The sequence below is a fragment of the Triturus cristatus genome, chromosome 7 (assembly GCF_964204655.1).
Source record: "Triturus cristatus chromosome 7, aTriCri1.1, whole genome shotgun sequence".
In the NCBI taxonomy this organism is placed as follows: domain Eukaryota; kingdom Metazoa; phylum Chordata; class Amphibia; order Caudata; family Salamandridae; genus Triturus; species Triturus cristatus.
Window position 1 is genome coordinate 1,259,102,447 of NC_140590.1, and position 72,089 is coordinate 1,259,174,535.

A 72,089-nucleotide genomic window follows, 5' to 3' on the forward strand; every position below is an offset into this window, starting at 1 on the left:
CATCTGGGATTCTTACTTAAGTAGGTAACAGGTCTTGAAATTATATGTTTGATACCAGCACATAAACCACTAAAGGCCTCAATGATCTCTGCACCCAAGGTGCTTCTTGATAAGCACATCTCTACCAGTAGGGGATACGATTTTATCATGCGTGCAAATAGGGCTTTATTATCTATGCCCTTCCAAATCACTCTAAGTTTGTCAGTTGATGCCTCCAAATGTTTAGCCCCTATTTCCCTTTGGGTAATAGTTTTAAGAAAAAATCTAATAGTTGTTAAAATGGGGTTACGGTCACCTTCGCTAGTACATAAAACCTCAGCCTTTACTAAAATATTTACCAATGAAGATGATATAAAAACATAATCTATAATAGATGAACAGCCACGTCCTCTATAGGTAGGCAGTGGACCCTTATTTGAGTCAACGCCTGCCTTTTCCATTACATTAACTTAATTACGGGAAGAAATATAATTGCAAAGTTCCTCCCCTCTTTTACATAGGTTGACCCTAATGGGGCAAGGGTTGTATTATCAATACCACTATGCAATCGTACGTTAAAATCACCGCCTAGGCAGATTCCGTCCAATTTACCATACCTCTGCTCGTCTTCTAATTTATCAATAAATTCAAACAAATCAATAAAGTTCCTATTTGGAAGTGATGTAAAATCATTATTATAAAAATTATTTAAACATATCGAGGCCCCCTGTGAATAAACCGTGGCTTGAAAGTTCTCGTTATTTGTCACCAGTGGTTTTATGCTACCCCCAGCTGAGATCTTTATCCATGTTGATAACCCCCCACATGGGCGACCTGTTTTGGGGCAGGGTACAATGCTATTATAACATGCAAATCCTTCAAGGAACAATTCATTTGTGCACCATGTCTCCTGGAACATCAGAATGTCATAATTACTAACCAGATCGACCCACTCCATGGAATTCAGTTTGGATCTTAGTCCTGCGATGTTCCAACTTAACACATTTAAGTTAGGATCTAGGGATCTGGGTTCAGTGACAACCATACAGACTATTAAGGGTTCCACTAACTCTGGTGCAGTAGTCGATAGTTGTCTCGATAGTCAGTCCTGGCTCTCCAGACTAGACAGAACGGTAAACCGATTCTGTGTGATATATGTCGGGATAGTAAGATTACGTGTGCCCGGAGGAGGTTTGTAGACAAAGCCCAGAGGTAGTGAGTGTATGAGAGTTGGGGCAATATTGTGGTGCGTTTGTGCTCTTAGTAGCCATTTCACCAGGGAGGGACCTCTAAAATTCACGACTATACAGTCACCTGTAATGTTCTTATCTGAGGGTCCTACCCATCCTACACGTCGCACCATTAAAATTTAATTGGCATTCACCATCCCTAGGCCCTTATACTTCGATAACCAATCAATACTCTTATTCTTGAGTTGTTCCCAGGACTCTGATTGGTCTTTCTTCAAGGGAGGAGTGCCAGCTAAAATTACAACATAAGGGCAGGCTTGCAAGGAAGACTGGTCAGGCCTCTGTAGAACCAACAAACCACCATCTGTGCTGCAGAGCAAAGCGATGTCCATGAGAAAACAGGATCAGCAAACCGGTCGTCGTCGTCGTAGAGGTGCCTGCAGATGCAGGAAAGTGACTCCAATGGAGATTCCTTCTAGCTGGCTGAGTCCTTGGTGACTCAGAGGATGATGGCCACAGAGCTGCAGAACTTGAAGAAGCACAGGGACAAAGATGCAGCAGGAATATTCCCACCAGAGCAGTCTTGTCTTTGGTCCAGGCTCGAAGAACAGCAGAGTTCCAGTGTACACCAACAGAAGAGTCTTTGGACAATCTTTAGATGACAGGCAGTCAGATCTAGAAGTTGTTTTTGGGACAAATCTAAGGACCCACCCTCAGGAGAGCCCTTAAGTAACCCTAAAAAGGAGAAGGATATCTTCTCAGGTGACCTAACTATCAGAGCGGAGCAGGGATGCTCCTCAGCTGTCCTAGCCAGTCAGATGCTCCCAGGGTCCAAAATTCAACATGGAAGAATCAAGTGGCCACCTGGAGGAGCTCTGGGGCACATCCTTAGGGAAGAGCAGAGCAGGGGAGTGGTCACTCACCAGTCCTTTGTGTAGTTTCACACCAGAGCGGGAGCCGAGGGCTCCTGAACTGGGCTAAACTGATTTATGCAAGGAGGGCACCAAATGTGCCCTTCAATGCAGTCTAGTGGTACTTGGAAGCGCCCCCACCCAACCTAATTCTAAAGGAGAGGTGGTCACACCTCTTCTTCCTTGGGAGTCTATTGTTCAGCTTCCCCTGCCTGAGTAAAGCTCATCAGCAGGGGGGCAGAACACTGTCTAGGGTCGGCAGCAGCGCGGGCTGGCAATTGGTTTTAGGGTGTCCTCTAGGGAGCCCCTCAGTACATGGTAAACATGCAACTAACAGTGGAATCAGCATAGTTGCATAATTCCGACATGTTTGATACCAACCATGACCAGGTTTGAGGCAGCCATTATGTAGTTAGACATCTCGACATCTCGACTTGCCAGTGACCACTACATACCTTATAATGGATGTACCGCATCCACAAAGCCCAGAAAAAGGAATGTGGAGTATGTAGGGATATATTTGCTTGTGCAGGGATACCCACACACTTAGAATCAAGTATCCTGCCCTTGGACTGAAGGGCCTACCTTAGGGGTGACGTATAGGTTAAAAGAGCAGTGACCAGGATATAAGTGAAACCTTATATGCAAAGTGAAAGGTGCAAGCACCATTTCACGCAGGCTGCAATGGCAGCTCTGCAGAGACTGTTTGCATGGACTTTCATGGGTGGCACAATAAATGCTGTAGCCCATGGGAGACCCCTGGTGTACCGGTGCCCTAGGTACCCCAGTAGCATATACTAGGGACTTCCAATGGTACACCAGTATGCCAATTGTGGGTTGTGCAAAGTACTTACCAGAGAATTTAGAGAGAGCACTGCCACTGGGGTCCTGGTTAGCAGCATCCCAGTGAACTACAGTCATAACTCACTGACACGAAGCAAAAAGGTGGGAGTATCTATGTCAGAAAGATCCTACTTTCCTACAGGCAGTACCTGCCCTTTTAAAGCACAGGTCAGCACTCATCCATTTGTCTGCTGTAGTGCCATTCACTTTTTTCTTCTGCCCACCACTGCATACAGCACGGGGGCAGGGGTAGCCTACTTCATCATTTACCTGACCTGATATGAGTGACTGCATTCTGCTCTTTGCAAAATATATAGTCCTTTTTTATTAGTTCTAGGGTCTAATGGTGCCGTATTTGCTTTTACATTAATACAATATATACATTTAGGCTTTAGAAGGTGCTTGTTTTATACAAGCAGAACACTAGCAGCTCCCCCAACACTGTTTGTTGTGTGTCTTCAGGATGGGCCTGAGGAAAGAAGCCGGAGAGGATGTGGCATAACAACCAGAGCTGACAACTTTGGCTCTGGGGAACAGGGTTTGAGTCTCATCCTGTGATTCTGAGCAAATCACGTGCTCTCCCCTGCCTACAAAAAAAATGAAGGTGTCCTTGTGTAATGTAACTGTGGTCATGTAAAGCGCTCCAATACCTTCGCGTCGAGTTAGCGCTATATAAAACTGCAAAAAAAAAATCATGTTATATAATGGTAACATGGATTTATATTTCCCGAGACAGAAAGAAAGGCAGCGGTGATTGGAAAAGCAACAAAGACTCCTGGAGGACTGTCAGGGCTTCAATTTTCCTCGTATGATTACTTTGTTGCCATGGTTGAAGGTCAGGCCAGCAGCCCCAGCCCAGCCAGCCTAGCTCAGGGAACCTGACGGGGGTGTGGATGGGGTAGGAGCGCTAAAGCCCTGTCAGCCCAACAGTCTACTCTGAGGTGAGATACATGACTAACGTTTAGGAGATGCGCTACCTAGAACTTTTAGTGCGCAATCATCCATTCCCTTTTCCGAGCACACACAGTCGCCTGACAAACGAAAGTGAAACTACGCCCTTAATTCATTTTATTCTCTAAAATGACTTAATCTCCAGCCCTGAGCTAAACTAGCTATGCTGGTGAGGCTCATTCTCGGTCTTCAGCAGCGACGTCCACCCAGAGACCGATGACGCTGCTCGTAGACGTGGCTCTGATTGGTCGACTTTCGTCTCGTATAAACTGTTCGGGAAATTGGAGGCTAGTTTGTGGCTGGCTTCGTTCGAAGAAGAGACTTGTCTAACTTCTGCTGCGGGAAAATGGCTTCAATTATGCTCCTTGCTCTGCTTTTGGGTCTCGGGTGTTGGTGCCAGGCAACGATACGTAAGCAGAGCATTCCGATGAATATAGTTTTTTTTTCTTTTGTATTGTCTCAACATTTTTAAGCGTGTTAATGTAGCTGGAAAGTGTTATTACATTAATCTGTTTAGGTAACATATTGCTTTACTGTGTAATGGAGGTATTTGTCGGGGTCGACGTGGGGCTCTTTGTCGAGTAAACTTGACGAGCTAAAACAACATTTTCTATTCTGGGTGTTCAAGATCGTCACGATTTAAAGTAAAACCCAAACTACAAGCCAACAAATGAAAAGTACGTTCGACTTAAATACTCGGTTGCTATAATTGAATTTTTCTTGTATTGGCTCACGTTTGAGTATCATCTTTGCTGCACTGATGATAGGGGTGGGGCGGGGAAGATTCGGCTGCGGGTCATCTGATGGCGCATAGACAACGGCTTTTGCCTAATATACGGCCCCAAGGACCGTCAGGTGTGGTGCGAGTTCCTGGTGGAGTTTAAATAATCTCCCCTCTTTCAAATTAGAGAAGTGCAGGTACTGAGTTCCGGTCAGTACCTGCCCTTTTAAAGCAAAGGTCAGCACTCTTAACCATTTGTCTGCTGGGGTGTCATTCACTTTTGTCTCCTGCCCACCACAGCATAGGGGACAGGGCCAGCCCACTTCAGCATTCAACTGACCTTATGTTAGTGAATACGTTCTGCTCTTTGCACAATAAGAAGTCATTTTTATTACTTCTAGGACTACTGGTGCAGTGTTTGCTTTTACATTAATAGAATTTATACATTTTGACTTTAAACAGTACTTGTTGTACACAGAGAATAGGCTAGCAGCTCCCCCCAAACTGTGTTGTGTGTCTTCATTTAAAAGAAATCATACATTTTGACAAATAAAATTTGTTTCCAAAAAAAAAAAAGAAATCATAAAGAAAGGATTGGAAAAAGGATGGCAGTACCTGTGCTTTTCAGGGTGGGCCTACTAGACAGGGCATGTGCTGTCTGTTGTCAGACATATTGTGGCTTACCATGAACATGGAGGGGCTTGTGGCCCACCGTTTACTTGTGATTGGTTGGCCTTCCTTGTCATTCCCATTTGCCTGCTTCTTATTTGTGCCCCGGCTTCTTAATCTTGTGTTTGTCCCTCCCATGGAGCATTACCTCTTTGCCATGCATGTTTTTTTCCTGGTGGCTGTGCTCGATGTTGGAGAACAACTTTGTATGTGTGTGTAACTACTCTCAGGATGTGCATGTGTTTTTGAACCATCTCCCTTGTGTACCTCTTTCACCTCATTCTGTTGCCTGTCCAGTGTGCTTCACTGTGGCCACCTCCCTGTTACACGCAGCTTGAGCTTTTCATGTTGCATCTGCCCCCTGCCCTCCCCGTGTTGCTTCCGTGTCTCCCGCCCTTACACTGTTCCTTCCGTGTCCATGTCTTGCTACTAACCCCTCCCCCATGGCTATCCCGCCTGCTTAAAAAAAACACTTGGTACTGATCCAACTAAAAACACACCTGCCTTCAAAATGGCGTAGTCGGCATTTGCCTATTCAGGAGGATGTCCACAACGGCCAAGTAGTCCCATGTCTTGTAAAACCTTTGGCAAGTCTTCACTTTTTCTTTTTCCTAAGAGCGCTTCTAGATTCACTTTGAACATTTGTAGTACGGGCTCTAAAATCAGCGCATGCATTGAATTTTTGGTTTAAAAGACCAGGATGGCTCAAGGTGGCACATTTGGCTCATTTTAAAACCATGGATTTGCATGGTGTAATGTCTGGTATTTTTAGTCTGTTCAGTAAAGCTTGCCACCTTCTGAATTGTCGTTTGGTTGTCAGATTTCCCTTGGCACGGGTGATTTTTGGATACCTAGGCTTGTACTTATTTAGATTAGGGGTGGGTGAAAAATTCCATTCCACCCGGGGAATTGTGGCCAATCTTTAATGTGGAGTTCTGGCCAAATCCTGCCAATTGCTGTGTCTCCTGCTAGGCCCCAGAATATGTGACCTTGCGAGCAAGATTTGGCGTTCCCTAGCGCGATTTTCTAACAAGGATGGTTGCCAGCATACGCGAGCATTCGTGGTCAAAGTGCTGCCATCCTAGTAGAATTTCTACTTGGGTGGCAGCCAAATCAACTCGAATGGCTGCGTGCTCTTGTGCAACGCGTGGTGCCCTTTGTGCTGGTTTTCTGCGCTGCCTGTGCTAAATTGCAGCACATACTGCATATTTTCCACCTGTTGGTGGAATTCTGCTGAATCTCGCCGTTCTTCTGAAATTCTGTCGAAATCCGCATCATGAGTTCCACCCACACCTAATTTAGACCATGTTCTGAGGTTGAGTTTTGACTACTTCTTGAGCTCTGTGGGCATGTCACCAGGTAATCTTTTCACAAGGTGAGGGAAGCTATGGGAAAATGGGGAATGTCTCCAGGTATCTGGATCAGAGCTTTTAGGTGTTGTGCCACTTTTTTTTAGGCTTTGTTGTTGGGCTTCAAGAGGGTTTTGATCAGCATCTTTACACAGTTGTCTGTGGCTAAGTGCTGTTCATGTGAATGAAGAAGGGGCTGTCACTGTTATTCGGGCAGTGGTATTTGGAGAGGTTCTCATTTCTCTGCCAGACACAACACACTGCTTATGACAGCAAAGATCTGAGGAATTCCCAGATGGCACTGCATTACCTGAACGTATAAGAGCTATTGACAAGGAATAGTTAATAAACAAGTAACAACAAGATATAATACAAGTATAACAACAACAAAACATCTTCTATAATATGAGAGAGAAAACCGAAAAGCCATGAAGAGGGGAATGAGAATGGGTAAGAGTTACGGCAGCAAGAATGGTACGGGCAGAGCATAAGGGAGAAGTAGGAGAGGAAGTTAAAGAAAAAGCGTCAAGGGAGGTGGAGGGCATTGAATAGTTGGAAACAGAGAGAGGGAAGGGGAAAGGTGGAGGAAGAGGAGAGAAGAAACACTCAGTGAGAGGTGAGAAGAGGAGGGAGGGAAGATGAGCTGCAAAAACTATGGAAGTAAAGAAAGAAGGGAAGGTTAGATGGGTTCTGAGGAAAGAGGTGATAAGAGAGGGTAGGAGTAAGTCCAGCGCACTAAATTAATAGCGAACAAAAAATTGCAGAAATAATCGCAGGAGGTACCGGCTAAGGAAAGAAGAGTGACTGTGACCCACAAAATTGTAGGTGCAGGTGGGTTGGAGGTGAGACAGGTCCAGTTTCTTCCAGATACATTTTCTACAGATGAGTCTTTAGAGATGTATGGAAAACCAGAAAGTTTGTGGTTATATGGGGGAGAGAATTCCATAAAGCAAGGGCAGAGTCAGAAAAGGATGGTTTTGGAGCAAGAGGAGTCAGTAGTTTGGTGTCTTCATAAGGAGTGAGTTCTTGCTCCCGGACGGTATGGATCCATCAAGAGGTTAAGAAAGTCACCCAGGCGAAAAACTTTAAACAGGAGAGAGCAGCCTATAAATTTGCACCATACTATAAGAGAAAGCCACAGTGGCGTAACGTGTTACGCCCCTGGAAAGCCAGTATAGGTTTCTCAAGATGGAGGACTGGCAGTGATCCAATTCTCTGATGCTAGATGAACTGTGGTGTATAGGATGGCTTTTAGGTGGAGTAATGAACTGGCAGGCTGGCGAGAATAGGGTTACCAGTGTCACTCCTTGTTTACCTTTCATGAATAGATTGTTGATAAAACAACTGAATTAACCCCTTCGCCGCGGCAGGAATTCCGCCGCGGCGCTGGGGGGGGGTTTGGGGGCAGCGCGGTGGCGCGGTGCTCGTGACGGAACCGCTCCGTCACGAGCCACGTTTGAGCTGTGCTCATGATGGAGTGGTTCCGTCACGTCTCCGCCCACTGCGCTAATCGCCCACACAGGCGGGGAATTAGCGCCGCGAGGGCGGAGCGGCCGCCAACGGCCGTAGCATGACGGAACCACTCCGTCATGAGCACAGCGCAACCGTGGCTCATGACGGAGTGGTTCCGTCATGAGCGGGGAAGGGGTTAATGTCAATAAGGTATGCAGTTCCTAAGGATACAAAGAGAGAATTCAAAGATAGTTCGGTGTGTATGTATATATATATTCACTGAAAAAACCATAGGTTTCACACATGTTATAGTTAGCGGAAATTTTACTGATAAAAAACCAATGAAATTCCCCCGTTATAGTTAGTGCAGGCAACTATAACTCACGCGACCGCAATCCTCTGCTGATGCTAATACTGTATTTAGACACTTATTTGCCCATGTCTTCTTCCATAAATTTTTAGCTATACATATATTACAAATATTTTTTTTTCATAAAGACACATATGTCATCAGCAGAAGATTGCGGTCGCGTGAGTTATAGTTGCCTGCACTAACTATAACGGGGGAATTTCATTGGTTTTTTATCAGTAAAATTTCCGCTAACTATAACGTGTGAAACCTATGGTTTTTTCAGTGAATTTGCAAGGTTTTTTAAATGCTAATTCCTAACTATAACGTGTGTGAAACCTATGGTTTTTTCAGTGAATTTGTACGGTTTTTTAAATGCTAAGTTACTTTACGCCATTCGTGGCTTGCGCGCCCACTTAAAGCAGTTCGTTCCGTGCGCGCACGGTGCGCTTTGCGCACCGCGCGCCCACTTTACGCAGTTAGTGCCGTGCACGCACGGTGGGCACGCGGTGCGCTACGCGCACCGCGTGCCCGCGTTACGCTAGATGGGCCATGTACGCACGATGCGCTTCGCGCACCGTGCGCACATGGAGGACATATGATGCACTTCGTTTTGAAAGGTAATATTTCAATTTTCCGGACGTGTTATAAGCCATGTACAAATGGTGCCCTTCGGGCACCATTTGCACACGGGGTGGGGAGAGTTTGGATAATTTTTTTTTAAAAATATTTTTTTACCGTACGCGTACGGTAAGCGTAATCGGCGAAATTAGCGAAAAAATAAAAATTCCGTTTTTGGCCTTGGGGGATCATTGGGGACTCCCTCAACATGGCTAGGTGCTTTGGAGCTGTCCAAACAGCCCCTTTACATGTTTTTGTGCTTTGTATTTTAATCCACACTCTCAGTGCGAGAGAGAAAATGGCGGCCGCCGCTTCCTGGTTTCGGCCGATTCGAATGTTTACTAAGATCTAAGAGCCAATCAGAATCGCGCTCGCGCACGTCACCGTACGCGTACGGTAAGCGCACCGTAAGCGCACCGTAAGCTGGCTCAGATATATATATTGATTTAAAGGCTATTTTCTCAGAATCTACTGAACAGATTTACACCAAACCTACAAAAGGCACTTCCTTGACCTGAAGACTACCTCTCTGCCAAATTTCAAGTAATTCTGTTCAGCCGTTCGGGCTGTAGCTGTGTCTAAAGGTCCTATGGAAAAATGCATGGGAAAAACGCGTTTTGGGACCCCCCTTTTATCTCAGCCCCCGCTTGACGAATCCCCCCGAGACTTTCAGGGTAGGAGCGGAGCGTAGCGCCCCACCTATTTTGAAAAATTCGCGAGGATTCGTCGACCGGCGCAAAAGTTATTCAAAATAGAATGTTGCGGATTTCCTATGGAAACGTGGTCCTAACTATAACTACCTACTGGCGACCGCCAGTAGGTAATATATATATATATATATATATATCAGGAGCACTCCGCTTGCATCCCTGTTACCACTAGTTTAGGTAACGGAGCACAGACCACGTTGTTGTGCAAAAAGTTGAAGTTTATTCAGCTCCTCCAACACCAGCCATCATCACGCGTTTCGACCCCTAGAGGCCTTGATCACATGAGATATATACATACAAAAGAAAGGATAGGGGTCTGCTCCTTTTGGAACTGGGGCCCTCACACACCGAGTGGGTGTCATGTTTCATCATAGTGCCTGCTCCTCGTCGGGCTAGTGCTGAGTTGCCCGACAGGCTCCCTTCAATGGGCTCTTTACCAGAGATCTTTTATTTCAAGCCGTAATGTGGAGTGCAGGTGTAGGGCAGTATGGTGTAGATGGGGTGTAGAGTGATTTAAGTGCGTAAGGATAAGTAAAATAGACTGGGTAGTATTATAAAGCAGTTCGAATCGGTGAGTCTACTTGTCTAATTAAAAATAAAATTAGCGGACCAACAACATAATGTTCACTGGTTGCTAGTATTACATTGTCAACGTGTTTCTTGCTTCACATGTCACAAAAGTGATCAAATTGTAATTCATCAGGTCCAAAGCTAGAATAGTCCTAATTAGTGTGAGGGGTAAACAAGGCACTAGAAAACCTAAAAGTGGAGTACCTTGTGGCGTTACCGACCCATCTGGGGTGGGTAACCTGTATCATCAAGTTCTGGCAGAGGGAACGCTAAATGTTAGCGTCGGTTTTGGTGCGGCTACATAGCCGGTCGACCTACCCTCTACCAACACGGAAAAGTGGGTAGGCGTGAGCGCCGAGAGATAAAACAACTGACAATAGTGAGGCCCAGTGGATTTATTCAATTATGTGATAGCGTTGTTTGCCACATAAATTTGCCTTATTTGTGGGCTAATTTGCAGATTTCACAAAAATGCTTCTAGCTCAAATTGATTAAACGAAGATGCCAGAGTATGTGCTGCATAATTTGTGTTCTTTGCTGCATCAATTAGATAACATTACAACATAATTTGGTCATCCTTGCCAGATAAATCTTATAGCCCTGGAAGTGGTAAAGCTTGCATAGTGGTTTATGGCACTGTTAAGCTTTTTTCAAACCGAGTACTGCTGATTGAAAACAGCAAGTAAAATGCTGAACTGCACAGTTTTTTTTGTTAAAAATATTATATAGCAGGGAAATATTGATGAAATTCTCTGCAAGGTGCATCAAGAAATGGACACTAATTAAACTTAAAAAGTTCAGGTTTTGTTTACTTTTCATGGATAGGATGTTGATTAAACAATGGACAGATTGCTTGTGGCTGTCTGAAATTGTGATACAATTTCAATGAAACTTATTAACATTTCACAGGTCCCTGTGAAGTGATGGGTTTTCACATCACTGTATTTTGTACAATAAAAGTACCTAAACATGTATTTTTCTATAAATGTGTGTGTGTGTGTATATATATATATATATATATATATATATATCATACCTATTAAATATACCCTCTAAATGCATGACACACTAAAAATAAAGAATGGAAAGGGAGAACTTTAGGACATCTTTCACTATTGTTCCTGAAAATAGATACGTTTGTGAAAACACTTTAAAGCCTGGAGGATCTTCAGATACCGCTGCAAAATCAAATTTCGGGTATGATCAAAAACTTACGCCTGCCAGCTTCAACAGTTAAATTAAACTCGACTGCAAACAGTTTATGAATTTGGAGAAACTGGAATTGCTAAATATGTATCAAAATGTAATAAATTTTAGCAGCTTCAAAATCAGGAAACGAGATTCTTAAAATTCGAAAATTGAAACCTGGATCTGCATATTTTCACTCACGGATAGAACGCACAAACGCAGCTAATGTTCCAGAATGTGGTGCAGGAACTAGGGATGGGGGTGCATTTCAACTTAAAATGACGACGCAATAGAATCGCGCTGTTTCGCAACACCGGAGGACGTCGCCCTGGAGTACCCTAGTGTTTCCTTGCCGCCGCCGCTTACACCACCTACGCGGCCGCTGTGAGCAAGGTAAAACTACAATACCCAGCAACCCTTGCGGGACGAGCCCGCACACGTCACGAAGAAGCGCGCTTGTAGGCGCATAAAGGCAGCGGGAGCCCTGGCAGAGTGGGGGGTTTATCTCTGACCTGTTGCCTGAAGCTGACACGCACTCTTCCTGCTCTCAGAATCGCGCTGTTTCGCAACACCGGAGGACGTCGCCCTGGAGTACCCTAGTGTTTCCTTGCCGCCGCCGCTTACACCACCTACGCGGCCGCTGTGAGCAAGGTAAAACTACAATACCCAGCAACCCTTGCGGGACGAGCCCGCACACGTCACGAAGAAGCGCGCTTGTAGGCGCATAAAGGCAGCGGGAGCCCTGGCAGAGTGGGGGGTTTATCTCTGACCTGTTGCCTGAAGCTGACACGCACTCTTCCTGCTCTCAGAATCGCGCTGTTTCGCAACACCGGAGGACGTCGCCCTGGAGTACCCTAGTGTTTCCTTGCCGCCGCCGCTTACACCACCTACGCGGCCGCTGTGAGCAAGGTAAAACTACAATACCCAGCAACCCTTGCGGGACGAGCCCGCACACGTCACGAAGAAGCGCGCTTGTAGGCGCATAAAGGCAGCGGGAGCCCTGGCAGAGTGGGGGGTTTATCTCTGACCTGTTGCCTGAAGCTGACACGCACTCTTCCTGCTCTCAGAATCGCGCTGTTTCGCAACACCGGAGGACGTCGCCCTGGAGTACCCTAGTGTTTCCTTGCCGCCGCCGCTTACACCACCTACGCGGCCGCTGTGAGCAAGGTAAAACTACAATACCCAGCAACCCTTGCGGGACGAGCCCGCACACGTCACGAAGAAGCGCGCTTGTAGGCGCATAAAGGCAGCGGGAGCCCCCGCGACGCGGGATCGCGCGCGGGTCGGCGCCGGGCTAAGCCCGGGCAAAGGGCGGGCCGTCTGAGGCCGTCCGAGGACGACAGAGGACGGGACGGACCCACACTACTATGACCGTGTCTGAGTGAGTGTTTTATCGAACTTTGTTACACTGGGTACTACTGTCAATTGCTCTAACACAGCTGATACCAAGCAGCAGTGAACTTGAAGTAGATCTATTAAAGCTGTGCGGTGAATATGCCGAAATCGAAAAAAACTACAAGTGCGAACACTATGGACAATTATATGGTGCAGATCGTTAGTAAAATTAATAACGACAGAAGGGCGTCACTGGGGTTAAATTGTTCCCAAAATGCTTCTGAAAAATCTCCTGTGCCTGCACCTTTGTCTGATTCACTTTTGGCTTCCCCCTTAATGGTTAATACTAGTACCCCAACTGAAATTGATGAGCTAGAGAGTGACATTATTGAACTAAGCACTTATCCAATAGTCGCCTCACAACCCATTTCTGATGTAGATTTACACATGGCCGTTGAATTAGTTGAAACCGATCCTTCCATCCCACCCCCCAGAGTCAGGCAAGTTAGAACCTGTAGGAAAAATCAGGTTAAAAGTAATGGCTCCCGCCCAGGGAAAAAAAAGGCTACCTCTGCACCCAAAATTGTGAAGATGGTTGAGGCATCAGAGTCCCATTTTGCTAAATATTCTGAGAATGAATTGTCCAAGAAAATAGCAAACATGATTGATATTAAAATTGAGAGTGTTATTACTCCTCTGGTAGCCAGAATTGATGAATTAATGACAGAGGTAGTCAGATTAAACTCCCTGATAAGTAGACCTGTGGAAGAGGTACCTAGAACTGAGTATCCGGCACTGAGCCACAGTAGTCTGACAGCACCACCTGATAGAGGGGAGCGAAGGGCTACGCAAAATGAGATTGTGAACTCTCCATTCTTGCAATCTACAACTGAGGGGAATACCCAGAAAACACCTAAACCAGGCCTTCCTATTGACCGACTTGCCCAACGTCCAGCGAATGACCAGTTCCAATGTATTGTTGAGGCATTTCCTACTACATTGGTTCTTGCCAATGTACCTAATTTACCTTCTGACAAAATAGAAACCACATCTTCCCTCATTAGTAAATCATTACATTGGTTAACAAAAAATATGAGAATGACTCCTTGGGGAGAGAGACAATTAGCCGGCGAAATCATCATGGCAAGAAGGGTCTCATGGTTAGGCCATAATCCTAAAAAATATGCCGGGGATTGTGTGGTCATTAATTTTTCCAACCTGGCAGTCCTCCCTAATATCCTGCATAATATACTTCCCCCACAACGGAGACATGGCACTATCATCCCCTTAACGCTGCACTATTTCTATTGCAGAAGGAAAGGGGTGGTAAATCAAGCGATGGCGTGGAAAGGGCGAACCCTATTATCTAGTATAGGGGATAGGAGTGACCTTAATAGGATATGGAATATCAACATAGAAAACAGATTTGAGGTCCTGTCAAATCTGAATGACTGCGATTGACTTGATGGGAATGCTAGATTTGAGGCTGTTGCATCTACTTTGCACGATACCTTATCTATCCCCATAGGATCAGTCAGTTGCGATGACAGTATTGTAAAAGGCAACCCCAGCTCTACCCAGTTGGCTGTACAGGAACTTTGTAGATCTGCATTACCCACCCAATTAGGAACTGGAGATATTGAAGTACAGGCACTAATAAATGAATCATTAAGTAATCCAAGTAGCAGGACTGATTATACGAACAGGATTGAAGATGGTATCCAAATCTCACTAATGCTAAATGAGCTTACTAGTTCTATTAAACCTAAGCTTCATTTGTCCGTTTTATCCTGGAACCTTGCAGGAATTGGCAACAAAATGCACTGTCCTGAGTGGTGCATTTTTGTTGACCAGTTCGATATAATATTATTTCAAGAATCGTGGTCAATGGACCCGGTCTATCGCTTGGGTTTCCTTAATTTCTACGTACCTGCTACCAAAAAAGCTAAAGGTCGTCCCTCAGGAGGCTTGATAATTTGGATCCGCCAATCCCTTCGCTGTAAAATCGACCAACTTAGTTCTCAATCTAGCGACATTCTGTCACTAAATATCACCTGGCCTAATGATCAGGGATTGGTTATAGCAAATGTTTATGCTAGAGGGACGGTTGGAGGCTCCTCATCAGACGTAATATCTGTCTTAGACCAACATCTCTCTGTATTACCATCGGAGAAGCCTATCTTAGTAGGTGGGGATTTTAATACGACGTTCGAACCTCTTGGTTCGGAGGATCAGTTCCTAGCAGAAGAAGAAGATAGTAAGTGGGGGGTTCCCCAGCTGGAACTACCCCCGGTCAAGAGGTGGACCGCCATGGCCATTCAATTGAAAGCACTTTGCCTAGGGAGAGGGCTTAGGGCTGCTAATGGACGTACTCGGTCAGATCACCAGGGGGCAAATACGTTCGACAATGGCAGATCCACTAGTCGTATTGATTATTTTCTAGTGGATATAAGGATTTGGCCTAAACTGAACGATATGATCATAATTAAACGAGATGACAGCGATCATAATGCCCTTCACCTGGAATTACAAACCTTTAATGAGCCCACAGAACTAGGAAATAAAGATGGGAAAACTAGCCTGGATGTTGTTGTATCAAACAACATGAGGCATGTTAAATGGGACAGATTTATAGAGAAGCCCGAAGAAATAGAAGATCTTAAAAAAGTGGTAACAGATGAAGTGGATAAATTGTTTACACTAACATCTGGAAACATATTTTTATCATCAATGGATGAGGTCCATACCACTTTTTTTCTAAATCTCCAAAAAATTTTTAAAAAGCCCCTAGTGGGTGGAAAATCCAATAAGGACAAACATCCTATGGCGGGATGGTTCAATAAATCTTGTAGAGCAGCTCGCCAGAGTTTAAGTTTGGCCCTTAGATCAAAAAACATGGATAGTGTGAGATCTGCTAGAAAACTATATAAGTATACACAGCTAAAGGCTAAGAAGGAATGGGACGAGGATCATTGGCAGGATCTGAAAGCAGCTTGCATGTCGAAGGACCAAAAGAAGTTTTGGGCGATGGTGCAACCCCGCCTCTGTCCCATTTTACTATCTCCCCAAAATAATGTGGCAATAAACCAATGGGTTGATTTTTTCAAACCACAATATGCTTCAGCCTCGCAAGAAGGAGAGCACTTACCCCCCCCGGTCATTTATTTTCAAACGCAGGTGTTCACGATTAAAGATATAAATTTAGCATTAGATTGTATAACCAGGGGCCGTGCCCCCGGGATGGACGGAATACCTGCGGATGTATTTTTAACTGATAGATTGTCCTGGTGCCAGTATTTCCAATATCTAGCAAATTCTATTGCTATGGGGGCGCCTGTACCCCCCTCATGGAAAGGGGCTGAAATAATCCCAGTTTTTAAGAAAGGGGACAAATCATTACCCAGTAACTATAGACCTATCAGTCTCATAGATTCCGCCCAGAAACTGATAGGTCGATTAGTGCAAAATAGATTACATACCTGGATTGAAGAAAATAACATTCTTTCTCCCTTTCAGGCTGGGTTTAGACCATGCACTAGTTCGGTTGACCAGGTATTTTATTTTTTAGCACTCTACTGGAGGAATGTAAAGCTAACCAATGGGACTCTTTATGCGGTTTTTATAGATTTAAAATCCGCATTTGATCTGGTGCCTCGCTCTAAATTATGGAGGGTTCTCGACGAAGCAGGGATTGCTCCAGAATTACTAACACTACTCGTCTGCTTGCATGAAAACAATTATGCACGAATTAGGTGGGGAACGCAGGGGGAGGTTACTGACACATTCCCTGTAGAGCGTGGTGTCCGGCAGGGATGTGTCCTGGCGCCCACGCTGTTCTCCCTATTTATTAATGGTATTGTAGAACATCTGAGTCGTTCGCCCACAGACGCTCCCGTATTGGCTGGAACCCGCGTACCTGTCCTCATGTTCGCGGATGACACACTGATAGTTTCACGGACACCTAGTGGCCTGCAGAAGGCGCTAAATGCATTCGGTGAGTTTTGTCGAGAACGTGGTCTTGAAATAAACACCTCCAAAACAAAGTTCATGTGCTTAAATAAGAGGAATAATTTTAGAGGTGTTATTAAATTCAATGACACTCCGTTAGAACAAGTAGATGCATTTACATATTTAGGGATATCCCTCCAGAGTAATATGAAGTGGACAAGCCATATTGATATGGCTGCCCTAAAATTCCATCAGTTAGCGGGGGCAATTGTCTCAAAATATAAAACATCTCTGACCAAACCTATCACTCCAGCCTTAGAGATTTATAACATGAAGGCTATTAGTGCCGTATTATATGGTTCAGAATTATGGGGTTTTGGCAACCTGAAACAACTAAGTCTAGCTGAAAACAAGTTCTTACGTTGCCTAACGGGAGTTCCCCGAAGTACCCCAATGATTCCATTAGCCTATGATCTGGGCAGGAAAAGAATTGAGGATTTGGCACGATTGCGCCCACTCCTATATTGGAGACGTATCATGGTCACACCGGAATTGGCCCACTATGCTACTGCCCTAAAAGACATTATTAGGGCCGACCAATTTCATTCTATATCATGGCTTAAAGAAATCAGAGACTTATTAATAAAATTAGATCTGGGGCATCTATGGGATGATTCAAATGGGTTAAAATTTCCTCCTAAGTCTGCACTCAAAAAAATGTACTGGGATATGATTACAACATCTGTTATTATTACTGGCCAGAATACCAATCTAACAGGACGATATCTCGACATCAAAAGTATCCCATCTTGTGAGGCTTTTTGGGATTATATAGAGAGGCCTTTTGATAGAAAACTGTATTTTCAGTTTCGAATTGGGACCCTCCCTGTTAAAACATTTACACAGAACTGGCTACCCAACCATGATAATTGTTGTCCTCACTGTCGAGATTTGATTGAAGATGCTGGTCATTTATTATTTGTTTGTCCATTGTATGTCATTCCACGTCGCAGATGGATAAAACCAGTATGTTTAAATTTGGGAATACGTAGATACAAGGATGCCTTGAGGATACTCGAATCTGATTGCACTCAATATTTGGTTATTGCTGTAGCAAAATTCTTGGGGTGGGCCTGGGTTATACGTTCACGCACCCTAAAAATGTTAGAAGAAGGATAAAGAACATCTGACACCAAGGACATTGTTCTATTTTTAGCATAAGCTTGTTTTTAATTGATGTTATCAATTCATCGGAACTATTCGCCAGCATCATGGTTTAATGTATTTTTAAGATTGTATATTGTTTTAAAAATAGTATTTATATTTATTGTTAGGATGTAAATATGCTTTTATGACAATGCTGTCGAATAAAGTTTTGAATTTGATTTGGTGCAAAACAGCCCAAATATCCCCTGAGGGTGGAAATTCACAGCATAGAAATATATTTTCTATCTGGAGGGAAAAAAATGAGGTTTGTGATTGGGCAAATGCATGGAAATATTTGTGAATTTCCTAAAAAAAAGAACTTTGTAAAATTATTTTGCATTTGCCCAAGTTCATGCTAACAAGTGCTCTTTAGAAAGCACAGTATTGGTATATTTAACGTATATTTAATGTATGAGCCACTCTTCTGTATGTTACTTATGTGCAGCACAATTATGCCGAAACGCGTAATGACCGCTTTGCACTGCTAATATTTGAAAAATAAAAAACGAAATCTTGACAAGCAGAATCAGCATATTGGAGTGTCCTTTTCTCGTTATGGTGCCTGCATGCATCTATGAGTGTTAACTGATATATATATATATAGATATATATAGATATGCAAAATAAATGTGAAATTTCACTCAGATTCGTATCTCCTCCACTTTGTATATGCATAGTAATTTCTGGAATTGTCACTTCACGTCCAGGTCTCATTTTTTTTTCTTGATTGGACTAGTTTTTGACCATCACCCCTATCCTTCAGACCCACACTGATACATATTCTCTTCACACAGGTTTACATTCCTCAGTTGGAATTTTGTGCCCAGCCACGTTTTCTATCTCTAACCAAGAGACAGCTGTAGCAGTCTGGCCTAACTCATGTATTAAAAACACCTGTTGAATAAAAAGAATCCATACATAGAGCGTCTTTAGGTTAGCTCTCTTAATCCAGGTATCTTTTCAAATATTATTTGCATTTTGCTTCTGTCCACTGCAACATACCCGGATCCAATCACTGAAGTCTTTGACTCTCTTGTATTGTGAATGGGGTAATTTTGCCCGATACATTTTGCACAACGGTGTAAAAAGAAGTGCCGGGGTCAGTGAGCCCACACTAAGTTGCCAAAGCCATTTTAATTCTATCATTTATCCTTTTTATTTTTTTTGCCTATTTAATTTTTTTTGCCATCCGTTACGTGTTTAAACAACGCCATCAGTTACAGTAATTGAAATTCAACAGTACATAGTCATTGTGCTACTGAGAATCATATTTTCCTTTTATATACATTGAGGCCCTGATTACGATCTTGGCGAAAATGGTTACTCCGCCACAAACATGAGGTATATCCCATATACCAAAGTACAATTCCATTATATCCTATGGAACTTGTAAGAGGCAGACAAGATGTCTGTCAAGTTTGTGACGAGTATCCCAACCGCCAATATTGCAATCAGACCCTACATTTAAAACTAGTTTCGCTACCTGTTCTAAGTACACCTGTCTTTTATGACGCACCTGTACCTTTCTATTAAAAGAAATAATTTCTTTTTTTTTAATTCAATTTTTATGCCAAGATAATGGCCGCCATGTTTAGGCAATGCCATGTTTTCTTTTTTCTATTTATTTTTTAAGTGTATGCATGCAATAAAAAATAAATGTTATCTCAACAGTTTCTACGTCATTACCTATTCCTTTTGATCCTCCGTTGGACAGACTGTGGCATTTGATGCGGCATTTGCTTTGTTCAAAATAGAATCCCTCTGGCATAGTCGGGTAGCTCACTTGTTCTAGCTTAAAACATGCTTAGACAAAACATGACCCCGTTGGGTATTGGTATAGCAGGGGCTTTTGGTGACATTCTGGGTCAGTCTGTGACATTCCGAATGACCCGATTGTTGTCGCATCATGGTAAAATAAATGTTTAAAGTTATGTTGTACAAGAGGGGATTACCAAGAAGCTGCGTGCCAGAATAAACCAGTGTTTGTTTACATCTGGTACTTTCCACAGTGGAATAGCACACCCTACCCTGCTAGTCTGGTTGAACCTATTAGACAGACCTGTAATAGATTAGAGCAGCGGTTCTTAACATATTGTCTTCTGATGGCCCCAGTGAATCACTACTGAACGCCGGAAACCCCGGCCTGAGCAATTTCTACAATTATAACCTCTAAACAATTCAGAAAATTAGTACATATCAAGCAAATACACAAACAAAACCTTTTTTTAAAAAAAAAATTACACAAATCTTAGCTTTTATTTTAATCGATGGGTTGGAGCTTTTCAAAATGTGTTTTATTTCTAAAAGACCAGACAATATTCTGCTTGAATCTAGCAAATGACTGTCACTTTTTATTTTTTGCTCCTAATGTACTCTTTTTGTTGCCTCATGCAAGTAAGTGATTAAATTGAGGCTACCGATCTCCCATACTAGATTCTGTGGGCTGTGCTTCCCTGCTCCTTAATCAAGCTATGGGTGCCACTTAAGAATTAGCCTCCAATTTCAAACCCCTTCTCATTTGCACATCTTTTTAAAATTGTCAATTTTACTTTTTATGCATACATACTTTATTAATCTGCTAATATTAATGCATTTCTAAACAGTCACGGAGCCCCTGAGTAGGCCACACATGCCAACGTTGGGATAGCAGGAAGAGGGAGATTAAAAAAAAGAATTGGGGGGAATGTAGTTTCCCATTGATTTGCATTGAAGTGGGGGGAATTTCAGGCTGGAGAAAGCTTACTTATAGTCAATTTTAGATTTGAAAATCAGGAGTCTCCCACCCGAATCAGGCCTGGTGGCATGCAAAGTAAGCGTTGCGGACAACTAGGTGTCTGTAGTCGTAAATTAATAATCACTGGATTGGAATAACAGACCATGACATCGACGTCCTGGCAAATGGGTTGATGACCGCATTGGGTATGATTGGGGCCATTGGCGGTTCCGTGGTCACAATGTTTTCTGTATAGTTATGAATTAACTACACGTGCCCCAGAATCCACCTTCTGCTGCACAAAATGCAGATTTCCACAAATTGTGTTTTTTCCTCAAATGGATCAAACATTGCTACAAAAAAAATGTGGTCCTGCGCATTGGCTGACTGGTAGCATTTTTTGTGGTAAATTGTTAAACTGATGCTAATGAAGTAAAACGTGTGGCTGGGTAATATGTGGTAAGATGCGTATAAATGACAAATTATAAAAACAAGCATTTGCAATGCAATAGGTCTCGCATTATAAAAGTGTGAGCAGTTGGCATTGCTAATAATAATGCAACACTAGCTATTGACATTGTAAATGATGCCATTTATTTATGTGTTTGTTTTTATAAAATAGATTAAAAAGGCATTGTCATGAACAATGACAATAGCTGAAACTTTTGCAAATGCGAGACCTATTGCATCGCAAATGCTTGTTTCAGTACTGCAGGCTTTTTTAAAGTTTTAGTCACTACTCAAAATGAAATCCATTTTATCAGCGTTGCCAGTGCTCCTTTATGTTTAATGCCCTAAATGAAACACAATGTTCTAAGCAGATTGCTAAACAGCATCTCCAACCCCGATCACAATGTCTCACTTCATGCTGGACAGTGGGCACCCTGTTTTTATGCAGCGCCAAGACGGGGTGAACTAATGCACAGACTGAGGTCTGTCAGCCTCCGAGGCTCAAAGCATTCCTTGCAACAGTCGGCTGTGTCAAGGTATTGCCTTGTGTACAGCACACACTCTGCAACAGCAAGTGGTTTCAAAGTTGGGGGGGACTTTCAAAACTTTCCCGAGGTGTTCATTGTGTTTGGTGACAGCGTATTTATGCTGACAGTCAAAAAAACTGTTTGTGGTTGTGTTTGTGTGGGTGGTTGTTTGTGTTACCGTGTGTGTGTGTGGTTGTGTGTGGTTGTGTGTGACTGGTTGTGTGTGGTTATGTGTGTGAGTGGTTGTTTGTGGTTTTGTGTGTGTGAGTGGTTGTGGTTGTGTTTGTTTGTGGTTTTGTGTGTTTGTGGTTGTGTGTGTGGTTCTGTGTGTGGTTGTGTGTTGTGGATGTGTGTGTAGTTGTGGTTGTGTGTGGTGGTGGGTGTGGTTGTGTGTGTGGTTGTGGGGATTGGGGAGGGCAGAGGTAGGGAAGGAGAATGGAAGGAGGAAAGAAGAGGAAAGGGGATGTAAAATTAGTGAGAAGTGTGCCAGGAAGGCAAAGAGAGAGATAAAGAGAACAGGAGGTTCAGTGGGGATAGAATGTGAGAGAAGAGAAAGTGAAGGGGAAGTGAAGTGAGGACATCAGTAGGAAGGTGTTGGCTTTAGGAGGGGACTAGATAGGGGGAAGGAGAGTGGGGGCATACTAGAGGAGATGAAATGGGATCTAAAGATGATAGAAGGGCGGGGGAAACGAGTGAACATCGATGGAAAAAGAGGAAGATGGAGGGTGGAGACTTAAAAGGTGATAAGATGAGGCAGGATCGGGAGGGGCGAGTACAGAAAGAGCAGAAGCTGTGGAAGGAGAGAAAAGAAAATAGAAATGGAGGAGCATGGGGAGGGGGCAGGAAAGAGATGCAGAGGTGAGAGAATAAAGAGTGGTAGAGAAGGACCAGGAGAAAAGGATGGAAGGTGGAGAGTAGAGGGGGGAGTGGCTGAGATAAGGGTGAGGATGTAGGTGGAAGAAAGAAACTAAAAAGAGATGGGAGTGGAATGAGACTAGAGGAGAGGGAGGCTGGAGAAGAGAGGGGCAAGAAATAGATAAGGATGGCGGGGGAAGCGAGGCCAGAGGAGAGGGAGACTGGAGAGGGGGCAATAAAGGGATGAGGAGGGTGGGGGGGGTAGCGAGGCCAGAGGAGAGGGAGACAAGAAAGAGATGTGGAGGGAAGCGAGGCCAGAGGAGAGGGAGGCTGTAGAGGGGGCAAGAAAGAGATGGGGAGGGGGGGAGGCCAGAGGGGAGGGAGGCTGGAGAGGGGCAAGAAAGAGAGATGGGGGGAAGCGAGGCCAGAGGAGAGGGAGGCTGGAGAGGGGGCAAGAAAGAGATGAGGATGGTGGGGGGGCAGCGAGGCCAGAGGGGAGGGAGACTGGAGAGGAGAGGGGCAAGAAAGTGATGGTGAGGGGGGGCGAGGCCAGAGGGGAGGGAGGCTGGAGAGGAGGGAGGCAAGAAAGAGATGTGGAGGGCAGGGAGGGAAGTGAGGCCAGAGGAGAGGGAGGCTGGAGAGGGGGCAAGAAGGAGATGAGGAGGTTGGGGGGGGTTGTTAGCGAGGCCAGATGAGCTGTGAAGCATCCAGACTGTCCTGAAGGAAATAAGGTGCGAGGTCGGGGTGAGGCCAGAAAGAGTTGAGAAGGGAGGATGGAGAGGGGGAGAGTAGATGAATATGTGGCGGTGGGGACAGAAAACGTGCTAGAAGCGAGCAGGGAGGGAATAAAAGAGGTGTGGAGAAGAGGAGGGTTTTACGCAGGTAGAGGGGTAGAAGGACGCTGCAAGGTGAGAAAAGAACATCGGAAGATGAGAAAGAGGGGCGAGGGAGAATAGAAGGAGATGAGGACGGATAAGCAGAGGGAGAGAAAATAAGGACAATGAGGCGAGAGTGGAGAAGATAACGAGATACAGATGAGACAATGGCGGTGGAGACGAAAACAATGAGATACGGATGAGAGGATGAGACGGAGGCTGGAGAAGTGAAGGACGTAGAGGGGCGGGAGAAGGGTGCGGGAGCGAGCATAGGAAAAGGGAGAGAAAAGGCTTTTGAGGGAATAGTGGAGAGTAGAAGAGGAAGGCCGTGAGGCACAGAGGGAAGAGGTGAAAGAATGAAATGTGGAAGCGTAATAAGGGAAGAAAAGAAAGTGAGGGAGGGGGCTCAAGGGTGGGATATTGTAAGAAATGAGTGGCAAAGAGAAGTGATGGGAAGGAAGAAAGTGGAGGAGAGAACATTAAAAGAGAGTGCTGCTCTAGAGGGGACACGAGGAAAGGGAGTACAGGCATGAAAAGAGTGTGTGCACCTGAAGATGTGTAAAGGTGGTGAGAGGGTGCAAAGGGAGGGCTGGGGAAGTAATGATGTGGAAGAAGTGAGACATAGGCTGAGATGGGGGGTAGAGGAGTAGGTGCAATGGCATGGTATAATGAGGGGGAGTGATGTAGGAGAGAAGGAGCGTGAGAGAGACGTTAATAGAGGGACATGTGGTGGTGTGCATCAGGAGGTACTGGGACAAAGGCAATCAGAGAACGAGTGAAATGAGACGGACCACGTGTAGAAAGAGACAGCAAAGTGGGGAGGATGGTTATAGGATTAGAGGCGGCGCAGGTAGAAATGTGGGGAAAGAGGTGAGATGCGGAAGGACTGCATGGTGCACGCGGGAAGGAGGGGAGGAACAAGGGAGGGGAAGGAAGCACACTAGGTGGAAAGGGGGCAGGACATATAACGAAAAAGGAAGAACAAAAACAGAGGTTGCATGGGCAAGGGAAGAAAGAAGCGATATGCAAACTGGAATAAATAAAACTAAAAAGGAGGAAACAAGCATTGGCCACGAAAGTCATCGCGATCACGATCGCTGTGAAAGCGAAAGTGATCGCGATGACGCGCTAAAACATGCAAGGGAAGCGCGCGCAAGCGCGCGTGCTTGTTGCGCGTTCTAGCAAGCTGGCTAAAAAGCTGGGGGAGGAAATGCTACCGCCGGCCACAGCTTGCGCGCGCCCGCGCACATGCACTGCAAGCTGTAGCCGGCGGTAGCATTTTTTGAAGCCCTCACTTAAGGTCTCGCCAGACCAGCGCCCAAGCGCTGGGTCAGGCGAGACCTAAAAACATGTGGCCAGAGAACGTGCTTCATTAAGCTGCACTTTTATCCTTTTGCCGCTGCATAATTTAGTATGATTCACCTGTAGTAGAAAAAATTCTGAGCCTAAACTGGGCTTTGTGGTGTTGGAATATGGCCACGCCCACTTAGAACAAATTCATCGACCAAAGCATGGCGCACACCTGGATTTGTTGTTTGGCACTTAAATGTTGGCTGGCTCAATAGTACTTATTTCAACATCCTTGAAAGGATGAAAGGCAGATGTGACCTGTCCCATATTTAAAGCAGTGACACGCAGGTGACACTCGGCAGTCGGCACTGAACCCCTCAGCAGTCTCTTGATGGGTGGTTGATTATTGTCACTCTGGTTCTGACCGTCTATTGTTTTCCTTAACATTTTTCATTTCGATTGCAACCTTTTTTTCCTTTTCCAGCACATGTATATTTGTTTTTTTCCCCAGCACATCTATATTTGAGATTCATTGGTGTGCCTCTTCAATTATCAACCTCGCCTGTTAATTAATATTCTCCTTTGTGTTTGGTTCTTTTGCATTTTGTTCTTTGCTCGTGGTTTAACGTGATAATGTCATTATGCTAAGCGAGAAGTATTTTCTGATCAACTGTATTGGCCACTTGGTACGCAATTGGGCTGTTTGACGCAGTACACCCAGACGGACTAGTTCACTGAAGAGTCACGGAGAAGGGTAAGCAGGGTCAGCCTGGGGCAGAAAATAGGCCCCAAAAGAGGATGTGGTCCGTCGGCTGCGCTGCCGCCTCTGGTGCAGGAAACCAGGGTTCGAGCCTCGGGGTCGCGTCCACATCCTGTGATTCTGGGAAAATCACTTAATCTCCCCGTGCCTGAATGTGTGATGTAAATACGGTGCTATGTAAAGCGCTCCAATACCTTCGGGTCAAGTTCGCGCTATAGAAATATGCACGAAAAAAAATAGCAAGTGGCCCCATTTAAAATAAAAAATCAGATAGCTAAAAACGTTTCGCAACGCAGAGAAGTTTTAAACTTGTAAAGACAGGCGGTATCAGTGTTTTTGCAAAGAATGAGAGTTGCATGTGTGCTCGTTGCAGGCAATGTTTGTGGTAACATCAGTGAAGTTACCAGAAAAAAAACATATCCACATACTATAAAACAAGCCCACAAACAGCCAAAATCGTCCCACAGACAGGCTTGCCAGGCCAGCTCGTTGGTGCTGCCCGATTGCCGCATGGGCCAGTTCGACCTTGTGGGTGATCAAAAAAGTGGGTAGTTTATTGCTCGGTTTCCGGTGCTCTTACTGTTGAACACCAATTTCCAGAAAGCCCCTTTGATAAAAAATGTTTACTGTTCTAGTTGTTGGCTTCGGGTGGTGCCCTTGGCATAGTGCCCGGGACTTTCCTGAAAATCACGTGATGCAGTACCCGATGGTTTTACTTTCTGTTTCTAGCGTTCACGGAAACGTTTCAGTACCCTTTGTTAGATTGATCCCGCAACCGTTTGTTAAAAGGGTGTGGTCACATAAATATAGCTCTTCCTGTCCGTCGCCAAGGAGAGGCGCCCTCCGAGACATGGCAGTGAAACCGTTTGTAACCAGGTGCTGGAAGCTTCTTGAGTCACGTGAGACCACAAGACGCACAGAGAGCGTCCTTCACTTGTATGCAAAGATGTGGAACTCGGTTCCTCCTTACAGTTTCCTGTTGAAGGTGCAAGCCCAGCGTTGCAGACAGGCTAATCTTGAAATCCTCATAAAACTGCTCAGTGGGTGGAGCACCTGCCGCGGTTGTTTCTGCAAGGAGCTCTGTATTGTGTGTGTGTGTGTGGGGGGGGGGGGGGGTAGTTATGGCTCTGAATACGTACTCCTAATTGGGAACGTTCATTCTTTTTGGAATTTTAGACCGATAACACGCATTCAAATTAATTGTTAGCAATTTACAATGTGTTGGTTAAATACAGATTTCAATACCCAATGATGAGGTTATCAAAATCTCACCTTGACTGTTTATTTTTTAAGGTGTATTCTGATGTACACCTTAAGTGCCTGTTTCGCCTGCCCTGATCCTAGCCAGTGGTTGTAGATGCGGTCCTCCGGCACTCGTTTTTGGGGACCATCGCTTATTTTTTCATCATCGGACTTCCATCCAGAGCAAGAGAAGGAAAAACACAAAAGAGGGAGAGAAAGGAAAATAAAACGGAACAAGCATTGGCAGAGCCAATAGGTCTCGCTTTTGGGACCTTATAAGTGTTTAGCCATGCAACAGTTGCATAACTAAATACTTATAAGGTCCCAAAAGCGAGACCTATTGGCTATGCTAATGCTTGTTTAAATTGTGACTGAAGACTACCTTTGTTGGGAAGGTATACACTGGCGGAGCCTGCACGTGCCAAGGGAGATCTTTTTCTTGTTGTCTCATTGCCAGGTGTCCTCTGTTGTTATGCTAAGGATGTAGGGTGACCAGGCTGTCTGAGTGGGCCTATTACTGAGGAAATGCGTCACTGGTGGTCAGAGTGGGACTGCAGCTTGGCTCAGGAAGCCTGTCGGAGAATAAATTGCAACTTTTAATTGGATGTTCTTGGGTGTGTCAGCCGCAACCCATTACAGAGAAAAAATGTTAAAGGATAAGTACCCCTTACAAGGTGTTTCCTCCAACGCAACCTGCCCCCCTTGTAAAAAATAATAAAGAACCGCCAGCAATGAACCCAAACCCAAAAGGGGCATACAGGCTGCCCCAGACACCCCAAATGTGGTACCTACCCCAGTCAATGATTCACTTCCCCTGACAAACCCGCTTAAATGGGCATATCTAAGCCGGTACCCCCTCACCAGCCAACATGTTCAACGCAGCCCCACCAATCCCATCCTGCTATCAAAGAAAGGGTCCAGTGGTGGCCCATATCACTTTTATGCAGCCTAAGACGGGCCTCTACTGATTCCGTCCTCTGAGGCAGTGGCCTCACCAGGAGCTTTCTATCCCTGATAGTGCCCAAATCCACACTGGAGGCAACAGTGGCGACTCAGAGCCTATACTACTCCATCAGTGCATAATTATCAGGTCCCCGTTCCCACAGCAATGGCAGTAAAAAACAAGAAACCAACATTGTCTACAGGTCAATTACCTAGTTCAATAATAGCCCCAGTAGAGACACCACAGAGGGGCCAGTCAAGAGGAAGGAACAGGAAGTGGAGTCTGAGGTCTTTCCTCCATGTCAACGGCCTCCCATGCCCTTCCATGACAACGATCAAATATGGCCAGCCTAAAATGGCCATCCCATGAGGCACAGGGTCAAGACTGATTTGAATATGGCCAGGTCTAAACTGGGGTGGCATGGTTACCAAAAGAATGATGGATTTAACCCAGATCTCTTGACTGGGGGTGAATGTTTTGATTTGTTCTGCATTCCGTCCATCAATTGTGTATCTTTTGCACCCTAAAATGGCTGACATCGACACATGCCTAAATCCATAAATTCAATAAGGCTTCCTTGCTTGTCTTGGACTAGCTCTGGCTTGCAAGTACGATTAAAAAAAATTATCTCTCTCATATGCTGACCACAATCAATACTGAAAAAGGCCACATATGAATTCAATTAATGTACAAGACAAGCGCACCAAGAAAACCTAGAAGGTTTTTTACTACAACCCTGAAAAAGTGCTAATCTTCTTGCAGACCACCTTTGTATCAAATACTTGCATGTTATGTAGCAAATTATATACATATGAATGCTATATTTGGGTGCTTTCATCAGCCAAGCATTCGGCGTGATTGCAATTAAGTACATCTTTAAAAAAAATGCATTTCATCTTCATTGCTCTATAACGAGGTTTTGGACACTGCCATACCGTATCTATTAATATTGGCATATATGTTAAATGAAAAGCTATAAAACATATGCAGCAGTTTATGAAGTTTTCAATTCTTTACTTGAAGACTCGACTTTCAAGTGGCAAAGAATGTATAATTCAGCGGTCCACAGCACAGAGAAATCTAAATATATCTAAATCTTTCATCCGAGAAATATGGTGATTATCGTCAGAACATCTTTATCTATATCATGTGCTGAGCTGAGCCTGCCAAATCACGTAACCTTTCAGAGTCCCATTAATTGAACATAATGTGTTTTGCTTCGCGCTGCTTCGGTGTTTGAAGTTTGCTATCCCTGTTCTTTAAATATATTTGTGCAATAGGCACTCGTGCTTCGAAGGCACGAGGAAAGGCCTGACACAACTCAACTTGCAGGGGGGGGAGGGGTTTATACGGCAGTGTAAGATGGAGGTGAATAACACATTTCTGAGTTAAGGGAGCTGTTGGCGCTGGTGCTCTAGACATCTGCTGTATAACGTGACTAAAAGGCACAAATTAAAATGTCACCGGCAAAAAAAAAAGAAAAACACAAGTTTGCTATTTGTCAACAGCTCTGATTTTCCTTTTATCGTAATATCGCAGAAATGATTTTGTTCACAGTCTAGTTACGTGAATGGCCTTGTCTTCTCCTGTTGTGAGGCGGTCTTGCTCCGTCCTCATCCTTTTAGTGACCTGGATTTGCAGAGGGCAGGGGCCACGGTCGGCCACCTCTTTTGTTATGCCGTCCTTCAGACAGCTTTGTAGTACTAGGAGCTCAGCATGGCACCAAATTTTACACTGCTGCAGGTCTAAAGGCAGAGGCATAATCGGAACACTGTGTTAGAGGAAATGACATCACGCTCCCTTCGATAACAATGACAACAGAGGAAATGACTTCACACCTTTAATTCTGATGACGGACATTGTTTTTTTTAATAGACGTTATTACAAACTCAGGGCGTTAGTGCTTTAATAAATAGTGACTTTATTATAACAGGCACAGTTTTGTATTTCTGTGAAAAAAAAGCAAGGTGAAGGGGATAGATACAACCAGAGATGGAAGGAATAATCAGAACGGTACTGGGTGGGTCTGAAACAAACAACACAAAAGATGAAACAGAAAATAGTTACGTAAGAAATGACGCAGCTAAGAACCAGAAGCGGGCAGAATGGGACCCTTGAACCTCCAGAGAATCACACAGCGCCCACAAACACCCAGTTAGTGACAAGCGGCCGTGAAAGTGATCGCGATCGCGATCAAACATCAAAGCGGCCGCGAAAGTGAAAGCAAATGGTGTGCAGGCTGCTGAATGGTGCGCGCGCCCGGCGCACATGCACTGTATTTGGAGGCCTGAAAGCACTCGTTTGCACTTCCAGATCCCCCATTTACAAAAGCTCTCGCGAGAGTAGCGCTAAAGCGCTGTCTGAGGCGAGACCTGAAAACGGCGACAATAAGAGAAAGCAGGGATGAAAAAAGCTGCGAGAGGGAGGTAGAGAGCCAGGGAGTGTCTGATGGTGGATGAAAAAGGCATGAGGTGGAATCAAGACTGCGCTCCCTCGATGGTCCTAACGCCAGCGGTAGGCATCTGAGCAAAAGTTGTTTCCCGGCTCTTATTCTTTTATAAATTAAGAGTTGCCTCTACCCAGTGGCATAGCAAAGGTGGTATAGCTCCTAATGCAAGGAGGGAAAATCAGGCACTGTAAGTACTGGTTTAGCAGTAAAAAAGTAGATGTAATTGATCTGCAGGCAGCCCCATACTTCTCTGCACTTCCTGCGCTCTTGATTGGAACGCCCCTGCCTGAACTTATATGGCCAGTGCATGCTGGGCATTGTCTTGTGGCTACTGCACGCTGTGCCATGTCTCAGCTGGGCAATTTTTAGTCTTGTTTCTATACATTATGGGTCAAATGTCCAATGATTTTTTGGAGGTCGCAAATGGACTGATTCACAGAATTGGGCCATCATTTGCGACCCCATGGGGCAACCTGAAATCGAATTTGGTGGTCCCATCCCCATTTCCTATGGGCATCCCCTCCCTTACCAACAAAGTTACTGCTGATCATAATTCTCCATCTTTAAAAATCTCTAGTTGGAACATATCTGGCATTTCAACCAAAGTAAGTGATGAGGATTGGCTCTCTTATGTAAAATATTTTGACATTAATATGTTACAAGAGCCCTGCCCTCCTGCAGTTGGAAATGTTTGAGTTGCATGAGGTAGTCACTGAAGTCTTCGAGCCCCTCTGGAAAGCCAGTACCCTAGTGTGGTCCCGACAGAGCTACAAAAATGATAAATCGACTTTTTTTTGGTTTTGCTCCTTTTTCACCCACCAATGGTGTGAACTCAACCTGCACAACTACATTACCATAGTTTTATGAGATGAGGGGTGAAAAGGTCCCGATCCCTTACTGGCCGTATATTGAGCAAAAGTTCTCTTTTTTGATACTTGCCCTTGACAGGGGGGAAACCCCTAACCCCCTAATATAAACAATCGATTGACTGAGACTACCTGAAGCGGCATTACGCCCGGTATTTAGAGAACTTTAAGGAACCCATTTGACCAAGACGACCTTATTTGAATTAAAACCTTAAAAAACGAGTGACAACACCATTATAAACACCTCACAAAATGAACCAGTGTTTGATTGGAATCTTTCCGTAAAGAATACAGAAAACAAATCTTACCTTAACAATCCTGTTCACAACTAAATTACCATATTTGTGGAATACAGCAACCATAGTACGTGTTTCTAAAAAAAGTTAATAGACAAGATCTCCTATGTTACAGACCGATCTCATTACTCGATTCATTAGTAATGGCCGTAGGTATGGCCTTCGATAGAATGTGGCATGGTCTGCTGATTTAAACAGCTTCTCACAGGTGCAATATAGTTTCCGGGAGAGGCTCGGGACAACAGAGCAATGCCCTAAACCTTCTCCATCTAATAAGTACACCATAGTAAAGCCCCCCCTACTTATTATTTATGATTTGAGTAGTGCCTTTGAATGAGTACATTGGAGAAAGCTTTGGGGACTTTTAACAAATATAGGCACAGATAAGGCCTTTGTGAACTTTTCTCGAGCTCTCCCACAAAGGTTTGTGCCTCAGTGAGGTATGGTGAAGGGGGAGAATGTACTGACACATTTACATTAGATCGTGGAGCCACACAAGTGTGTGTCCTCCCTCCCATCTTGTTGCTATTATATATTACCAATCTTAAAGCCTTCCTTATTAGACATGGAAAATATATGCCCAAGTTAAAATCTAACCCCATACCTGCACTTCTGAATGCAGACAACAAGGTTTTAATGTTTCAGAGTCTAAATGATCTCAAAGGGCTCACTGATAACTTTGTCTCGTTTATGGAGAGTCTTGATACCAATATCTCTAAAGGTTTTTTATGTTGCATATGGCCCTCTCCATGAAGGGAAAGAATATCGAAGTACAGGCGCTGGAAGTAGAGATGCTGAGGGTGCTGCAGCACCCACACAGATTGTTGGAGTTCAGATGGTGGAGGCACAATAAGGATGCCTTTAAATTTTGCATTTATCTTGTCACATTTCTTGTGCTTTCAAAGACAAAGGTCAAATGTTTTACTGTAGGCCTGGTTTAGATATCGGCTGACTGGTTACTCCGTCGTACCGGTGACGGATATCCCGTCTGCCGAATTATAAATCTCATAGCATATCATGGGATTTGTATTTCGGCAGACGGGATATCTGTCACTATTGTGATGGAGTAACCCGTCTGCTGAAATCTAAATCAAGCCATTTGTCTTCTGACAAATTGCTGCCTCTTCTTTTAACAACAAAACTGGTGTTTACCTTTCTCTCTCTGACTGCAACTGATTGTCTCTGTGCAAAGTGTTTGTGATGTAAAGTGCTCTGACACCTTCCACTGGTATGAGTCGCACTATAAAACTAAATGAATCTGAGAGACTGTGTAGGAGAGTAGGATCTGCACTTATGTTGCTCCCACTTTTTTTCTGATGTTTACACTGGTTTCTGGCTATAGTCTGGCTGGGTCCCTGCTAATCAGGGCCCCAGCCTCTCTGTTCTCTCTAAACAACTTGGAGTGCATATTAGATGCACTAGTGATTGGATACTGTGGTACCTTATGAGCCCCTAGTATATGGTACCTTAGGAACCAAGGGCATAGGTACTCCACAGACCTACGAGGGGCTGAAGCATGTATTATGCCACCCCTGGGAAGCAGACTAAATCTGACACCACAGGCCTGCTACTGCAGCCTGGGTGAAGTAGTGTTAGCACTCCTCACTGAGGTATAGGTTCCCTATATCTCACCTTACACACACATATAAACCTATCAGTCACCCCTAAGGCAGGCCCTAACAATCCTGATGGCAGGGTGCTTGGTTTCCATGTGAGGGGGTGCCTCTGCCTGAGCAGGGCCCCTCTGCAGCTCTCAGAGTCCATTCTCTGTTACTGTTTGTGGATGCGGTTAAACCATATACTCTTAAGTGCATTATAACCTAGCGGTAAATGCTAACTTTGGGATGGCTGCATCAAAACCTGTCGTGTTTGGTGTCAAACGCTTTGGAATCATACCCCCACACCAGTAACTGGTGTGGGAGTATGAACCCACCCTTCTAGAGGGATAGACATGTACCCACTGTGGAAACACGGTAGAATCCTGAAGAGCCCTGGCATCACAAAATGGATGCCACCAGCACAGACACTAGGCTGCCCTCCTGCTGCTGACCGAAACTCGCAGTGGAGGAGGCCTAACAATAGGCATCCTGTCACAGGGAGGTGTAACCACCTTCCAGACAGGATTTAGTGTATTGGGGCTGGGTGGGTGCACTCCTAGAGTGCTTTGAAGTCCTGCACTGGGGGAGCAGTAGGCTCCTCTGTGCATATGCCAGCTCAAACCGGTTCAGGGGCTACCAGCCCCTGCTCCGGCGCGAAACTGGACATAGGGAAGTGGGAGTAGCCACCCACTCCCCTGACCCTCCCATAGGAGTGGTCATAGAGCTAGTCCCTCCCTTCCTTGTAGTATAAGTTAGGGAACCCTTGCCATTGCAAACTAGATATCCCTGGACAACACTCTACAAGAAGAATCCTGGACCTTCGACGTTCCACTACCTTTGGAAGACTGAAGAATCTCCCTTGGAGTCAAGGAGTGACTCTCCTGCTTGGAAGGCACCAAAAACTTGAATCAACGGTCGCAAACGTTCCCGCTCCCGCTGGAGTTCGAAGTCCCTGCAGCCCCAGAAGTGGATTTCCTGACTTCTCGACGGCCATTGTGAGTCCCCAGCAGAGCTGAGGTGAGTGGACCCCACGAGTGACGAGGAACAGCAATACCCGGGTACCGTGCACTATTGTCGAGTGCAACCCTTTCACGACGTTCTACGAACTTGTGCATTGGACCACGTGTGTTCCAAGCCTCCAGCAGGATTTCCCTAGAAAATCAGAGGCCTACCTTGTCCCGAGTGACCGTGGGCTCCTGTGAAGCGAATCCTCACGAGGCGTCTTCGCGATCCCTTGCTGGCTGGCTCGTGGGTTCCCTGAAGACTTTCTCATTGAACCAAAGGGCTCCCCTGGTTGCTCCAGGCCTGCCCTGACTTACCCTCGCTGGGAGAGTCCCTCAGACCTTGCTGGTCTGCAGCGCTGACTTTCTTCATATTCCACGAGACTTGCTGTTGCCAAGGCTTGTTGGCTCCAATCCGGGTGCCGACACCTCAGTAAGCTGCAGACTTCGTGGGTCACTCGGAATCCAGCTCCTGGTCATTGTCGACATCTCCTGGACCTCGTGGCTGAAGAGTCAAAACACCCTTGATCACCTGAAATCACCCGAATTCCGTGGGCATCCATCTTCCTGGCCCCTGAACACTGTCCCTTCTGCTTTCAGGTCTTCTTCATTTTGAATCCGGCCTTGGATTCCACCGGACACTTCTCTAGTCTTCACAAGCAGCAAAACTTCTTTGGCTTCCATTGAAAACAACGATGCGACCCGACACCAAAAGACACCTATGCATCCGGCTTCCCTGGGTGAGGTAACTCGTGCACTCCAGTGCTCCTGTGGGTGTTGGCCCTCGAACTACTTACCTTGTAAGTGGCTTGCTTGTAGACTCTCTAGAAGTACCCTTAAACTTTAAAAATCCAACCGCAACTTGCTCCATTGAAATCAATAGGGAACCCACGGCTGTGTTCTCACACTGCACTCGTCTCTCGTGGGTCCTTTACTTACCTGCCTTGGGTGGATTAGTGAAGCCCCAGCGATTCTACAGGCCCTAGGCCTTGTCCCTTGCAAGTCGACTTTCCTAAACCTCTTTTTTAGTATATGGTCTGGTACGCCCCTAGGGCCCCAGCCATATTTGTGCTTAACTTATTGTGAAACATTGATATTTGCATATGTTCCTGACTTCTAATCGCATAAAGAGATTAGTAGAGTGTGTCTAGAAATAAATACATATATATTTTATATATATACCTGTGTGGTGTTCTTTCATTTGGTAATTCAAGAGATTATACGGTAAAACAAGCTGCTTTACATTCCTCTGAGACTTAGCCTAAAGGCTGCTCTCCACAGCTACCACTAGGATAGCTTTCTTTAAAAGGTTGTCTTAAACCTATCTACCATAAGAGTCGAATTGGACTGGTGCAAGGTGGCCACTATAACTAGTGACCAGCATATGCCAGGCCAACTTCTCACACAGTGGTTATGGAGACTTGAGCGGCACTGTTAAATGGTGTTAGTGAGGGAATCATTGGCACAGGTGGTCATTGGGGGTGAGGGGGGGCAACAATCCTTGCCGCACAGAGCACCATCAGTGCTTAAGCTGGCCCTGCTAGCAAGTTAATAAATAAAATGCCTAATTCTGCACCTCGCTTGCCTGTTTTAGAATAATAGAGTCTTTTGTGGCATGTGAGATAGCAAGCCTGCTGTTCCTGTTATAATGGACAAATGTCTTGTCTGTTCAAGAGCAAACACACCCCCTGAAGCATTCAGTGAAGGCAGAAAGCCTTACAAGAGCCTTGGATTAAGGAGGATGCTGATGTCATTCCAGCCTGTCTTGATCACCCGGGAGGAGTCCTCTCTAACTTCTGATCTGATACTTAGAGTTCTTACAAGATTTTAGCCAGAGGTCGGTTAAAGGCCCTCAGAATAAAAAATTAAAAAATTAATATGTAATGGTAAAATGTCCTTTCAGATCTCTGAACTTTAAGACTGTGTTTATTTTTGAAAGACAACTAGGAATGAAACACACGTTTAACGATCATGAATGTATGTGCATAAGCTTTTCATGATGCATTTGCCAAACAGAATATCATTGTAGAAATGTGCATTTGATGGGATCTTCTCATTTATTTGAATGACACCCATTTCCTTCTAAAATCGAATGCCTAAAATTTTGGCATGTGTATAAGAAAGTGGTGGAGCGCGGGTTAGCTCCGAAATTGATAAAGCTACACGCAGTCACTTTAGAAATGCAGGGATACGCCGTAATTTACAATAATAGGGTGCGGCCTTGCTTTTCTCCCTGCGCTGGTGCTAAATTTAGCTGCCTATCGCTAATGCACGCATCCAGGCACCATAGTGCAACAGTGCCTGTGTTGTGGGGACTGATTGTTTATGTGTAGGAAGGTGTCCCTTCCTGCACATAAACAATCCAGAATGGTGATTTTTTAACCTCTATGTTTGCTGCATTGTGCAGCACACATAGAAGTTGCAAATTGTAAATGGTTGTTTAAGTGCAGGAAGGCTAGTGTATATAAAAGGGCCCCATGTAAATGTTAGGTGCTCCTAGAACAGGGAAAATAACTCATGAAAAGACAACATTCCTACGCAGCAATGGATATAAATTAATAAGTCTAAATGAACATGAAACCTAAAAATTGAATCAGTGTACTCATACAGAGATAAAAATATAAATAATTTTAGTTATTTTGAATAAAAATATAGCTATGAGTATATAAATATACTGCAAACAGATTACATATACCATAAATAAGACAACATAAATCAATTATAATGACAAATAGTAATACAAAAAATCAACACGTTACAACATGTACAATACAACAATTAGTGGCTTGAAAAACAAATTAGGATGTTATTTTCAGTAGAGCGATGTAATTTTCTACGCGCGTTTCGGCATATAAAACGCTTTCTTCAGGAAAAGCCAAAGTAATTCTGAATCCCAGACGGACGTCAATGCAGCGGCAACCGGTGGCAATGACAAGAACTTGTGCTGGATATAAAGGAACCTTTGCATTGATACATATGTCTCCAGATAAAATGGAAGACTCGGGCGTCAATTCAGAGGTCTGTAAGGATAATGGAGGGTTCGAAACGTGATGTCGCACGCCTGTCTAACATCCAGGAAGTCGATCGACTAACATAAAAAATAACATCCTAATTTGTTTTTCAAGCCACTAATTAATGTATTGTATATGTTGTAACGCATTGATTTTTTGTATTACTATTTGTCATTATGATTGATTTATGTTGTCCTATTTATGGTATATGTAATCTGTTTGCAGTATATTTATGTACACATAGCTATATTTTTATTCAACATAAATAAAATGATTTATATTTTTATCTCTGTATGAGTACACTGATTCAATTTTTAGGTTTTATGTTCATTTAGACCTATTAATTTATATCCATTGCTGCCTAGGAATGTTGTCTTTTCATGAGTTAAGTGCAGGAAGGGACATCTTCCTGCACATAAACAACCATTCATGGCAATTTGCTGTCTGTGTAACAGCAAAAACGAGGAGAAATAACACATTTTTCCTTGTTTCAGCCTTGTGAAGACCAGGTTTTCCCTGGTCTTAATTTTGGCGCTGCCTCCTATTTACTCCACCCTTGTAAATAGGGAACAGCATCAAAAAGAAATGGGTGTTGCGGCGGAACACCCACCTCAACACCCATTGCCCGCCCGTTCCCTCTAAGTGCTGTGTAAAAGGGGGCCTTATTCACAAGGTCGTGTTACACCGTTTGTAAATAAGGCGAAGGGTTTATCGCCACAGGAACGTCACTAAAAGTGATGTTCCTCTGGCGATAGGGGCTTGTAAATATGCCCCATAATATTTTTGATAGTGGAGCCGTAATTAAAGAATATTTTCTGTGCTGAGGGTGGAGAGTAAGAGGTTTTTAGAAGGGCTGATAATGTGGACTAGAGTGGGGGGTTTATCAGGCTGGTACTTCTTTGCATAAGGCAGTGGAGAGGAGAGTAGTGGAGGTGGCGTTTCCTGGTAACACCGACCTGTTTTTCTTTCCTGCCAATGCAGATCCTCCCAAAGTGAATATGTACACGACTGGCCCATTGGAGGAAGGAAAGGAGAACACAGGGGTTTGTTTGGTACGTGGCTTCCATCCACCGGAGATCGAAGTGACCCTGCTGAAGAATGGAGAAGAAATAAAAAACACGCAGGCCACGGATATGTCATTCGATAATGACTGGAATTACCAATGGATGAAGTACTTCAAGTTCACCTACACCTCGGGTGATGAGTATGCATGCAGGGTGGCTCATGTCCAGTCTGACCCCAAGGTCTACAAGTGGGGTGAGTAGCCTGCAGGTGAAAAACGCGGGGGCGGGGGGTTCCTTTAGCTTGAGACATGTTGATTTTTGTGATGGACAAGAAGATTTAATGTCTGTTTTGCCCGACGGATAACTAGACATCAAGTCACATAAACAGTGTACGAGGTGTGGGACTCTGGGGCTCACGGACAATCAGAAATGCTGTAAGAAATGTTGTGGCGTACTTTTGTAGGCCTCTCATTGGCTAGACGCCCAGCACTGACTGGCCAGATGGATGGTAATGTACATGGCGGTGAGGGTGCCAAAGTCCAAGCCAAAGACCGGCCTGCACTTTGATCTGCCCTGCTGTCGGAGAAAGAGGAAGGTCGATTTGGTGTGGCTTCTCAGCTGTGTGTCAGTCAAGGGCAGACCCAACCCCACAGCCTCCTTCTTCCCGCTCTCTCATTTGCAGGCTCATGCAGTGCTTGAAATGGGAAAAATAGAAGTGCAGGTACTCTTTACTAGAGAACCTGCTTGTTTCTGAGAATTGCCGGTACTCTACAATTAAAAGTATAGCATTTCTTTTGACAAGTGCCGGTACTCTCCCTCTCAAAATAAAAAAAGTGCCGGTTCCAGTACCGGCCCATTTAAAGCACTGGGCCCATGAGAGACGGATTCATGTCGAGTGCGATACAACTATAGTCAGTGGCTAGTCAGTGGCGTCTCTTTTTATTATGTGAGACCCCTCATCTCCCTCCTTGCGGTGTTTCATTTCCTTCTGCAGCTCCCCTGACACAGCTGTGACAGAAACGTTATTACTTATAACAGAAACAAATCAACAAAGCATGTATGCTTGAGCCAGACACAGCGTTCTAAAAAAAATCTCAAAACACTGCCTTCCATGAGGTAGCCAGCAACCCACAAGAACTAAAGACGCAGCATTATCCTTTGAGAAAGATACGCCCAGCTGGCTGAATTGCACAGTATGGATCCAGAAATGCTCAGATTAATCCCGGCTCCCCCCATTGCGTGATCCTGGGCAAATATTTAATTTCACCAACCCTCTTTTTTTCTTCATTATCATTTACTAGAGCACAGTCAAATACACGAGTTCAAGATATGCATTCTTCACAAACCTCATATTTCATGGAATCTAAACCTGCTTCGTGTATAATAAGAATCAAGGCTATCTAAAGGGTGCTCTTGACAAATGACTTGCCTTTTGGTTCAGTAGACTTCTTCAGAGTGGGAGCTCTTTCAATGAATGACTCCAAATGCAGTGATATAATTTATTGTACCGGGTGGGACATTTCCACATGTTAATTAAATACACTTTAATTTTGAAGAACTGTTATCATATTTTGACATTGTTTGTTAAATGAGTCACATGCTAAACATTTTTATGGCTCGGCTCCTACATGGGCTCTTATAGACGAGCCGAATCCTTCTCCGGGCATTCACTGTTCATTCACTGCCTCCCCCTCCATCCTGTGACAGAATACATACAGACGACCTTGAGCCCAGTTCTTCCCTGCCTGCACCATTCAGCAGGAAATCTGGAGCTCTGGAGTACTTGCGATGGAAACAACGATGATTGGCCACTTTTTAGGTCTCGCCTGACCCAGCGCATGCGCTGGTCTGGTGAGACTTTTTGAGAGGGCTCCAAAAAGTGCTATCAGGCCAGCCTAGAGCTACAGTGCATGTTCGCCCGCACGCGCACCGCGATTACTTTCACTTTCGCGGCCACATGGCCGCTTTGATGTTTGATCGCGATCACTTTCGCAGCCATTCGGCCGCTTGGCATAGCCAATAGGTCTCGCTTTTGGGACCTTATAAGTATTTAGTTATGCAACTGTTGCATGGCTTCTTATAAGGTCCCAAAGGCGAGACCTATTGGCTATGCCAATGCTTGTTTTTTCTTCACAATGATTGGCTAAGTTGTTGCCCAGTCTGGATGCCCAGGGATTCAGAGAAGCTTGAGTTTACATGGCACTTGCTCTTCGAACTTGTCTGTCGTTGCCCAGGGATGGATTGGGATTAGACATCAGCCCGGGCACGCTATAAAGAGTGGCCCAGATTTGCATATTGCCTTTCCGCAAAACGCTGCTTCAGCGAAGTTTAATATACACCTGAAAACAAGCGAGGCCGCTCCCTGCTCAGGCCCCCGCTCAGTATGCACACATCAATTGGCCGGCCCAGCGAGTGAAAGGGAGTGACGCCTCTTCCCGTTGATAAAAAAGGGAGGCAATGGACGCCCATCTGCCTTCAGAAATGCCACTCAGGCCCCACTGGGCCGATGCCGACATCTAAACACACCAGACACAGCCCAAATCGGCCCCACATGCTGCCAAAAAAGCAGCCCAAAGCTGGAACTTTGATACTGGCCCCTCGGCCATTGCCTGCGTGCCCGCCTTACCAATCCGACCCTGTAGTTGCCCCCATGCCAGTCATATCAGTCCGACAAGAAGCAAGAGTTTAATTTTGCTGGGTTGCTCGCACTGTGGGATTGAGTGAAGGCAACTTAATATAACACTCTGTAGCTGCACTGAGCCTCTGAAGTATGTGTAGCATACCGCAGCAAAAAGATTGCCTCTATGCATCAGCTGTCAAGGCGAGAAATGACTGACCCTTAGCATAATGGCATCTCTACCTTTTCAGAAACGCCTCCCGGAAACCTTATAGCTACAGGGCGGCACTGCGATAATGACTACTATGCAGCTGTCTACAATACTCTAAACAAGCATTTACAGTGCAATAGGTCTCGCATTTTTTGAGTTTAAGCTACTGGCATTGTAAATGATAACGTCTTTTATTTATATGTTGGATTTTAAAATAGATAAATAAAAGGCATTGTCATTTACAATGCCAATAGCTCAAACTCTCACAAATGCGAGACCTATTCCATTGCCACAGTCAAAAGCGCACCCCCGCCTTTTCTGCCAGCGGTGCTAGAACTTCTAGGTGCCTTCTTCAGAGAGCAAACATTCGAACTCGGACTCGTATGTGGATTACCTCTTGGTGACCTCATAAATTCAAATTAGCTAATGCACATAATGATACTGGTAACTAGGACACGAGTCATTTCCTAGAGGTGTAACGCCTCCAGCTAGAAATCGTTTTTACGCAAGCCCACCCTCTGTCGGGCCGTTGTAACAAGCACCATTGTCCGATGTATCCCAGGTGCCTGAAAGAATCAATCCGCAGGAACCTATAGAGCCCTTCCCAAAGATATCTAGTCAAATGCCGATCCCCTGTGCTGAGGTAGAAAAGGTAACCTCTAAAACTGAAATCTAAGCAGCGTGCAAGAGATGAGGAAGTTAACCATAAAAATAAGGCCCGAGACTAGAAGTTCAACTGAAACCGTGTGGAGATTATTATTTTTTGTATTCATTCTGAATCGACTAGTTGAGTCTGAAGGTGTTTTTTAGCAAGATGATTCAGTGACTTAGTAAAACTCTGATGGATGGACAATCCCAATGAATAGGTCAGTTTGTTTTGATATTGCAGAGTTGTTAGCTAGTTGACCAGTCCGCAGCAGATCGACGCATTAAACCAACCCTCAGGTGTAACTAAAGATCATGCTTCAAGAAACCAAGAGCTGAAATCAAAGACTTCAGTGACTTGTCACAGTGATCTTGTGGCGCTCTGATACTAAATTGTATTTGTATTTATACAGCGCTTACTGGCGCTGACAAGGCGTTGAAGCGCTTTTTCAGCGAGTGGCACGCTACTACGTTACCCATAAAGGATTAGTGTTGAATTAGTATAGTGAAATATGAAAGTAATTTGAGTGGTAGATAGGTTAGTCAGTTATTTGGATTCAGAAGGATAGCAGAGGGTAGAAGCGGCCGCCCTTGCCGGCGTCCTGCGAGTGTTTTTTCAGGGGGGACATCCACAGTCGTATAAACGCTGGCATACATAAATACATAGAAGTAGCTACCATTGCTGGTGTCCCGGGAATGCTGTGGGGGGGGGAGGGGACATCCACAGTGAAAGCGCTGCTAATATATAGAAGCGGTCGGCATCCCGTGAGTGCTGGGGGGGGGCAGTCACAGCGAGAGCGCTCATGGCACGCTGCTAATACATAGAAACAGCCGCCATTGCTGGCATCCTGCAAGTCCTGTCTATATTAATTAAGTAAATAGTGCTCCAAACTTCTAATGAAATCTCCCGAGTTAGGATACACGTAAAAGGGCCAGTCCTAATGGGATGTAACAGAAGACAGGGTGATATTAAGGAGGCACTAATAGGCCTATCAACAAATCAGAAGCCAACATTTACAAAGGACAATGACACAAGCCAGTGAAAAATATGGGCGGAGAGTGGGTGGAGCTTCAAGTCCATACCTGAATACAGCGTGCCTCACAGAGCAGCGCATGCGCTGCCGAGGCTCGACCTATAAATGGGTTGAGGGGCCAAGTTGCTTACAGATGTAGCATTGCCGGCCACCTTACCTTTAAGATTAGTGGTCTGTATATGATACAGGAGTTTCAAATATAGGATGTCACAGTATGAAACCGGATTGGACACTTGGAAGGAAAATTGGATACCCAGGAGAAAGGTTATGATTTGAAACTAGAGAACAGTCTAAGAAATAAGACTGCAACTTGTTTAGTAGTACACCTTGCCGGACAAGTTGGTCAGTTTCAGTAGCTTGAAAAGGGCATGGAGACACATACCGAAGACCACTGACACTGTGAAAGCAAGGATGAAGCTAGAGACCCTTTAATGCGGCTACTGGGTAAATGCCTATTCCTGTTGTACCATAGCAACACAATCTTCACAGAAACCTAGTTTTCTAAGGTACAGTTACACTTTTCTGCTTCGGTGTACACCTTTAAACATACATGGAACACCCTACCACTGAGCCTACGACAGACCCAAGACCTGCTGACCTTCAGGAGGATGCTCAAGACCTGGCTGTTCGATCAGTAGCGGCCCCCCCTCCCCCAGCGCCTTGAGCCCCTTCCGGGTATGTAGTGCGCTTTACAAATGATTAATTAATTGACAAGACCACTCTGAAATGGAAACACTGCAGATCAGTGTTGGCAGTTAAATATTGATAAATACAGACTTCTCGCCTCCAAAGCAGAGACACACACCCAAGTATTTATGGGAAAGTTTGAAGCTAAAATGCAATGCAAATGAATTGAAGAGCGGAAATGGTGAAAGCATGACAAAACGCATTCCAGATACCAATATAGCATAATGAAAATATTTCTGACTGTCCCCTTGCACATATCAGATTCGATCAGCCCAAACATTTTAGCCAACGAGACCTTGCATGTTGGGATTTTGAGTTGCACTTGAAGGGTAAAAGAAAAACTACAAGTCCCATAATGCACTTTGATGTTGGTTAAAAGGTCAGTACTTCTTTGAGCTAATAAAAGTGTCATGGGGCTGTAGCGACATAGGTGACTGTTTTCCAAACATTTTTTGTGGACAACAGATTTTACCAACTTTTTATAAGAAATAGTGACCCTCACAGAGACAGGGCATTTCATTTGTGCTAGTAGAACTAATTTGTTAAATCATGGTGTGGCACATGGGTTATGGGTGCGGTATAGCGGGAGGAATGGACGGGATGCATGTGTCAGTTTGTATTCTATCCAATCAACTCCTTTGATTTGAAAGGCAGTCCCTGGCTCTATCCACCAGAAAGTGCTGTTGGTAATGGACCGTGTGTGTGCAAGTACCAGAGTAACTCGACACTTACAGTTTTTTCTGTAATCCTCTCCCACAGTTCAAAAAATATATTTTTATCTCACTAATTGATTTTATTATTTCGTTTACTCCTCCCAATACACCTCTACCTCCCTTTTGTGGCGATGCCACTTAATGTGATGCCCTTTGAGAAGTAGGTTTTCATTTTTGCAAAGTTTGTTTATCTTTTTTTTTAACGTTTTCCTTTGCTTTTTCTCTCTTCCACAGACCCCATGTTGTAAGGCCTTTAAGCAAATACAGTGGAGAGATGGGTAAGTGGCTTTGTTAAATGCCTGTTCTGCAAAGTGTGTGTTGCATGATGTGCTCAACTTTTTATAATTTCTGAAAATGTATTTTGGGCCCCAGAATTTGTTCATCGATTGATGTGCTTTCAATTGTCCTCAAGGCTCCAGGAAGCATGCCAGGTGGGGACAGGTCCCTACCAGTTTATAAATGTGCAGAAACTCTGCTGGTTGCAATAAGGGAGTCTTTCTGAGCTTGAGATGATACAGCAGAACAAAATACATTTTACGGCCCCCGTTGAACTTCTGGAAGAATAGTTCAAATTTTCATTGCTCCAGATTTTGGATTCAAGGATGCAAAAGATTTAACTCTCCAACCACACCACACCTCACCCTGCCCCTCACCACGCCCCAATGGCAAATCTAGGCATTGACTAGTTGCGGTTGCTGACAAAAAATGGGATTTGGCGATGTATTGAAACCAAAGATTATTTGCCACAGAAATCCATCTTTGGAAACAGTATTCAGGTTCCTAAGCTCTGTGTTGCAGACCAGTGTTGCTCTGGGGTATTTACCTCACAAGGGTGCTGGGACAAAACCTCTGACTGTACAGGCAGTAATATGTTGACATAAATTGCTGGTATAATTTCCTTAAAGGCATATTTTTTTACTCTGGTAAGTATGTATTACTTTTTCAGTTTCTATAGATTGAAGATCTAACAAAATCTTAATATATTGCTCTATTGCCTTTATTTAAAAGCCGTCTCCGGCATGGTGGTCTGCTGACCTCGGCGGGCCACCATCCCTATGATAGCTGCAATTGATAGTGGGTCACAGCTTGCAACTTCCCTTGTTAATACTCATGATTTAGGTTGAATTGAGGCCTGCCAGGTATCTGTATTTTGCGAACCGACCTATAAGGACATAGATCGGTTCTCAAAATAGCCTGCTGGTCGAAGTTTTTCAACCCGTGTAGCTTGCATCTGGCCCTTAGTTCTTCAGTTGTTTTAGTGATACTGCCTAATGACACTTACAACAGACACTGTAAAGCTTATGTGGGTTTTTGTACCCTGAAGGCCATTGTCCCGTGCCTTTTAAGGTTCTGGCTGTATTTTTGTGTATATTTGGGACTGCACTTCACTTGGTGTATTTGTCTCAGCTCTTTAGCCAGTGGTGGCTACTTAAGTGATGAGGCAACCATAGAACAGGATGATTGGTTGGCAGAAAGGGGGTTTGGTGGTGGCCTGGTTGCTCTGTAATTTATTGCCTTCTTGTCCGGGCCCTAATATTGGCTGGACACCTCCTATTAATTTAGGATGCATTGCAGGTATCTCTCTTTCATTCTCTTAAACCTATCCTGTCCAAATATGACCTTTGCGTTCTATGACCAGAGGTCTAAGGCTGTCACAAGGATGATAAGTCGATACAATAGGACTGCACTCTCCTAAGTATGATCATTGGTTCATATGCCACTTCTGGCACGAAGTCAGGGAATTCTGTGAGTAAGTAGCACAATGAAAGAGGTCTGGGTAGACACTTAGCCTGACATTCGAAGGACTGCATCTTGGGCTATGCCCCATACTTTGATGCCTCCCTCTTGTTTGCAAGTGAAGGCGGCAGTGGCATCTAGTTTGGGGCTTGGTAATTTTCAGTCATTTGTACATTGTTACTTCTAAATAAATTCACCTTGTATTTGCAGCATTTCATGCTTTAGTGTGTTTTGATGGAGATGGCACTAGGCTGTAGCCTTCCTTCTGTGGTACTGTTTAAAGTAGGGGCTGTGATGAAGAAGAGGGTTGTATTCACTACTTCTTACTTGCTCTCTCTATTCCAACTCTTTCTCATTACTCCTTGTGTCGTACCCTGCCTCTTGGAGGTGTGATGGCCTTGGCATGCTGGGTAGCTCGGGTAATATTTAAGATAAATGTTGGTGGTAGCTTGCCACTGCATTCTACTTTATTGCGGTCAAAATATCAACCTAGCACATATCAGGACAGCAATATAAACTTCAAAATAATCATCACTGTGGGGTTATTAGTAAATGTTCATTGATCTTGACAATATTTCTGGTCATGATCTTGTTATGCTACATGTGTAGCTTGATACTTTTTGTGGTCAATAATGTGACACGCAACTGTTGCCGCTCGTGCCTGCACCTGCAAGGGGTGCATGCAGTGGTTAATTTGTAATATAAAAAGTGCCGGGGCTCTCCTCAGGAGGCAGCGCCAGCAGGAGAAATGTGTTGGTGCAAAATGCCTCATGACTAGAGCCCCGGCACTTATTATACTGGAGAGGACTTGGCCTAATGGCTAGAGCTGCAGATTTCGGAGCTGGGGAACCAGGTTCGAGTCTCGGCGTGCCTCAACATTCTGTGATCATGGGGAAAATCATTTTACTTCCAAATGTGTGTGTCCTTAATTGGTGCTAGAAGCTCCGGTGCTGATGATTAGGTGCCGGTGCTGAGCACCGGATAGCTCCGGCTCAAATTAAGCACTGGGTGCATGGGGTGGGTGGTGGTGTTTTCTTGTTTCAGCAACAAGTGAGATGCCCGCCTATAGGATGAACTCCATCTTGTTAGTGACAACTGGTACGAGGAACAGTTGGACATGGAGTAATGAGGGATAACAGTATGATTCAGGCATTATCCATCGAGTAGGCGAATCGCATATTTTCTTTCTAGATTCAACCTTTACACTGTGATTGTGTTTTTGTTCTATGCTCCAGCTATTCAAATTCCTCACTTGCCTCTTTGTCTTTATTCAGTCCCCTTAATCAATCGTTCTAGCTCCCACCTTCAAACCCCCTTCTGCACTCCCCAGTTTAGACAGCAAAAATTCAAATTCCATGTTCTTGCTTTTGGTTATTAATTGTACATAATATATTATTTGCAACTAGAAACTATTGAGTGAAAAGCATTCCATTTTATTACAAACATTCCTCATACAGTACAAATATAAATATCTACATATCCGGATATCCTATGGACCCAGTGTACTATGTTCAGGATGCTTGGCAGAAATAAATATTATAAAGCATCCATGATGGAACCACAGGACATGTTTGTGCTAAGACAGATGTGATAATCTATTGCAGCCAAAAACGACATTCATGCTTGTACGAATCCCACCACATGTAGAGATGGGGCGCCTGCTAGGGACAGGAGATCTCATCCTTGTATATACATATGCAACATTCTGATATTGCAGCCCTTGTACCCCGTGGGAGAGGGTCTGAAATTTAAAAATAAAAATCTGGATTTCAAAGGGACATTAGAGGAAGATGAACCTGTCCCATTCATCACTTTTTGCTTCCCCAGTGTCCACAGCCTACATTCTCAAAGCAGAAGCTGTCCCTGAAGGACAGCTTCTGCTTTATGAATGGAAATCATCCCCTTTGAGGTGTTGGTATCCAAACCATTGATACATGTCATTGTGAATTGAGGGGGGTTGGGTGGAGGGGGCAGGGTGACATTTTGCCCCCCCTTTCATACTTATTCACAAGATCAGCGATTCATATTATCTGTTCACACTCGCATAGCCAGCATTTTGGTGCACTACATGCTTTGCGAGTGAAAAAACTATGAGCACATAAAGACCCATAAACCATACATGAAAAATCTAGTGTTAATATATTCTTCCGATTCTGTCTCCTATCACTGTAACATGTTGTTCGATGCATGTGTGCTGTAGATAGACATGCTGTGCATAAGTCCGTCATCCATTGTTGGGCTCAGATGATTACAAGTTGTTTTTCTTTGAAGAAATTGTTTGAGTCACAAGGTTGTGTGACTCCTCCTGTTGGTGATACTGTGCGTGGGCATCAACCCTATTGTTAGATTGTTTTTTTCCACTGACGGGTTCAGATGTAATCTCTCGCGCTTCGGTTCGAGATCCTTTCTGGCTCCCTTCAGTTCGCTGGCCGATCCTTCCATGGCTACACCCGGTCGGGCCTCTTCTACTTCCATAGAATTTTCAGATAATCAGCTGCTTCTCAGTGGGGTCTCTTCTACTTCGACAGAATCTTCAGAGTATGAGCTGCTGATGGAAGGCACTCTGCCGTTTCTGTTGGAAGTGCCACTCCAAATACCCTCACACCGACCAACATTCAGTTTGCAATCTACGCCTCTCAACCGATCATCAAGATGATACCTGTGAGGCCTGCAAAACGTTTGGGTCCAAAAAGACACTTTGAGATCGATGTGCAGTTGCCAAGAAATGCTTTGCAGACAAGCAGATGACTCATCGGACATCTTCTGGTCAACAGGAGCGAGAAGAGGCATTGCCAGCCCAAGAGGAATCCTTGTCCATCCATGATTCTGACTCCGGTTCAGACATGGAACAAGATTCAGCCAGTCTCAAGTCAGCTCAGAAACATCAGACCCTGAGTACAACTGTTCCTGATCCAAAAGTGAAAAAACTGCTCACGGTCCAACACTACAGAAAAGGCATGGCGCGCACCGACATACAGATTCGGAAGTCCCGCACTCGGGCTCAGCACCAAAATCTCGATCTACAGCTGGGGCCTTCACTTCCTCAAAGTCCCATTCGGCAACTCGCCAAACTTCCACTTCATTTACGAAAGGCAAAAGTCATGGTGCTTTGGGTCCGATCACATCGGCACCAAAACCAAAACATTCTTCGTCTCCAAAATGTTACACATTCGGACCGAAAACTCCAACCAAACCAATCCTCGATGTTATGCAGGAGCGGCTCGATCCGAGGCAAAAAACATTGCAAATTCAACCTGGAACTAAGATGATAATTCTACAGCCAGCAAAGCCTCAGTCCTCTAAGAGACAATTAGCTTTTGAAGCGGCTATAGACATTCCCGGGCAACACCTCAAAAAGAAGAAAAAGGTTTGCTACTAGCCTTTGACACAATACCATGCCAACACCATCCGCACCACACACTTTACCACCTGATTCACCACAAGATTGTGATGCAGGCAAAATGACCCCTCATTCACCTATCATAGATGAGGATGATAATATACCAGAGGACACGCATCCTGAGGATGCTGAGGATGCTTATGACATTGGAACCACAAGGGGATACAGACCAAGACCTTTATCCCACACGTCCATCACCACTCGATGATCCCATCAAGATCTAATAGACAAAGCTGCAGCTTTTCATAACATGCCTTAACATTCCAATCGAGGATGACTTCCTTCTTGAAACACTATCCACTGCTCAAATGGGGTCACAATATTTACCACTCCTTAAAGCAATGCTATGTCTTGCAGGCAACATTTTTAAGGATCCTGTTAAGGCATAAATTATAACACCACGAGTGGACCAAAAATATAAGGCTGCATCATCTGAACTTAAATACATTAGGAGACAATTAACACTGGGCTCACTGGTATTGGCTAATGCACGCAAAAGAGCAAACTAACAACTGGGGACATACCTCCCCCAGAAAAGGAGTCAAAACTGATTGAAGCCTCAGGCAAAAGGATAGCAGCACAATCTGCTAATCAGTGGCGTATTGCCCACTTTCAAGCTTTTTTAGCTCGTTACGAAAGGGCTCATTGGGATGAAAAGGAGGGTCTCAGCCAACATCTCCCAGAAAAATAAAAGAAAAGGAATTATGAAATTGTTAATGAGGGAAAGCTAATCACCTGCCACCTCATAAAATGTGCACTAGACTCTGCGGACACTGCAGCTAGACGCGTAAACACCAGTATTCTTTTACATAAACATGATTGACTTGGAGTCTACGGTTTTAAACCTGAAGTGCAACAGGCAATTCTTAATCTCCCCTTAGACAAGGAGCACCTCTTTGGCTCTCAGGTAGACACAGCCTTTGAAAAAATGAAAATGGACACTGATGTCGCTAAATCAATGGGAGTCTTACAAACTCCCACATAAGGGGGTGGACCTTTTGTAAGCCCTATATCAAACACAGGTCTAGATCTGACCACTGACCGCACAGGGTCTTCCTATTAAAATCTGGAACAATCCCCCACTGGTAAAACTTTTTATAGGGGATCCTACATAGGAAATAATTTCAAGGGCCTCCGTCTTGGAATACTAGGACTGCAATTACAAACAAACAATGACTTTCTTACCATTACACCCGACCACTTACCTGTCGGGTTATGTCTTCAGAATGTATTACTGGCATGGAAAAACTTCACAACAGATAAGTGTGTTTTGGACATTATCCAACATGGTTATTGTCTAGAGCTGATCACAACTTCTCCATATATTTATCTTAGGAACACACAAACTATCCATGCAGCACCAATCTCTCCTCCAACAAGAGACATCAGCTCTGTTACTCAAAGGAGCTATAGAACCAGTCCAAAAACAATATTACGGAACAGGGGTATATTTATTATTCTGCCTCATTCCCAAAAAAGAAAGCCAACTTTGACCCTTTCTCGACCTCAGACCACTCAATCATTATAACCTATCAGAACACTTTCACATGGTCATTCACCAGGAAGTAATTCCAATATTGCAAAAAGGATGACTTCATGGCTGCTTTAGACCTAAAGGGTACATATTTCCACATACCCATACATCCCTCACACAGGAAATACCTTCAGTTTATCTTCCAAGGAAAATATTATCATTTCAAGATTCTACCCTTTGGAACCGCCACCGCACCACGGGTATTCTTAAAATGCCTAGCAGTAGTGGCAGCACATCTGCGCATGCAAAATGACCATATGTTTCCTTATTTGGATAATTGACTCATAAAAGCAAACAGCTCCCAACTTTCCAAACAGCACACACAATAAACGCTCACCCTATTGCATCAACTAAGGTTTACTATCAATCTGCAAAAATCGTACCTTCAACCAGCTCCAATACAGCCATAGTTAGGAGCTATAAACAACGCTCACCTCGGAATAGCATACACAAATGTAGACAGAATACAAAACATTGTGTAACTGATCCAAAACTTCAACCCGGGACCCAAGTCACAGTCAAAAATGTCATGCAACTTTTAGGCATGATGGCCTCCTGCATATCAATAGTTCCACGTGCCCGGTCACATATGAGACTACTGCAAGAATGTCTCTCACCTCAATGGACACGGTCACAGGGTCAACTACACGGTCCAGTATTGGTAGACAGCTGCGCACATCACTCTCTGCAGTGGTAGAATCCACAAAACCTATCCAAAGGATGGCCGTTTCTAGATCCAGTTCCCCAAGCTATTCTCACAGTGGATGTTTCCCTGAAGGGTTGGGAGCTCACCTGCAGAATGTTTCAATTCAGGGTGTGTGGGACTCCAAACACAGGAGTCTCCAAGTCTCCAAATCAGTTACCTAGAGCTTTAAGCAGTTTTTACCTAGCAATGAATGCATTCCTACCTCACTTAATGCACAAAGTTATCCTATTCTGATCGGTGATCGGACAATATAACAACAATGTAGTATTTATAAAAACTGGGGGGGCACTCTCGGCAATTATCCCGCTTAGCCCAAATAGTTTGGCACTTAGCAATACATCACAACAGTCATATTCTGGCAGAACATGTACCAGGGACAAGCAATTAAGTTGCAGACCTGCTCAGCAGGACGCAGCAACAAGTCCATGAGTGGGAACTTAACTTCACCCCAAAGTTCTCCTACCTTACTTTAAAAAATTGGGGTTTCCACAAATAGTTCTGTTTGCAACTCCAGAGAACGCAAAACACCCAAACTTCACATCCAGATTCCTACACCTCCTATCCAAGGGCAATGCTGTATGGATGAACTTGTGAGGGATATTTGCTGACGCTTTTACACCTCTCCCACTACTACCATTAGTGGTCAGAAACCTCAGGCAGACCTCCCTCACCATAGTTCTCATAGCTCCAACATGGGCTTGTCGACCTTGGTTTACCACACTACTGGAACTCTCCTTAATCCCACAAGAGAAGGTTCCTCTCAACCCAGACCTTCTCACACAGAACTTTGGTACAATAAGACACCCTAATCACAGGGAAATGAACCTTGCAATATGGCTCTTGAAGTCATAAACTTTGGGTACTTAGGCTCATCACAGCAATTTATGGATATTCTTAAACAAGCTTGTAGACCTATGACCAGACAATGCTATGCAGCCAAATTGGAAACGATTTGTTCTATATTGTCAGTATCAAAGTTTAACCCATTCATTACATTCACAAATACAAACATTTATTTCATATGTATTGCATCTTCAAACTTCAGGTCTAGCCTGTACTTCAATATGCTTATACCTAGCTGCTGTTGTAGCCTACTTACAAAATAGGCAACATTTATCTCTTTACAGAATACCTTTTTATTAAGGCATCTATAGAAGGAGTTAAAAGATTCATTCCACCTGCACCAGCATGGAGTCTTAATATGATACTTACAAGGCTTATGGGGCCTCAATTTTAGCCACTACATTCATGCCAAATCCAATATTTGTCTTAGAAAGTCGCTTTTCTAGTAGCTATCCCTTTACTTAGACATGTAAGTGGGCTCCAGGCATTAACCTTAGAAGAACCATTCTTCCAGCTACATAGGGACAAAATAGTGATAAGAATAAATACAAATTTCACCCTAAAGTAATTTCCCCTTTTCACATTAATCAGTGAATTGAGTTACCTGTCTTCTTTCCACAACCCAACTCTGTTGCAGAAAGAGCTTTACATACATTGGATGTGAAACAAGCTTTAATGTACTACATTAACAGAACAAAAAACCTTTAGAAAGACTAAGCAATTAAATATTGCTTTTTCACCCCCCCCCCCCACGCTGGAAATGCTATTTCAAAAAGTGGAATTTCAAGATGGATAGTAAAATGTAGCCAAACGTGTTATGCTAAAGCTAAAAGACTTTCACCTGTTACCCCTAAAGCTCACTCAACTCATACAATGGGGGCTTCTATTGCATTTTAGGCAATATTTCCCTTGCTGACATTTACAAGGCAGCAAAATGGTCCACACACCTTCACAAAAACATTGTGTGGATGTACTAGCACATCAACAAGCCAATGTTGACCAAGCAGTACTACGGGCTCTCTTTTAAACAACTGTAACCCTCACAGGCTAACACCTCTTCATGAGAGGGACTACTCTACAGTGGTTGTATGACATTACAACGCATGCTTTTACCCCGCATGCCATTACAACGCAAGTTTCTACAACAACTTGCTGTCAGGGGTGCGCTGGAGTTTGGAATAGCATAATTTACTATTCCAACTCCAGTCTGTGCAACAGTAGGGAAGGTATTGAAGTTAAATCCGAAACATTATATCCCCCTACAACAAGCCATTTCGTTGTAATGGCATATGGGATAAAAGCATGCGTTGCAAAGCATGCGTTGTAACGGTTGTTTCCCCTCTAAAGTCGATGCACAACATATGTATCTACAGCACACATGCCTCGAATGGATTATTTTACTTGCCCTGTAAGCATCTGTTCTTGCCATGTAGTGCTGTAGATTCACATGCACCCTCCTTCCTCCCTGGAAGCCTGTGTAGGTCACAGTTCATTTACATTAATTCACATTATTTGCATGGACATCACATTACTAATGCTACAACTCCCTTCTCACCTACCCGCGGCAAAACAATCTAACAATGAAGTCGATCTACATGTGGAGTATCGCCAACAGGAGTCAACCTTGTGACTCGAACAATGTCTTCGAAGAAAAACATCTTGTAATCATCCAAGCCCAACACTAGATGGCTGACGTATGCACAGCATGTGAATCTACAGCACTACATGCCAAGAACAGATGCTTAAAGGGTAAATAACATAATCCTTTTAGGTAGTGCTTCACATCACTCTTCTAGATTTAAATGTCGATTAAAGTTTAAATTATTAACAGTAATAAGTACATGTGTATGGTTAGTTCAGATTTCACATTCAATCTGTTTCCTACAGTATCCAAAAATCTAAGCAAAATATTGCTAGAAGGTACTCACATCAAATTTCACTAGAATACTGCATTTTAGTTTTATAAAAGCACGACCAATATAAAATAATAAAGAACTGACTGGTTTCCCAACCCACTGAGTTTGTTTTGATTATTTACAAATGGAAAGCCATAATGTGAAAAAAGTTTTGTTCCACATTTTCCACATAATAAGTGTACATTCTTTGTTTTTATATATAAAAGGTTTCAAGCTATGCATTCCTCTTTATATATATATACTTTTTTCATATCAGTATTATTATGATGTGATTTTATTTTGTATTAACAACACAATTATATTAGGTAGCGCTAAAGGTGCCGTAAATGTTGATATCCTTTGTTTTCCTTGTATTTCCTGCACTTGGAGTGGTCCACTCATTTCGGCCGGTGTAGTTTATTCAAACTGGCCTTTTTCAGAATGCAAGGAGACAACCTGCTGTAACCTTGCACACAGCGGAGAAGGTAGCCCGAGAACTAAGTGTCAAGGGGCAGAGTTAGTGAAAACTGTGGCAGGGACTTAAGACCTCTAGAGAACGGGACAGGCACTACAGCAGCCTTGCAAATCTAATGCTAAACTAGAAATTAAAACTCTAGAGAAGAACAGCTCTGCCTCTTAACACTACCCTATGACTAATAAACCCACACTCAGACTAGGAGGAAGGTTATTAGTCCTGTTGTTCTTTTAGACAACCTTGACGTATGCCATGTTTGCATGGGTTTGGTCATACACATATCCCTTCGCCCACACAAGGACCACACACAGATCATCTAAATCACATCACTGTCATTCACTCATGACATTGGAGCAATGTCTGCTCCACCTCACCTTCCACTCTGAAGTCCCTACTTTGGGAATGGCGATTCTTTTTTGTTTTGTTTGTAATTTAAAGATTAAATTGGCCGAGCAATTGTGAAAATTTCTACAGTACAAAAATGCATAATTTAGCACTACAACTTTGATTTATTTGTTTCTTCCTTGTTTTTTAGGCGCAACTTCAGATTATCTGCAATTTATTCTGCTTGATGGACTGAGGTGGCCTTACTGTTAACCTCTACCCTGGTGTCATCTCTGGAGTGTTGTCTGAGCCACTTTATAACAAGTACCCATGGCTCATTTTTGGTCAACTGTCAAAGTTGTAGCAGAAAGAAAAGTAACAGCTGCTCTGACGAATTAAGGCTTTGTTGCGGCATTAGCAGTTCAGGCACACCCTTTACCTCAAGCCCAAATCAAAACATTTTCTTGTAATGTGTGATTTTTTTGTTTTTTGAGTGAAGGGGTCTGTGAAAGGCTGTGAGGGCTCACCAGTAAACCCAGCCTCATCAACCTGCACTCATCCCTAAACTGACTCCCTCCCCCACTTTCTAGATCAAGATTCGTAATTGGCAGTGAAATGGTTTTATTTTCCTGCACTTCATTGATATTTGAATTGTTAATTAGCACTTGCATATTGCTTATTCTATACTACTATAGCGTCACAACTTCTTTTGGGAGACTGAGAGTTGACTTTTCAAATGTTAAATTCTGTTTTTGTGATTCACTCTTATTTTGCAAAATACAAATCATTTGCTTAAAATATAAACATCTCTCCAAAATAAAAAAGACAATTTATTTTGGTGTTTTTCCTGTGTGTTAAACCTGAGCTTGTAATTTATATAAAATAATATTTGTTTTCAAAGCATGTTTGTGTTTGTGTCGCTTATAGGTAAATCCATCTCAAGGGGTTGGCCTAGTGGGACTTGTATTATTAAACTAGCAATGATTTTTGTACCTTGTTTTGTAAATCAAGACAATGCATATGTTTTCAGTGAGATCCGATCCAATATTGTGGTTTCTTGTGAGGTAGGTGGCAGGGGTGTTAAAAGGCATTGGAAACTTGAATGCATGTGTTTCTGGCAATTCACCAGAGCAGTTTAGTGCACATTGTGTGTTGTAAACTTAATCAAGGACAAATATAAAGTTTTGAAGTATTAGAAAATCTAGTACATCATACTATTAAAATATGCAGGCTGAAGTAAATTAGCATTGAGATGTTAATGCATGTGTGAAACCAACAGGTTAAAAATGTGAGGCACGGTATGGGTTTTTAGTAATTTGCGACATAATGTATCTTTAAAGGTGCTAAAAATAATTTCAAAGAAAGATGTCTGCATAAGTACAGCATCTTCTTTCCATGTTGGTTTACCCAGCCTACCCATGTTCTGTCTCTTACAGCTCTCTAATGTTTTTTTTAAAGTAACAGTTTGGTACACAGATATAACATAACATCACTCATGACATCACTGATGAAATTTAAATAACAACATTGTTGATATTACTTGTGAGATCAACCAATGATTCTGACAGTGGGCTGGGGCCTTAGGAATGAGGAGTAATACAACAATTTAAATCGATGACTGGACTTATCAGCTTGTCTGTAAGCCCTCGAAAGATGCAAAAGAATAGAACATTTCAGATGTGAAGCACTTTTGATGACTGTCCTTGTCTTTTTACTTGTATTCATCAAAAAGGTGGGTGCTTGGGGGGCTAGGTAAGTTGCAGAGAGCAGGCTGCTGAACATCTTTGAACAATAGACCCTTTGGTCACCCTTGCTGTGAAGCAAGCACAGAGTTAAGTGGTCATGGAGGGTGTGGTACAGTAGTCCATGGAGTCAAGTACCACTTGTCGATAAAGCGTAAATCCAAACAGCAAGTGAATATATCCAAAGGTTTTATTTCCTGATGAAGAGACTACAAGGAGCCCACGACAGCATATCAGCAGAGCACAGAAGAAAAACAAACTGACACTACTGTCAATGATGGCTGTATAAATAAAGCGTACACAGTTTGAAATCAAACAAGCATCTGTGCACAGGGTGGAGGAGCCTGCATGGAGATGCCTGTTTAAAGGAAAACAGAACAAAGAATGAGCACTACGTCTGGTGCCCGCAGGTAGCAGGAGTGCGAGAGCAGTGGATAAAGAACAAAGGGTGCAGCTCTCGAGCATGCACCAACTGGGCGCCGGAACGTTTACACAAAATAATAACACCTGTACAACACCTTCCCCCTTCACACAAAAAAAAACAATAAAAAAACTGCAGAGGAACAATAAAATTGAAATGCTGGAAATCACTAGGAATTAGCCCATATAAAAATCTTTGAACTTAGAAAGCATTCCCACATTGTGAATACCCTTCTGCAAAGAATACGAAGGTAAGCCTGCTCCAAAACCAGAATCGCTGGTATGTAAGGATCCTGATTTTCCTATATTGTTACAATTGTCTCTGATACCAGACAACGTGCTGCTGGGAACTGAACAAGCTACATCAGCTCCAGAGAAATCCAAATAATCCGATTCCTCCCTCCTTTTTATGCGAGTTAATGTTTTAGCTTGGTCTTCAGACACTTTCACTAAATCCCTTTTCCTCCACCAACCTTTGCCCTTCAAGAAGGCTGAGCCTTTAGAAACTCTTTCAACAATTACTGGAGCAGACCATCTGGACTCTTCCTTTAAAAAATTTTTAAGGAATTTTCACCAAAACTTAATCACCAATAGCTAATTCACAAGTAAACACTTTGCGTCTGTGGTCAACTGCTACTTTAGACTGCATTTGTTTCTTGGCAACGCGAACAGGTACATCTTTCAGCATGCTATTAGTTTTCTGCTTATTCATATTCCTGACCCAATCAGGACAAAAAGAACATCTAGGTAACCTACTTCTCAAAAGAAGAAAAGGAGATACTCCTGTGATACTATGCGGGGTAAGTTAAAATGACCAAAGTTTCTTACTAAGGAATTCCTTGACGTCCCAACCCATGGTTAACACGGTTTGAATGCCTTTTCTGAGAAAGCGATTCATGCGCTCAACTAATCCGTTTACGGATGGAGAATAAAATGCAGTGGTGATGTGTTTGAGATGCTGTTCTTCCAAGAACATACACATTTTTTTAGAAACAAAATATGTTCCATTGTCCGAAACCAATTCCTTAGGTACACCTTCAATCAGAAAGATACTTCTGTGAAAACTAATAACGGATTCCGTATCGGGATGAGATGTGAATTTAAAGTACACCCATTTACTAAATTAATCTATAATCACCATCAAAAACCATTGTCCAGATGGTAAAAGATCAAAAGGGCCTGCAAAATCCAATGCAATTTTGCTCCAAGCTTCCTCGGGCAAAGGAACAGGCATGAGGTGAGTTTCATGTCTCTTCCAATGTTTGTCAGAAACTAAGCAGGTGGGGAAATCCGTCAACAAACTTTTCCACATGTGCCTCTAAACATGGCCACCAAAAGAATATTAGAGTCTTACAAGTGATTGCGATTCCTAAATGCCCTTCATGTGCTTCTTTGATGAGAGCCATTCTGAGTGATGAAGGTGGCACACAGCAATCACCCCTCACAAGTACCCCTTCAACTAAAGCTAACTCATCAGCAACTTGAACAAAAGCCGTAAAGAAGATTCAACTGGCCTTTCTTTAGGCCAGTCTTCTTCCAAAATGTTTGCAACATTTTAACCAGGATGGGGTCCAAAGAAGCAGCCTCTAGCCTTTTTTGGTGCAAAATGATACTAGTATTAGAAACAACTCCATCCACTAGTGCAACTACACATTCCTTATTGTATACACTTTCAGTAGAATCATCTTGAATGGGCAGCCTAGAAAGACAATCGGCTTTCACATTTTTCCCACCTGAAATATACTTCAAAGTGAAGTTGTGTTCTTGCAATCTGGATAATAACCTTTCCAAGCGGGAAGAGACCTTACCAGATCCATTGCTATTCAACAAATGTAGCAAGGGTCTGGGATCAGTAAACAAGGTGAAATGTTGTCCCCACAAAACATTTAAAATGTTTCCACTACCCAGAAGCATGCCAATGCCTCACGCTCAATAGTGCTAGAGTGAGATTTTGCTATGGCGAGGGAGAGCGTGAGGTGAAAGCAACTGTGTGCTCTCTGGCCTGAGTGACTTGCGAAAGCACAGCTCCCAAGCCAGTTTGACTGGCATCTACAGTAAGAATGCACTCTGTATGTATCAGCCTGAAAAGGGGAAAGAGCAGGTGCTGATATGATCAAGTTTTTCACAGTTTCAAAAGCAGATTGTACATCATCATTGCAAATGAATTTTAATCCTTCAATAAATTCCTCAGAGGTTGTACCATAAAGGCATACTCCTCAACAAATCTGGAGTAATACTCACTTAGTCCCCGAAATGAGCGAATTGAATCTTTATGCCTGGGAACAAGAGCATCCTGAATTGCCTTAATAACTGAGCGTTTGGGAGAAATGCCCTCAGAACTTATAGAATTACCCACGTAATCAAACTTCTGAGCATTGAATTGGCATTTTTCAGGTCTTAAAGTAATGCCATACTCCTCAAATTTAGTCAGCGCTTGACTGAGGCAGCATCATGCTCTGCCAGTGTCTTGGCAAAGACGAGGACATCATCCTGGAAAGCCTGTGCTCCAGCAATTCCCTCCAAAATGGTGTCCATCAGCCTCTGAAAGACACTGGCAGCAGAAGCTAGACCAAACGGAAGACTGGTAAATTTGTATGCCCCATAATGAGTAACAAACGTAGTGAATATTTGAGAGCCAGACTGCAAGGGAATTTGGTGGTACGCCAATTTGAAATCAAGCAAGGAAAAATACTGTGCACCACCAATATTGGCCAATAGATCATGAATCCTGGTTAATGGTTGACTCTCAACTATGATACACTTATTAAGGCTGCGCAAGTCCGCACACAACTTGATACTTTTGTCCTTCTTGCGGACAATAACTATGGGACTGACCTATTTAGACGCCTCTGCCCTATCAATTACACCTTCAGAAATCATCTTATCCAGAAGAGTTTTGAGTTCATCTCTGATGTTCAAAGGAACAGGGCGTGTGTTATGAGCCACAGGACTTGAGTTTCTTTTCAACACAGTTGTATGAGAATAATGTTTTACACAACCTAAATAATTGTTGAAAACCGCAGGAATTTTTTCTTTCCAGAATGCCATGCCTGTGTGAGTAACTGAATGAACTGAAGTGATAGAAGATTCAATAACCCTTACTGGAGGATCTCCACCAGAAACCATAAAAAATTCCCAACTTGGCAAGATCCTTCCAACCCACAATCGATTTTCCCTTTCTAGCAACATATATCTTAGTGTACAGAGATCTACCTAGACAAGTTATGGAGTTACAGAAGAATCCTAACGTCAATATCTTGATCCCCATAAGCTTTGGGTCGTACATGTGAAGTTACCAAATGAGCCTCATTACCCCAGTAGGAATGAAAGAAAATATCAGAAATAATGGTGATAGGAGCACCTGAATCACACATCATGTCCAAGGTAAGATCCTTACCAATGGTCACCTGACAAATAGGATCCTTAATCTCTGATTCAGATACATGTAAAACATCCAGACAGCAATAATTTGGATAAATATAATGTTTCAACATCTACTGGTGTTTCCAGACTATTAATTCTGGTCTGATTCTTGCTCATCCTGCATACATTATAAAAATGACCCACCTTTTTAGGTCTCGCCTGACCCAGCGCATGCGCTGGTCTGGCGAGACTTTTTGAGAGGGCTCCAAAAAGTGCTACCAGGCCAGCCTAGAGCTACAGTGCATGTGCGTGGGCGTCGCGCTTGACCGAGATTACATTCACTTTCGCGGCCGCACGGCCGCTTTGATGTTTGATCGCGATCACTTACGCGGCCGCTTGACATAGCTAATAGGTCTCGCTTTTGGGACCTTATAAGTATTTAGTTATGCAACTGTTTAATGGCTAAACACTTATATGGTCCCAAAGGCGAGACCTATTGGCTATGCCAATGCTTGTTACATTTTATACACCGTTTACCAACCGCTGGACACTGTTGAAAATTACCAATGTGGGATTTAGACCCACATCTGAAACAGTAAACAGCAGCTTTGTTGACAGATTTAGAATGTTTGTACTTGGGTTTAATAGCATTCAGTTTTCTGCCGCTAAAGGGGCGATAATTTTAACACCGTTTCTTGATAATATGTCCCTTGAAGAATTATTTGAAGAAAACATGATGATGAAGCACAGTTAAATATGCAGGGTTAGTGAGAAATGAGAATCAAGAACAGTCGGGTAGAGAGCTGAATTATAAGCAATCAGCAAGAATACTCTCATTAACCAAGGTGTTCCATGCACCGCGGAAAAGGGAATAATGAGGCTGAAGCACAAGAGTAGACGGGCAATGAATAGTCGCAAGGTGTGCCTGTCACCGCTGTTTAATGACGAATATCACAGATCTCCGATGGTTGCCAATCTAACCCAGAAGAAATGACTCCAGCAAGAGCCAGGAAGCAATAGCCAATGTGTCGCTCTGGTGAACAGCAAAGCCAGAGTAACGTAGCGCCAGCAAGAAATCCCGGCGAAGGTAGAGGCACCTTAATCCATAGCATAGAAGAAAGCGGCTTGAAAAATGCACCCAAGTAGCTGAAATAGGTGCAGCAATCCAATAAAGAAAGGCAGAGTAGTGACAAAATGATTGAGGAGTTGTGGACTCCTTGACGCCTGATTCAATTTCCAATCGTCGCCAAAATGTGGTACAAGAGTCCATGGAGTGAAGTACACTTGTTGATAAAGCGTAAATCCAAACAGCAAGTGAATATATCCGAAGGTTTTATTTCCTGATGAAGAGAATACAAGGAGCCCACACCAGCATGTCAGCAGAGCACAGAAGAAAAGCAAACTGACACAACTGTCAATGATGGCTGTATAAATAAAGGTTACACAGTTTGAAATCAAACATGCATCTGTGCACAGGGTGGAGGAGCCTGCATGGAGATGCCTATTTAAAGAAAACAGAACAAAGAATGAGCACTACGTCTGGTGCCCGCAGGTAGCAGGAGCGTGACAGCAATGGATAAAGAAAGAACAAAGGGTGCAGCTCTTGCGCATGCCACTGCTGGGCGCAAGAACGTTTACAGAAGATAATAACACTCGTACAACAGAGGGTTGAGTGCAAGGTCTGGCCATAGGGCAAGCCCACTGCCCAACCTCTACTTTATGTTGGTTGGAGTGTCTGGTGTGACACCAGGCCTTGTTGCAGATAACCTCCAACGTGTTCGTCTGTAGTCTGTTCATAGTGCAAGTTGGCCATTTGTGGAGTGGTGGGTGCAGATCCTGACCGCAGGCTAAGCCCTGTGTCAAACTTGTCCTACATAAGGCTGAAGATTGCGTGTAGTGGAGGTTTGGTGCTTGCGGAGGATTGGGTGTAGGGCTATGACACAGAGTCCAAGTCCTGATAGTGATTGGAATCAGGGTCTGGTTTTAGGCTATGACTAATATGTATCTGTATCTGGTATTTGTAAAGCGCGTACTAATCACCTCAAGGGGTCTCAAGGCACTGGGACCGTCGTCATGAGTAATGTCATCAATAATGTCATTTAACATGTCATGAGTGGGGGTGTGGCCTACAAGATGGGCGAGCAGCAGCACTAATCGCAGGCTTCGGCCCCGTAAAAGTAACCCCCCTCTAATCTTTCACCTCAGTGCCCCATAAAAAACACCTGTAATTATGCCAGCTGGGGAGGGAACACACAGGTAAGCAGGATTGCCCCCTCCCCCATGGCAGAGGAGCACTATGTAGGAAGGTGGAATCTGACTGCATGGTTACCCCCACTTATTTCCTGGTGTTTTGCTGGTTTTCGACTTAGTCTGACTGGGATCCTGCTAATCAGGACCCCAGCCTATCTGCTTTCTCCCTAAATTCATTGCATGTACTTTAGGTACACACCAGATTGGATTCTGGGGTACCCTTATAAGTCCCTAGTATATGGTATACTATGTACCCAGGGCATAGGTACCCCAGAGGCCTCTCAGGGGCTGCGGCATGTATTACGCCACCCGTGGGAGACCATTCAAAATGACACCACAGGTCTGCTACAGCAGCCTGTGTAAGGTGGTGCATGCACTCCTTACCTAGATATAGGTTCACTATATCTATCCTATATCACTGCACATATAAACCTATCAGTCACCCCTATGGCAGGCCTTATCAATCCTGAAGGCATGGTGCTGGGTTTTATGTGAGAGGATGCTCCTGCAAGAGCAGAGCCCCTCTGCAGCCTTCGGAACCTCTATTCCGGGGTTGTTTGTGATGCAGCCAACCATATATACTTAGGCGCATTATAACTTTGCGGTAAATGCTAACTTTAAAACGGCTGCAAGAAAACATGTTGTGTTTGGTGTCAAACACCTTGGAACCATACCTCCACACCAGTAACTGGTGTGTGAGGTATGATTCCACCCTCCTAGAGGGAGAAATATGACAACACCGGTACACCCGGCACCAGCTTTACAGAACCTGGCATCACAAAATGGATGCTGCCAGCCACAGACACGAGTCTGTCCTCCTGCTGTTTGATGGAACTCCGGCAGGGGAAGGCTTGACAATAGGTTTTCTGTCACAAGGAGGTGTGACCACCTCCCAGACAGGCTTTAGTGTAACCCTGTAAGATGGCTAGACTGCAGGAGGTTATGGTGCGACTTAAATTTGTAGATGTGTGGCAAGAGCTTCACCCTGCAGCACAGGATTACTTATGTTATTCCCCCACTCATGGTACTCACAGCAGACTGGATTGATTTCTTCTTGCCGGTGAGGGGGTTCTCGATGTTGTGAAAACATCCTATCTTGTGTGGTTTCTCTCTGACCATGCCCCTCTAATTTTGGACTGCGGGGTGAGGGGTTGTCGGCTCGGAATCACTTTGTGGAGGTTCAGGCCTGAATCTCTAGGTGACCCATAATATGCCATTGACATGCAGGACACCCTCCAGGGTTTTTGCAATACGAACTGGCTCCCGCGGTGTAAAATGTGAGACATTGACAGTAGTTATCAGGGGGCGTGTCTTGGCAAGGCGTACGGTATTAGGAGAATGCTAGAATGGGATCTGGGAGAAAAGGAAGCACAGCTTGCTGGACCGCAGCAACAGATGCAGGGGAGGGAGCAGAATGAGTATCTCTGACAGAGGCACACAGAGCGGTGGCAACTGGTTGGGATATACTGGACTGTCACATCTGAAAAGATTATCTGCACGTCACCATAGAGAGGGAGATAAGTCAGGATGAATGTTGGCTTGGTTACTTAAAAGAGAAGGAACTCCAACTATTTTTGCTCTATGAGCTCCCGATGGCATTCTGGTTCTGGGTTGTAAAGCTATTATGCAGCTCCAATGTGAGCATCTCGTTGGGATCTATACTGCCCCGACACCGGCAGGGGATCCAGGGGTGGAAGAGTTCCTAGGTTGAGTGACCATTCCCAGTTTACGACAGCACAGGCGTAGGGACTAAGCAAAGCCATAACCTTAGAGGAATGGAAGGAAGTGTTTCGAGCTATGGGGAGAGGGAAATGCCAGGGCCCTGACTGGCTCCCGGTTGAATACTATCAGGCTCACTAGGCCACCTGGCTCCTGGCACTCTTGGAAACCTTCTTGGGGGCATACGAGCTTGGTGAACTCCCAATACATATGAGAGAAGCAGTTCTACTTATGCTCCCAAAGGCGGGCAAGGACCCTGTGGAACCGGGTTCATACAGGCCACTCTCAATGTTGAATGTAGATGTTAAATTGCTTGCAAAGGTTTTAGCACTCTGGCTGGGGCGGGTTATAGTACAACTAGTGCAGAAGGATCTGTGGTTTGTGCCTGGGAGGGGTTCCCATATGAACCTGCGGCGATTGTCACACGTGATGCATGAGACCCGGACATCCACCTTTGGGGCAGCCTTGGTGGCATTGGACATAGAGAAGGATTTTGACATGCTGTCCTGGCAGAATCTATGGGAAGTCTTGCGCCATATGGGACTGGGAACAGGGTACCTAACATGGGTCCAGTTACTACACAGACTCCGCACTGCGAGAGTGCAGTTGGGTGCAGAGGTGTCCGAGGCCTTTAATGTTGAAAGGGCATAAGACAGGGCTGCCCAGTGTTGCCACTCCTATTTGCAATGGCAATGGAGCCTCTAGCAATATATCTTAGGAATAAACTGCACGATTGGAGCATCCCCGTGGGAGGTTATAATCGTGTTGTGTCAATGTACGCAAGTGACATGTTGATATATGTAAGAGAGCCTGAGTACTCTGTGCCCCTTCTCATGCAGTTACTGGAACATTTTGGTGCAATATTGGGACTCTGCATCAACTGACATAAGCCAGTGCTCTACCCCGTGTCCGCTCTAGTAGATAGATACTTGGTCTCCAAATCACACATGATCACATCTCCAGTATGAGCTAAATATAGGTAGGATCCTAGAAGGTGTCAAACTCTGTCCAATTTTGGACCACATTGCCCTTGTTGTCGATGGGCTGAGTGGCTTTGAGTAAAATGGTCCTTCTACCCGGTTGCCTCTACACGATGCAAACGAATTTTGTGCCCTATCATTGGCAATGTTTTGTTGGATAGGTAAGTTATTAGTTGACCTGATATGGGCGGGCAAGTGATGCAGGGTTCAACTGGAAATACTGAAGTTGGATCTTGAGGGCGGGCTGGGACTCCCAGATTTACAGCTGTATTACTTTGCCGGTCTACTGCAGTACGCAGCAATGTGGTGTGATGAAGACCCCCAACTGGGGGAAAATGTTTGATGGCAGGGTCCACTGGGGCAGCTCGACTCACTCACTTGATGTTTGTTCAGGGTTTACCGCTGGGAACCCAGTTTTGTGCTGCTCTAGTGACTCAACCATGGGAACAGGCCGTTAGGGAAGTTATAAAGAAGGCACCGTACACACTGCTTCTCCCGCTTTGGTGGTTGCGTCCCTTCCTGCACATCCGTGAGTCAATGAACTTCGAGGGTTGGATTGATGGGAGATGTTGGAATGCAGGAGACATTTATTTGAATGGTAATTTTATGGACATGGAGATAGTTGAATTGCTCTCTGGAAACAATAACTGACAGTTCCTTTAATACGCAAGCATATCACGTATGATCCGTGAGATATGGCCCACATTCCCAGTGGAACCAGAGAGATCCCAGGTTCTCCAGGTAATCTTGGGCCCTGACTCCTTTAAGGGCATTATTTCCCGACAAAACGTAGCCTTGAAATCTGATAGACAGACGAATGTTGACCTGAAGCGAGCAGCTTGGGATAGGGAATTAGAGACAACATTGTCGGACAGTGAATGGTATAGGACCCAAGTGCGTGAGGTGACTAGCAATGCCTGCTTTCTGCTGATGCACTTTGTTTTCCTTTAACATGCATATCTGGCACCATCTGGTCTGCATAGGGCTTACCCAATGAGGTCAGCGAGAGGTACTAGATGTGGGAACACACCTGCTGATTTCTGTCACACTGCATGGAATTACATGCAACTGTCCAAATACTGGAATGAAGTGCTTGGGGAGTTGCATAAAGCAACAAGGGTAGCTGTGGAAAACTCAATCCAACACTGTTTGCTGGGATGCTGCCCCTCCCTAAGAGGCAGAAGAAAAATGCGACACAGGTTTGCCCAACTGAGCCCACTGCTGGGTTGATGTTGTATAGCAGTACATTGGGCCAACCCTGTCCCCCCGACCAACACTAAATGGAAAACAGGTCTTTTGGAGTGGACGGTGGCAAAGGAATGCAGGCTCCGGAGGGTGCACACCGACAAACACGCTGAAAGCATGTTAGACATAGTGGGGGAACATAGTGAGGAGATGGAGAAAAGCAGGGCGGTGGGGGGGGATGGGGGAGACACAGCTTCAGATGGAGAACATGAACTGGAGGCCGCATTAGATACACATAAATCATTAAGCAATGACAGTTCATTGGTCCTGAACAAGCCTGAAGACTGAGCCTCGGAGTAGACAATATATTATGTTGGTTTTGTGATACAGGTATAGAACGCCCTACATTGGCCACACGCGAGATCCATAGAATTAAGAGATCTACCCCCTCCTCTTTTTAGGCTTTATTTTGGAGCCCTTCTGCTTTACCTAGACATTTACCGCACATTGATGAACAAGAATGTATTGATCTGCAATGTTGTTTTTTTCCTGATAGAAAAGTGAATTAATAAAGTACAAAAAAACAAACGTAATGAGTGATGTAATATGTGAAGTTATAAGTAATGCATGATGAGAGCGCAAGTGATAGTTCGTTGACTAAACTATAGCTGATGTATTTCAGTGGATTCTGGGTTGGTCCTTGTCTCATTTCAACACCTAACTATAATGTCACTTAAATATTTCGTATTTTCAGTGATATAAATAAAGATATATAGAGCAAACGTTCCTGTAGGAATTAAAATGGGTAATTGAGGACCCCCATTTTCTTGACCCGCTGCTTGAAGAATCAGTGCCAAGCTTTCCGTGAAAGAGCCATAGCGGCTGCGTTGTTATTTTAAAAAGTGTTAAGCAGATTTGTTGCATGGCACCAAAAATGTTAAGAAAACAAAAAAATGCCTTTCCTATGGAACCTCTGACCTAACTATAACTATTCTGGCACTATTGCTGCCAGAGTTTATATATTTATGTGTTGTGTGTTTTCATGCAAAAGCTCTCGGTCGGCCATATTCATCTCTTCATCCACTGGTGTGTTCAAATGATATTCACATTTTGTTTACTCCTATTCTGAAATATCATGGTAGCCATTGGTTCCCTCCACTTTGCATGATGGCATTTCATATTTTTATTCACATATATTTTTGTGATACGTCATTTTAGGTCTCACATACTAGACAGTACAAGGGTTGTCTGTTGCAAGACCTATTGCTAGTTTACAGTCTGGTTGGCTTTATTGTCACTCATTTGCTTGCTTCTTATTTGTTAGTTTGTGTGGGCTACATTCCTCTTTTTGTGTTTGTCCCTCCCCTGGAGCATGGATGCATTACTGTGTGCTTCCACTGCTCCCTTTTTTCCCCTTTAATCACTCCATGAGAGTGCATGTGTTTTTCAGCTCTATTCGTTGTGCACTTCTCCCTTCGACCATGCTCTGTTCCTCTCTCACCTGTGTGCTTTTGCCTGCTTGCTCATCCTACTCATGCCCTCAACTTTGCTTCCCCCACCTGTGTCCATTTTGCTTCCAATCCGCAACCACGCACCACCCATGATGGTTTCATCCCTGTCTCCTATTTCGCTTCTGCCCCCAACCGTGGCCCGTTGCTTCCACCCAGTGTTACTTTCTCCCACCTACTTAAAAAGTGATTTCACACGTTTTGTTTTCTTTTTAGTTAGTGGTACAACTCAGATCAGTATCTAACCAGAAATACAAAAGCAGCTGCATCATTAATTTGTAGGTTTGGGTATGTGTGGTGCAGGTTCCTTAAAAAAATTACATGGCCAGCCACATAAAAAAAAAATGTTTTTATTCCTTAGCCATGTTGCACAGCTTTGGGGAGGCTGTACAGCATCGCAAAACCCATTGGCAAAGTCAGTAGTTCCCAAATGTGCGTCTTTTTGGTTTTGTCATAGCTTATTTCCTTTTGAGGCCTCCCCTACAGACATCCCTTAGCTGATGTTGTCAAAGAACTGTGGTTTAAAACACAATACCTAGACTGAGCTTAAGTTCAGCTCACTGTTCTCATTAGTTAGCTAGTTTATCAATCTCATTTGCTTGCTTCTTATTTGATTGCTTTGTTTCCTCTTCTTGTATTGGTCCCTCCTTTAGAGCATAGCTTATTGGGCATTCGTTGTAATTGATAAAACGCATCCTTCTATCGTTCACATCAAGGAACTACTTTTTTGTTTTTGTGTGAGAACCCCATAGGTGTGCATGTATTTTCTTAATCTCTCTCTAGTGTGCTGCTTCAGCCCTTACATCTCCACCCCCGTGGAGGAGAACTCTGTGTTGCTCCTACCACTCCAAGTCCCTACCACTCCAAGTCGTCCGTAAAAGCACAGCAGCAGGTATATTTTTGCTGAGGTTTGATTAACAAGCAGACTTTATTGGGGTGGTTTTGTTTTATCTCCTTCCTTTCATATATTGCATGAAAGATCAGGACTTGGCACATAAAGGCCGCATTTATGGTACTGGGTGGGGGGGTATGGGCAACTGCACTACCTGCGCAAGTGTTTGAGGTAGAAGGTGTACTCAGTCACCGAGCTGCTGCAGAACAAATGGCCAGAGCATTTGTTTTAGTTCCGAGTTGGGTTGGGCAAGCTTTTCCCTTAAATTCTGACACTTTCCTATTCACGGCTGCAGGCAGCTCTCATGTTCTGTTAAGTACCTGCAAACTACTCCTTTGTGTTATTTTTAAGCTGGGTCACATGAAACAGAATAATTAAATTCTGTTAAGAGGTTTCTGCATGAAATGTATTTAAAAATAAACCATGGCCTTTATGAAAATTGAAAATATTGAATTCAATGTTAAGTATTTGAAATATCTTAATTATGTGTTTATGTTTCACTCAGTATTTTGAAAGGTTATTTTTTTTGTTTACTGTTTTTAATAATGCTTTATAAAGAAGATCTGGCAAAGCCAATAGCTTGGATTTGACACTATAAAGGAAAGATCTATGTGGGGGCTGAAGAATTAAGGTTGTCTCCAGTGTCTAAGGGGTATATTCACAAGAACGTGTGATAACTACTGCAAGAGTAGCGTAACGCAACTTTTAATATCGCAGCCCATCGCGTGAAAATAACCCTGTGTCAACGTGGAATTCACAACAAGGTGGTAGCATGCGATAGACATCAGATAACGTGTCAAATGTCAGCGTGAAAATCAACGCCACGCCGCAAAAATGCGAAACACGAAAATTCATGCGATGAGGCCAATCCCGGTACAAAAAGTAGAGAAAACCAGCCACAGGCCTGCAAATCCCACACGTCTTGCAGAAAAATGCACCATAAAAACCACAGAGACAGCACACCAGAAACAAGCCTAAGCACGGAGCAACATGGATGCACCCTGACCCAGCGCAGAGGAAAACGCGAACCCCACAACCCCCACAGACCACCAGCAAGGAACAACGGGCTCGGGGAAGGCCAAGGAGAAAAGGGAGAGGAAGACGGGGTGCAGACCACAGGAAAACAAAACCATCGTCACGGAGGTGACAGAACACTACCATCAACGGACCCACAAGCAGACTACAGTGAATGCAGCCGGAGTGTCGGGGAGGCCAACGGAGGAGGCCATGAGGCGCCGGCAGGACGTGACAACCTAAACCAAGTACAAACCTGCTGCCAACAGGAAGGCAGCAACGGCAACAGGAGGTGGCAGTCCAGTGCCACAGGAGGAGCTTCCGGAAACCCAGGCCACAGTCATCAGTGTGGAGACGGTGCAAGGAGTATGGGGTACGGACACAGCTCGAGAGGACCTGACAACATCAACAGGGAAAGTAACGGACAGGGACTGGGTGGACGGGAGGAGATGGGACAAAACGACACACATGCACAACGAGGTGTAGCACACTGCACACCCACAATTACCCAGGAACATGTCCCTCATCCCCTTGGTACACTGCAGCACACACACATAGCAAGACCAGCACACCCACATCGATTACAATGCGCATAGCTGACACTGCAGAACAGAGGACACAACTGGCTCCGCACATGCACAGAAACATGCCTACCACATCTGACAGAGCAGGAAACTGTGAAATGGATATGTACGCGTACGACCTCACATCCATCATGTAGTCCAAATCTATACTGTCCCGCAGAAGAATCCAGCACGCCACAAACAGTCACAATGTACATTGCCAAACAGTCTGCATGTAAACCAGAACAATGCACCAACATACATGTCAACACAATGTCAACATGCATCTCCCCTTCACATTGCAGAGGGGCACACAACTCCTCCAGCAGAGCACAGAAGTCAACACATCTGTGATGCCGGAGAGGACCACCACACCGTCGACACCAATGCCCTACAACAGCCCATGGATTTCCCACACTACCCACCACCAGGACCAGGGCAGACAAGCTACTCAGAGGAGAACACAGCCCCTGCAACAGACCACACAGCAGGAAGCACACGCAAGCAGAGCTGGCTCAGGACACTTCACCCACCCACACATGGCACCCCAATGCCATGTGTCATCACGTCAAAAGGAGGTGGCCCAACAGGTGGGGGTGGGTGCCGAACCCATGGAAGGTGTGCTAGAACACATAGGTTGGTGTCTATCACCCTCAGGGACCACCCACACCCCACAAAGGAGACCCACACTGCCATAGAGACACATGCAGATGCACAGTCACAGTACAGAACCACGCCCAGGAGCGCGCAAATAGCAGTCCCGCGTTGGCGTGGCGTACGACGGCCCAGGCCACTCCCCTTACAAATTGAGTGGGAGACGACAAAGCTACATGTCCAAGCTTCAACCCGCTGCCTACGGTGACATGTCTGCATCCGATGTACACAGCACACTGTAATGTCCTATGGCCCAGGGCCCTCATGCATTCAAAAAGACCACAGGGACACACGTAGATATCATGTTGAACTGGCTACGGGCAAGTGCGCCCGGCCCCTTTATTGGCAGGGCCACATGTACAGTGACGCCTGTGCTAGATGTGTGTGGGGTGAGTGTAAGCCAGTCAGCATGGAATGCTTGGTGCTGGCAACAACTTGAACATTGGACACCAGTGCAACGGAAATAGAAAACACATGCATAACAGAGTCAACTGCACAGCAACAAGGAGGGAGCCAGAGCAAGGACAGAGGTAACCCAATGTTCAGTCAGGAGGTTCTATGACTTGCAGTGCACAGAGGTAGGGGCACTAGAGATGAGCGCGCTCATGTGAAGGAATTGCTAGGATTGTGTCCCTTCGGGTTAGTCCTGATGCAGATGCAGTGGGATGTGTTACATCTGCATCAACTTCCTCATCAACTTCCCAGGTCTCCCACACTGCCTGAGGTGACAGTTGCGTCTGCAGTCCACAGCGCAATACCCAGTAATGGTTCCGGGTGTGTAGCTTGACTACCACCTCCAGTCTGCATTCCTGCCTTGGGGATGTTGCCTTCTGCCCTCCCATTGTCTGTGCCATCTCCCGTGCGCACACTTGACACATCTTCCCCATCATAGTCCCAGGTCTTCTCCACTGCATGAGGTGACATAGCTGCGCAACATCTCCACAGCACAAAACTGAATCACTTACGGACAATGGCTTGCGGTGCACTGAGTCACTGGCACCTGGAGTGCTAAGCAGGGTATCAGGCCGATGATGGCATCCACGACAGGTCTGAGCAACTCCGTAGGTCTGTCAGGACCACCGTTTCAACTCTGGCAGATGTCGGTT

At 44.3% G+C, this 72,089-nt stretch overlaps 1 protein-coding gene across 1 annotated transcript; it reads left to right on the forward strand.

Annotated features, from left to right (window-relative positions):
• Positions 1–4,164: 4,164 nt before the first annotated feature.
• On the forward strand, positions 4,165–55,596 carry LOC146811765 (beta-2-microglobulin-like). Its single transcript, XM_085618757.1, has 4 exons — positions 4,165–4,284; positions 37,850–38,125; positions 44,014–44,057; positions 54,905–55,596. Exons 1-3 carry the CDS (start codon positions 4,221–4,223, stop codon positions 44,025–44,027), a joined length of 354 nt encoding a protein of 117 aa, XP_085474883.1. The 5' UTR covers positions 4,165–4,220; the 3' UTR covers positions 44,028–44,057; positions 54,905–55,596.
• The last annotated feature ends 16,493 nt before the right edge of the window (positions 55,597–72,089 follow it).

Bases quoted from the DNA above. Each gene is read 5' to 3' on its own strand.
- LOC146811765 (XM_085618757.1), top strand. From the start codon at position 4,221: ATGGCTTCAATTATGCTCCTTGCTCTGCTTTTGGGTCTCGGGTGTTGG. The intron at 4,285-37,849 runs GTAAGCAGAGCA...CTGCCAATGCAG, and splicing joins TTGGTGCCAGGCAACGATAC to ATCCTCCCAAAGTGAATATG.